This window comes from Arachis ipaensis, chromosome B1 (assembly GCF_059453495.1).
Source record: "Arachis ipaensis isolate K30076 ecotype BB chromosome B1, ASM5945349v1, whole genome shotgun sequence".
Classification (NCBI taxonomy): Eukaryota; Viridiplantae; Streptophyta; class Magnoliopsida; order Fabales; family Fabaceae; genus Arachis; species Arachis ipaensis.
The window spans coordinates 142,257,432-142,329,520 of record NC_142436.1 but is presented as its reverse complement, the minus strand read 5'-3'; the positions used below and the strand labels follow the sequence as shown (position 1 = coordinate 142,329,520).

The window sequence follows — 72,089 nt, the reverse complement described above, 5'->3', positions numbered from 1 at the left end:
ATGTGCGGGTGAAACACGATCCCAATTCGCAAAGCATATAATTGAAGTAATTTGGTTAAAATGAGAAGTTACATCTTAATCAAAAGGGGTTACGAGAACTTCTAAAAATGATTCTAAATATGTAAATTGAGCCTAACACTTAAGCATATATTTTAGTTCAAGAGTAATCTTTTAATCTTTTTAAGAGCATTCATAGCGTCTTTCATTCTTGTCCTTTCACCCGGAGACTCAGCTGAGCAATTCAGAGCTAAAGTCATTATAGACAACAAGCAGTCCCGTTTAGTATCTGTTTCTCCTCCTTCCACCAATAATTTTGCATCAATGATATCAAGTAGTGAATCAGGGCACGGCATTTTCACCCACTCTTTGATGCTAAACTCTCCCACAAACATTTTATCAGTGGGTTTTTTCTGTGTGAAGGTCTCCATAAGTAAAATTCCATAGCAATACACATCACCTTGCCTAGACACTCTTCCCTCAAGTCCATATTCTGCAGAATAAGAAGAAAAATAACAAAGTGGAAAACAAAACAAATTTTATTAGATTCATAGCTGATTGCTATCAAGGTTTATTACATAAAGCATAAGATTAAATATTGAATGTGAAAGGGAATGGAGAGAAAAAAATGATTTCATTATCTAAGTGAGTAATTACAAGGTACACACATATATATATATATATATACTAGCGGCTCATCAGGCATATTTTAGCCGCTTTTCTATTGTTTTTAAGAAATTAATTTTATTTTTTAGTTAATATATTATTCATTTTTTAAATTTATTAGATAAATATTTTTTTATTTTAATGTTGATGTGACTTTATTTATATTATATTTTATTAAAATTAAAATTATTATAAACTAAAATATCATTCAAAAAATAATGATAATAACATTATTTTAATTCAAAAAAGTATATATAAATCAAAATACATATTAGTTATTTACAAAAGATAATTTTTACTTAAATATCATGGATATTCATATTTGTCTTCATCTTTTTTAAGTGTCAGGCCAAAATATAAATCTAAATACGAAGAGTTTTTTATTTTTTTATAAATAGTGAAAAAATAGAATAAATGAGAATGCTTATTTTTTTTGTTTTAAATATCAAAATATAAGAATAATTAATAAATAAAATAGGAGATTATAAAAATTGTGTATCTGAAAAAAATCTTTCGTAATTCATCATACATCTTCTTATCAATAACTTCTTTAGTTTTAGAAAACTGTCAGATTTATTGACCATAAAAATAAATATATAAACCCTTTAAGATTATTCAATTAAAAATGATGTGTAATAAAATCAAAAAAAAATTTAGAAACATTATTTACAAATTAACTATTTATAAACGTTATTAAGTTTAATTATTTATTTTTAATTCGTATTTAATTTGAAGCTGAGATAAAAATTTATATTCAAAGCACTCTCTATTTTCATGCATAATTTCAATTGTTAAAAATATTTTTTTTAATTTTATATTTAATTTTTTTAAATATCTTTAATTTTATTATTTTTTCAAAATTATTAATTTATATTTTTATTATATCCCTTACTATATCAAACACTATTCTTTCTCTTACTATTATATTCTATACACATACCTGTATGTCATTGTCTCATTGCCGTTATTATTATTATATTACCTTGTTCTCCTTTCTCGTTTTTTTTTTTCCTTCCATCTTCTCTTCACCCGACCGTCAGTAATTAATTATCACCAAGTATTATTATTGCAAATTTTAATCTTGTCTATCACTTTGATTTATAACCATCTATTCCGTTAACTTTTATTAGTTGTTGAAGTTTCGCTAAAAAAATAAGATATAAAGCATTTAATTTTATATTTAATTTTTAATTTTTTAAATATTTTATTTTTCTTTTTTAATTTTATATTTAATTTTTTAAATATTTTTAATTTCATTATTTTTCTAAATTATTAATTTATAATTTTTATTATATCCCCTTACTATATCAAACACTATTCTTTCTCTTATTATTATTCTCTATACACATACCTATCATTGTCTAATCGCTGTTATTATATTACTTTGTTCTTTCTCGTTTTTTTCTTCTTCCACCTTCTCTTCAATCCACCGTAATTAATTATCACTATTTATATGTTACATCTTTTATATGTTAATCAAATAACCAGTGCCATATGCCAAACAAATGATATTATAGAAGTCAAAATAAATTATATTTTTGTAATATAATTCATTTATTTTGGTTTAATTTAAAAATAAATATTCATGTATTCAAATTTTAAATATAATACTCTGTATAATTAATAATTTTAAAATTAAAAAAATAATATTATCACATATGAAGTAATTTTAAAAAGAAAAAAATAAATTTAACAAAATATTAGACTTTTTCAATTCATCATTGATAGGTACAGACATATTTAAAAAAAATACATATAATATGAAAAAATTAGTTCTTCCTTGGTAAGAGAAAAAGATAGAACACTATCTTTTGTACGTGAAATATTGGGAATAAATTAAAAAAAAAGTAAAAGAACCATGAAAATATTAATTGGATAAGTAAATTAAAGAGGAAAAAAATATAAGTAGAAGTTATACGTGAACGTAGTAACTGCATTAAAATTAAATAAAATTTGTAACGATAGATGTGATAAAATCGATAGCGTTGAAGGTAAAAAAATAATGGCAGCAAGAGAAATATAACAAAGTTTATTAGGAGGTAAAAAAAGAACCAGTAAAATAGATAAAATTATAAAAAAATAAAAAAGATATATTTTTTATGATTACAAAAAAAAATTTAATAGAATAATTAGAATGAGGTTAAACTACTGTACAGACCATCAGAGTACAGTACTCACAGATATACTTAAAACAACACTATACAAACAAAGACCAATATTAAATTAAACAAAACATAATTTAAATGAATACCTCCGAATATAATAAGATCTATACAAAAAAACTATTTATCGTTAAACACTTGTTGGCTTCTAATTATTTTTTTATTTCATATATGGCCACGAAAATAAATTTTTTGACATCGTCTTTACCTAGTTTAAGATGTCAAAAAAACTCACTTAAATAATTGTACCGTACAGAGAAGAGTTCATAAGATAAAGGAGAGTCAGAACAAAATAAAAAAAAAGAGATTGTGGGAGTAAAGAATTGAATAGAAGTTACATGTGAATTTTTCTAACTGTTACTGAAATAAGTAACTGTATAATATTTTTGAATTATATAGTAGGGTTAAAATAGGAAATAGAAAATTGGACACCAAACCTCCATGTTTTGGCATTATATATTGTTATAGATAATGTAATTTGATAATTTAAGGGTACACTCAAGAAATAAATTATACATAATTAGTACGTACTAAGAGTCCAGTAACATAGATATATCGTAAAAAATAATTCATATTAAATGATAAACTAACAACATAAATTTATTAATGAGAAGTATAACTTAGAGTACCTGATATAGAGTATTGTTGAGGGGGTATATTTGTGATATCTTGTAATGGTGTTGCCATGTTAGTTGGTCTACTTGATGTATCGATTTGTTTTCCTCGTAATACTCTCTCGGTAATTGGCACGCCTTCTGGCAAGGTGTTGCTGCATCTATTCTTCACTCATATTTTGTCTTTGTTGTCTGGTATAGTCTTGCCAAGTTCGTCGACCACTTTCACGTGAATCTTCCATTGATATGTTGTCAACTATAATTAATCAAATAAACATATAAATACAATTCTACACTTTTATTTAATGACGAAAAATAAATTACAGTAAGTTTTACATTATATTTAGGCGAAATGAGAAGAATGCAGAAAAAGATGGAGGAGAAATGAAGGAAATTTTTTCTATTATAGAGAGATATGGAGTAACCAGTGAAGTGAGAGAGATTAAGAGAAAAAATTGAGAATAATACAATTGATGCAGTAACTGACTGATGTGAGAGAAATGAACTGATGCATGCAGTAGTGGGAATTAAGTAGTAGAATTCTGTAACTGATGCAGTAACGTGATGTGAGAGAAATTAACGGGAGAAGTTATAACTGGAAGTAAGTTATTAAAAATGATAAAAATGAAAAAAAAAAATTGGACACCAAAAGTAAGTTTTCCTATTATATATTGTTATAGATAAGCATATAAATACAGTTCTACACTTTTATTTAATGACAAAAAATAAATTACAGTAAATTTTACATTATATTTAGGCGAAATGAGAAGAATGCAGAAAAAGATGGAAGAGAAATGAAGGAAATTTTTTCTATTATAGAGAGATATGGAGTAACCAGTGAAGTGAGAGAGATTAAGAGAAAAAATTGAGAATAATACAATTGATGCAGTAACTGACTGATGTGAGAGAAATGAACTGATGCATGCAGTAGTGGGAATTAAGTAGTAGAATTCTGTAACGGATGCAGTAACGTGATGTGAGAGAAATTAACGGGAGAAGTTATATTGATGTGAACGTAAATGGAAATGAAGTAGTAGAATGCTGTAACTGGAAGTAAGTTATTAAAAAGGATAAAAATGGAAAAAAAAATTGGACACCAAAAGTGGGTTTTCCCATTATATATACTAGCGGCTCAACAGGCACTATCGTGCCTGTTCAGCTGCTTTTCTATTATTTTTAAAAAATTAATTTTATTTTTTTGTTAATATATTATTCCCTCTTTAAATTTATTAGATAAGTATTTTTTATTTTAATATTGACGTGACCTTATTTATATCATATTTTATTAAAATTAAAATTATTATAAATTTTTTTTAAAATATTAAATTATAAAAGCTCGCAATAGAGAGGTATATATATTATCAGAAAAAATATAGTTTAAAAAATGATAATAACATTATCCTAATTCAAAAAGAGTATACATAAACCAAAATATATGTTAGTTATTTACAAAAAATAATTTTTACTTAAATGTCATGAATATTCATATTTGTCTTCATATATTTTAAGTGGTAGGTCAAAATATGAATCTGAATATAAAGAGCCTTCATTTTTTTATAAATAGTGAAAGATAGAAGAAATATGAGTGCTTTTTTTTTTTAAATATCAAACTGTAAGAATAATTAATAAAAAAATAGGAGAGTATAAAAATTATGTATTTAGAAAAAATCATTCATAATTCATCATACATCTCCTTATCAATAACTTTTCGAGTTTTGAAAAACTGTCAATTTATTGACCATAAAAATAATTATTTAAACACTTCAATATTATTCAATTAAAAATTATGTGTAACAAAATCAAAATATAAATTTAAAAATATTATTTACAAATTTAATATTTATAAACGTTATTAAGTAGTTTAATTATTTATTTTTAATAGTATTTAATTTGAGACCGACATAAAAATTTATATTCAAAAGACTCTTTATCTTCGTGCATAATTCCAATTGTTAAAAAATATTTTATTTTTTTAAATTTTATATTTAATTTTTAAATTTTTTTAATCTTATTATTTTTAAAATTTTTAATTTATATTTTTATTATATCCCCTTACTATATTAAACATTATTCTTTCTCTTACTATCTTTCTCTAAACACATACTTATCATTATCTGATTGCCATTATTATATTTCCTTGTTTTCCTTTCTCATTTATTCCTTCTTCTTCCACCTTCTCTTCACCCGACCGTAATTAATTATTACCAAGTATTATTATCGCAATTTTTAATCTTGTCTATCACTTTGATTTATAACCATCTATTATATTAACTTTTATGAGTTGTTGAAATTTTGCTAAAAGAAGTAAGACATAAAGCATTTAAAATTTTTATCCAAATTATCAAATTAACTTTTAGAACGTATAAAATTTATAATTTTAAATTAAATAAGATATTAAACAAATTTAGTATGTTGTTATTATAGGTAACAAAATCAAAATAAAAATTTAAAAACATTATTTACAAATTAACTATTTATAAATGTTATTAAGTTTAGTTATTTATTTTTAATAATATTTAATTTGAAGTCGAGATAAAAATTTGTATTTAAAACACTATTATTTATCTTCATGCATAATTCTAATTGATAAAAAATATTTTAATTTTCTTTTTAAATTATCTTTAATTTTGTTATTTTTTCAAAATTATTAATTTATATTTTATTATATCACTTTATTATATCAAACACTTTTTTTTTTCTTATTATTATTCTTTATACACATACTGTTTTCATGGTCTCATCGTCATTATTATATTACCTTATTCTCCTTTCTCATTTTTTTCTTCTCCTTCCACCTTCTCTTCACCCGACCATAATTAATTATCACCAAATATTATTATCGCAACTTTCAATCTTGTCTATCACTTTGATTTATAACTATCTGTTCTGTTAACTTTTATGAGTTGTTGAAGTTTTGTTAAAAGAAGTAAGATATAAAGCATTTAATTTTTTTTTCAAATTATCAAAATTTGATGTCAATAATCCTAAAAAACAATATCAACATATATTACTTTTAACTAAAATAATAAAAAAAATACATAATTGTAAGTTTTTAAACTAATAATTATAAATTTAAGTCGCAATTTAATATAGTACGTTGGGACAAAAGGCAACCATTGCTATTCATATTTGACTGCTACTATCTAAGTTTTATATTTATTTTATTGTGCACATTAATTTAAGTGCACTTTCTATTTTATTTTACATGTTTTGAAATAATGCCATTGTATTATAAGGATGAGATTAACTTTCATAATCTAATGCGAATCTTTTTATTATTTTGTTTGTTCATAAAATAGTTTTGAAAACTTTTAGATTTATTGTTCTGGTTTGCTTCTTATTAATCCTCACTTAATATACTCAAATTTAATGACTTTGATGGTGGTGAATTTTTGTAATTAGTTAAAAAATTTTAACTTTTTTTTCTCTATCTACAATTTTGAACAAACTCAATTTTATTATTAAATAGTTTTTTAAATTCAGAATATTTTTAACCTTTTGTATAAAAATTAGACTTAATAAATTATCAAAATTCAAACCTATTCTCTTGAACTACTTTTTGATTGTATAATTGAAATTGTTTAAACGGACGATCATTAGACCCCTAAAGTTTTTAAAGTAAAAGAAAAATACAATAAAATTAATTAATTAAAAAATCTATTAAAATAAAATGGTTTAAAAAATAGAATATATATATATATATATATATATATATATATATATATATATATATAAAGGTTGAAACAATAAAAAGGTTGAAACAATAAAAAATGTATAACATAGTTTTTATTTTGCCACATTTAAATGTTATATGTAAATCTAATAATTAATAAAAAATAATATTATCTAATATAAAATAGATTAAAAATAAAAAAGAGATTAACAAAATTAATTAACAAAATTCTTATCTTAGGTCACCAGATCATTTAAAAAATCAATTAACAAAGTTTGTATATTGCTACATTTGTTGTGTTATATCACTTATATGTCGAACTAATAATTAATAAAAATAATATTATCCAATGTAAAATAGATTACAAATAAAAAAAAAGAAGTAAACAAAATATGTGTGAGAATTTTTCATTCTCCTGATAGGTGTAGGCTTTTTTTTATCTGTTATATGTTAATTATGTGACAAACAAATAATATAAAATTAACTAATTTTTTTGCAATACAATTTAGGAAATTAATAAATGTCAACCATAGTATTCTATATAATTAAATATCAAATCCAGTACTCTACATAATTAATAGCTTAGATAGTTTAGGAAATTAACATATTAATGTTTTTAACGAATCTTTGATGGGTGCGAATTTTCTTGCGTCCTATATATATATATGCCAATCATATAACTTAGCCAATATGCAAAATAAATAATATTGTGGTAGACAAAATTAATAATTTAATTTATTTTTAAAGTAAATATGTATTCAAATTTTGAACATAATACTCTACATAATTAATATTTTAAAAAATTTAAAAAAAATTATTACAAAGTAATTTAAAAAAAATAAGTTAACAAAATATTTATAGAACTCTTTCATTCAATTAGTGATAGGTAAGGACATATAAAAAACATAAAACACATATCAAATAAAAAGAAACTGTTTTCTTTCTGCATCAAATTGATAAGACAAAAAAAAATATTTCTTTCTACATTAAATTGATAAAAAAAAAGACATAGTAGTATTTTCATACGTCAAAAGTTGAGAATAAATTAAAAAGGTAGATGAATGATTGAAAATATAGATTAAATAAGTAAACTAAAGAGAAAAAAAGATATAAGTGGATGTTATATGTGAAAGTAGTAACAACTATAAAACTGAATGAAATTAACAACTGTAGTTAATGAAGGCAATGGAACAAGACGAAGGCGAGAGTGTTGAAGAAAGGAGAATAATAGAACAGCAAGAAAAATACAAAAAAGTAAAAACTAAACTACTGAAAGGATAACATACTCAAAACAAAAGGATATAAATTAAAATTAATATAAAATTAAACAAAATATGAACATGATAAAGAATGCGAAGACATTGATAGAACAAACTATATAAACTAAAACTAACATATAATTAAACAAAGCATGAAGATATTGATAGAACAAACGATATAAACTAAAACTAACATAAAATTAAACAAAGCATGAAGATGACGAAGAATGTGAAGATATTGATATTCATACCAGTTCATTTTCTTTTTATTTATTAGCAATTTGCAGACTGTCTTACATTTTTTAAAATTGTCATTTTAGTAGGAAGTTATTGGATTTTTTAAAACAAATTTTATGTCTATTTTGTCCTTATAATTTAGTTTTCAAAATAGTTTATTGTAGGATTAATATAGTCCAAAAAATTAGACACCAAAGTCATAGTCAATTCTCTGTATTGATTCTATATATTGTTGTTAGACGTATAATATATATGAAAAATAATAAATTAAAACTTACATGGCTCATGAGATAGAAAAATAAAGAGAAGAAAATAATCATAAAGATTAAAACAATAAAAAATGTATAACATAGTTATTATCTTGCCACATTTAAATGTTATATATCAATCTAATAAATTGATAAAAATAAAAGGAGATACAGTACTGTTTTCATACGTCAAAAGTTGAGAATAAATTAAAAAAGCAGAGAAATGACTGAAAATATAGATTAGATAAAGTAAACTAAAGAGAAGAAGAGATATAAGTGAATGTTATGCGTAAAAGTAGTAACTGAATAAAATTTGTAACTGCAGTGGATGAATGTAATGGAAGAGGATGGAGGCGAGAGTGTTGAAGGCAGGAGAAGAACCAAAGAACCAAAGAACCAAACAGCAAAAAAAATATAAAAAAGTAAAATCCAAACTGCAGTGGATGGAGGCAATAGAAGATGTGTTGTTATATTTATAGAAGTAATAGAACTGTTTTCATTTTAGTGGGAAGTTAATAGAAGTAACAAAACTGTTTTCATTTTAGTGGGTAGTTATTTGACTTTTTTGTGGGTTAATGATTTTTAATTAAAAACAAAAATGTATTTTTACTATTTTGTCCATAATTTTAGTTTGTAAAATAAATTATTTGAGGGCAAATGATGTCTACCAAAATTGGACACCAAACTCTGGTATTGCCTTTATATATTGGTATATATATATATATATATATATACATACAAGTGAGCTAAGAGCCTAACTAACTGCTAACTAATTAACTGCTAACTAATTAATTGCTAACTAATTAAGTTAGGTATCTATAACATCTCCCCTCAAATTGGCAGGTATATGTTGATCACGCCAAACTTGGAGATGAGATTGTGGAACTGGGTTGGAGTTACCGGCTTCGTGAAGACATCGGCAAGCTGATGCTGAGTTCGAACATGGATCAGTTTGATGAATCCTGCCACAACTTTCTCTCGAACAAAATGGCAGTCTACCTCAATATGCTTGGTCCTCTCGTGGAATGTGAGATTTTATGCAATGTGGATGGCTGACATAGAGTCACAAAACAGCATGGAAGATGGTGCCTTGATTTGAAAATCAGATAGGAGTCTTGTCAGCCAAGTCAATTCAACAGCCACAGCTGCCATAGCTCTGTATTTAGATTCAGCAGATGATCGGGAAACCGTTTGTTGTTTCTTTTATCTCCAGGAAATCAGAGAGTCCCCAATGAACACACAGTAACCTAAAACGCTTCTCGTAGTGTCGGGACATCCCGCCCAATCTGCATCCGCATAAGCCATTAACCTCTTTTCTAATTTTGCAGAAAATAATAACCCTTGACCCACGGTTCCTTTCAAGTATCGCAAGAGATGGTGAAGTGCATTCATGTGAGTAGTTCTAGGCTTAGACGAGAATTGACTAAGGGTAGACACCGCATAGGTAATGTCCGGACGGGATATGGTGAGGTACATTAACCTCCCTATTAGTCTCCGGTAGATGGAGGAGTCTGCAAGTAAATCACCATTGGAGTCGTTCAGCCTGAGGTTAGCCTCCATAGGCAGAGAAACAGACTTGGAATCTGTAAAATTAGTGTCCTCCAAGATGCTTAAGGCGTACTTTCTTTGGCTGAGGACAATTCCATCGCTGGACCTTGCTAGTTCCAAACCCAAGAAATACTTCAAATCACCCAGAATCTTCAATTTGAAGGAGGCCTCTAACAGTTTTTGCACCTTATGCATCATATCCTTGGAAGGACTGGCTAGTATGATGTCATCTACATAAACCAGCAACTAAACAATCTTGTCACCACTACCATAAGAGAAGAGTGAGTAATCATGCTTAGACTATTTGAACTTGTGAGTGAGCAGCGCTGAAGTGAATTTATAGAACCATTGTCTTGAGGCTTGTCTCAAACCATAGATGGACTTGTTCAACTTGCATACGAGTCCAGAGCTCTCGGACTTGTAACCAAGAGGCAGGTCCATATAAACTTCTTCGAACAAATCACCGTTCAAGAAGGCGTTGTTCACATCTAGTTGCAATAAAAACCAATTGTTGATGGCTGCCAAAGAAAGGAGAACCCTGACAGTGGTGAGTTTGGCCACGAGAGAGAAGGTATCCTTAAAGTCAATGTTTGCCTGCTGCGTATAGCCCTTTGCAACCAAACGGGCCTTATAGCGCTCTACTGAGCCATCTACCTTACATTTGATTTTGTACACCCAACGACATCCAATGGTGTGTTTTCCTGGTGGAAGAGGAACTAAAGCCCAAGTATTAGTGGCCTCCATGGCTTGGAGCTCCTCATCCATAGCCTGCCTCCACTCAGGGTATTTCACAGCTTGATGGAAGAAGGAGGGCTCAGGAATTGCAGCAACATTAGCTATAAAATGGGAGTGATGGTGTGAGATGTGTTGAAACTGATCTAGGGTCCCATGAGAGACAATATTGCACTGATAATCCTTGAGGTAAGGTGGTGGTCTGTGTTGTCTGGATGATTTTCTCAAGTTAATTGATGAATTTGGAATATTAGACTGATGTTGTAAGGTAGGTTCAGTGACTAGCATATCCACAAATGGTTGAGATGGTGGTTGGGCAGAAGGAGGGCTGGTAAGTGCTGCTAGAGGGACTGCATCAGTGATGGATGCTGAGATAACTATGTCAGGGAAATTGTCCACCATGGGCCTGGAAGTATCGGTTAATTGTCGAAAGGGAAATTTAGTTTCGATAAAGGATACATCTCTGGAGATGAAAATCTTCTTGTTCACTGGGTCATACAACTTGTATCCCTTGTAACCAGAAGGATAGCCAATGAAGATTGCACACACTGCTCTCGGGGAGAACTTGTGTCTCTGAGATAGAAGAGAGGACGCATGAGCCAAGCAGCCGAAGACTCTCAAAGACTGATAGTCAGGTTGCTTAAGGAAGAGTCTTTCATATGGAGAGCAGTGTTGAAGTGCTGGACTTGGTAAGCGATTGATGAGAAAGTGGCAGTCAAGACACAATCTCCCCAAAAGGCAATTGGGGCCTTGGACTGAAAGAACAATGCTCTGGCTACATTGAGTAGATGCTGGTGCTTTCTTTCAACAACGGCATTTTGTTCTGGCCGCTCCACACAGGAGAATTGATGAAGCATGCCCTTGGAATTCAGGTAATCAAGGAGCAGTAATTCACTAGCATTGTCTGATCTCACCTGCTTTACCCTAGTATTAAACTGAGTTTCAATCATATTAAAGAAATTGATGAGAGTGTGAAAAGCATCAGATTTGTATTTTAGTAAAAATGTCCAAGTGAATCTAGAATAATCATCCACAATAGTAAGAAAATATCTCATGTTATTATAAGTTGGAGCTCTATAAGGGCCCCAAATATCACAGTGAACCAAATCAAAGGAATTCTTACAAAAATGATTATTGGATTAAAAAGACAAATGCTTGAGTTTAGCTAAGGGACATACTTCACAAGTAGAATGATTGTATTTGAGAGTTTTATTGGACAAAAGAGGACTCAATTTGTTAAAGACTTTTTCTGAAGTGTGACCTAAACGAGCATGCCAAATAGTACTATCAACATTGGTTACTGATCGACAGCTTTGAACAGAACTCCTAGTATGAACTGTGAAGGGTGATTGTAGCAGAAACAGGTCATCAGTTTCATCACCTCTGCCAATCACCTTCTTGGAGGTCCTGTCCTGTATGATGAAGGCTAAGTCAGAAAAGAGAACTGTGCAGTTAGACAATTTCAACAAAGAACTAACAGAAATCAAATTAACTCGGAAAGAGGGAATGAATATGACATTGTAAAGGATCAAAGAAGAATTAAGAATAACATTACCAATAGCTAAGGCACGAATTTTGGTATGGTCAGGCAAAGCAACAAAATGATTTGTAAGAGGTTTAGCATTTTCCAAAAATTTAAAAGAATTAGTGATGTGAGTGGTGGCTCCGGAATCAACTATCCAAGAACTAACCTCTGCCATTTGATTCGAATAACATGAGGAAAACACTTCACCTGCACAAATTTCAGGTTCAATGTCTTGAAGAGCTTGCTGAGTTTGCAAGAGAGTCATCAATTGGTTGTACTGAGCCGCTGTAGGTGAAAAGCTGGATGTTGGAGATGGATCTTGGCTTTCTTGATCATGAGCGACCTTGGCAACATGGTGCACTTGGGATTTGGCATTCACAGGCTTGTTTTGGGAATATCCAGGAGGATATCCATGGAGACAATAACATTTATCTTCAGTATGTCCCAACAACCCACAATGAGCACAGAGTGGACGATCTTTCCTCCCTTTCACCTTGGGGCCAGAAGGAGAGGTAGGTCGTGGAGACTGTTTAACAGCAAAGGCCATATGTTGGCTTGGAGAGGTGAGTGCTCTCTGCTTCTCCTCTTGCAACACAAGAGAAAAGACTTTTCCAATCGGAGGCAGTGGATCTGACAACAGGATCTGGCTTCGAACTTGCCAAATTCTCATTGAGAACCATAAGGAACAACATCACATATTCTTGATCAAGAAAGGCTTGAATCGGCTTAACGCCACCACAGGAACAAGATACTAATGGCTTGAAGGTGTTGAGTTCTTCCCAAAGTATCTTCAACTTTGTAAAATACTGTGAGACCGAGAGAGAACCTTGAGTCAGAGACATGAGTGACCTCTTCAGCTCAAAGATGCGAGGTGCGTTGCTCTGAGAGAAGCGAGTCTCCAAATCTTGCCAAAGTAAAGCCGCGGATCCAGCATAGATGACGCTTGCCGCAATATCCTTGGAGATCGCATTCGAAAACCACGTAGTGATGATGTCGTTCGTGCACTGCCACGATTCAGCGAGTGCAGGGTCAAGAACTGGATCTGGCTTCGAAAGGGAGCCATCGATGAAGCAGATTTTGAGTTTTCCACTCAACGCAAGTCTCATCGATCTACACCAAGAAGCGTAGTTTTCTTCTTGTAGGGGTTGTGAAACAAGCACGAGCCCTGGGTGATCACCGGACTGGAGCAGATACGCATCAGGAATCGGCGAGGGCGGTGCCGGTGCCGGAGCTCGATAAGTATTGGAATCTCCGTGAGGAACTGTGGATACAGAAATCGCAGACATTCTGATTGATGAGTAGAAGAATAGGGAAAAAGAGGAGGTATCGACTTAGGAAGAATGTTCTTGATGAAACGAAAAAGAGCGAGAAAGAAGAATGGAAAATCGAGAAATTTTCCCGAGAAAATCAAAGAATGAATGGAGAGAATAATGCGGAAGTGTGAAGAAGAATTACATCTGATACCATATTGAATGTGAAAGGGAATGGAGAGAAAAGAATGATTTCATTGACTAAGTGAGTAATTACAAGTAAGGTATATATATATATATATATATATATATACAAGTGAGCTAAGAGCCTAACTAACTGCTAACTAATTAATTGCTAACTAATTAAGTTAGGTATCCATAACATTAAATAAGAAACTCACCAGGGGCCATATAGCCTATTGTGGCTAGGTTCATGGTTTGAGTGATGGAGTCATCCCCACTCAGCAATTTTGCAATGCCAAAATCAGTCACGTGGGCAACCATGTCTTCATCTAGTAATATGTTGCTGGGTTTCAAATCACAGTGTATAATTGGTACAGAACCACCATTATGCAGGTAATCCATTGCTTCTGCAACATCTATCATTATGTTTAGCCTCTGGATCATACTCAAGCCATGGTGTTCCGAGTGAAGCCACCTCTCTAAACTCCCATTAGGCATGTAGCTTAGGATCAATGCCTTGAAGTCCATGTTGCTGCAGCTGCTAATGATTTTGGTTAAGTTTCGATGGCGGACACTGCGCAATATCTCACATTCAGCATCGAAACTCCTGAATGCTCCTTCTAGTCCCAGATTAAACACTTTCACTGCAACGTTCGTCCCATATGAGAGTACTCCTTTATACACTCTTCCAAAACTCCCTACACCAAGCAAGTTGCCATCATTGAACCTATCTGTTGCTTGCTGAATTTCATAGTATGATATTCTTCTCCATCTTGCTCCCGATTGATCCACCTCTGAATTGTTGACCACCTTGTGCTTCCGGAATTTTAGGATGCAAAGGAATGCCACAAGAAGGGTGGCAACTATTGCTGCAGATAAAATATATGTCAACACAATATGTGCATTCCATTTTCGGGATTTTTCAATTTTACATTCCGAAAAATGGAAACATGGAGCACCACATAATCCTTTATTCCCCATGAACGACTGAGCTGAGAAGTTTGCAAAAGGTCCCCTATCAGGGATTTTTCCTTTTAACTTATTGTGAAAAACATTGAAATATAGAAAGAAGAAGATAGAAGAAGAAGATAGAAGAAGATATCAGAAGAAAAATGCTATTAAGAAGAAAGGCTAAGGAGGATCATTACTACAGAAGGAAAGATTTTTGTTGCCAAGAAAAGAAGCAATCTGCCTCTATCAGGAAGAAGATCAAGCTTGATAAAAGTTCATTTCCATTTTTGTTCTTTAAAAAAGAAGATAGCCTCTGAGTCTCAAGTAGATAGAAGCAAAAAATAGAAAGCTTGAAGCTGTCCAAGGTCAGAAGCTCATCAAGGGTCTGAATTCAGTCTTGGGGCAAAAGTAAAGATCAAAGGTCCAGATTGAAGAAACTTGATGAAAAAGGGTGAGAGTGATGAGGTAAGCTTGCATGCATCAGCCTCGGTTTTCTCAACCCCTTCTGATGAAGCCGCTGCTACTCTTTAGTAGGAGAAGAAGTTGTTAGGTTAGGGTTTCAACCTTGGAAGCCTCCCCTTCTATATTAAAGGTGAACGGTCAAGGGTTGAGATCAAGGAGAGTAAGTGAAAAGCACAGAGTTCTCATAGCTACCCTGAAGCTTCCTGAGTTCTTCTCCTTCAATGATGTTCATTTAGTTTCTTTTTCTTAGTTTTCTCTGTCTGAGTCTCATGGTGAAAAAGGAAAACATGGTAAGAAAAAGCCAGTGAGAGAAAAAAGACAGTGATCAAAATTAGAGAAAAAGCCATAGATGTCTCAGAGTTTCTTTCTACATCTTTCTATTGTGTTTCATGATCCTGTGGGAATTCCCTTGCAAGTTGGGTTAGCACTTTGCAGTTGAAAGCTAGATTTTGAGTCCTAGTCAAATTCAGATTGGGTGTAGATTCTGGATTTGTCCCAAATAGGAATGGGTAGTTCCTAGGAAAAATTGGTGTTTGTAATGTTGTAAAAATATAGTGAAATTCCATCATTATTGTGATGGAGACTGGATGTAGGCTGCATTGCACTTAGTAGCTGGACCAGGATATATCTAGTGTTATTTCTTCTTCCCTACTCCTTTCTCAGTTTCTGGTTATCAGGACACAAAAACAAAAGTGTCTCTCAACTCGGCACGAGACAAAACAAAAGTGTCTCTCAACTCGGCACGAGACAAAAATAGAATTATCTCCTGAAGTTTCTTTAAAAGAAAAAAATTAATATTCAGCAAAAAGTGGTTACGATTCAATCCCCCTTCTCTTAGCCACTGATTACCATCAATTGGTATCAGGGCTTGGTCTCAAAAAGATCAAACTTTGCAGCTTGGAGGAAAGATTCTGATGGCAGACAGCAGTGGTTCAAATCTAGTGGCCTTTACTCTGACAGAAGGGCAATCAAGCAACAGACTCCCATTCTTCAATGGGAAGAACTACAACTACTGGAAAGAAAGAATGAAAATTTTTGTTCAGTTTATAGATTACAGGCTTTGGAAGATAATCCTGGAAGGTACACAATTTCCAACCACAACAGGAGCTGATGGTGTGGTTGTTCCCAAAGCTGAGGCCGATTGGAATGAAGATGACAAAAAGAAAATAGAGCTCAACGCTAAAGCTGTCAACTTGCTCAACTGTGCTGTTAGCTTCGAGGAATACCGACGAGTATCAAGATGCACAACAGCAAAGGAAATCTGGGACAAGCTCCAAGTTACTCATGAAGGCACAATCCAAGTCAAAAGATCCAGAATAGACATGCTAAACAGAGAATACGAAATGTTCTCAATGAAGGAAGAAAAAACAATTGATGAAATATTTGAAAAATTCAACATTATCATCACTGGCTTGGATGCTATGGGAATCAGACATTCAGAATCTATGCTTGTGAGGAAAATCTTGAGATCTCTCACTAAAGAGTGGGAAACCAAGGCTATAGTAATAGCTGAGAGTAGTGGCATTGATGAAATGACCTATGATGATCTGAGAAGAAACTTACTTGCTTTTGAAAATACTTATTTGAAAAAAGATACTAAAAAGAAATGAGTTGCTCTCAAATTTGTCACTGAATCTCTGGATGATGAATCCAGCGATGATTTATCCAACGATAACTTTGTTTTGTTTGCTAAGAAATTTAAGAGAATGATGAAACAGAAGGAACGAAACAAAGGAGGCACTTCAAGGAAACCTAAGAGGGATTATTTAAGCAAGGTCATTTGCCACAACTGCAGAGAAGCTGAGCATTACAGGTTTGACTGTCCAAAGCTGAAAAAGGAGGACAAGGCAAAAAGGGAAAAGAAGAAGGGACTCATGGCATCCTGGGAAGACTTGGAAAATGACTCTGAAGATGAAGATGAATCGGAGACTAAATCTCAAACTTGTCTCATGGCCGACCACATTGATGAGGTAACTTTTAATGAACCCTCTAAGGAAGACCTTCATCTTATGATAGATTATCTCAATGAAAAAATCAGATGCTTCTTAAATAAAAACTATGATCTTGAATCTCAAGTTACTATTCTAAAAGTAGAAAATAGTTTTCTCAAAGATAAATTAAGGGAAGCCAAAACTGCTGTTGATCTTGTTGAAGAAAATAACCAGTTAAAGGCTAAAATTAAGAGCTGTGAATTCTATCATTCTGTAATTGCAAATCTAAATTATTTTGAGAAAAATGAAAGGTTGCATAAAGAGGTGAAAAGATTGAAAGAAGATCTGGCTAAATTTGTTTCAAGTTCAGAAAATTTAAATAATCTTTTGACTAATCAAAAACCTCTTTATGAAAAAGTTGGGTTGGGTTTTCATAAAAATTTAAAAACTGTTTTTGAAAATTTCCCATTTGCTAATATGGATTCCACTTCAGATGATATTAGATTTCAAAACCCAACCAACCTGAAAAAACAACAACCTAAAACGTTTTGTAGATTATGCAATTGGGATGGTCACTTTTCGATTCAATATTTCATAAGTGAAAGAATGGTTGGAGATAAAATTTATAAAATTGTTGGTAACTATAATGGCTTGGGACAAATAAGATGGTTTGACATAAAAGGATCCAAAAATATTTGGATACCTAAGGTCACTTAAACTTTTTTGTAGGTTTGCCTAGCATCCAAGAGAAAAGACAACATGTGGTATATGGATAGTAGATGCTCTAGGCATATGACTGGAAAGTCAACATTCTTCATCAAGCTTGATGAATATGATGGTGAATTTGTTACTTTCGGTGACAATGAAAAGGGAAAAATTGTGACTATAGGTAAAGTGGGTAAGAACTTTTCTTCTTTTATAAATGATGTCTTGCTTGTTGATGGTTTGAAGCATAATCTTCTAAGCATTAGCCAACTTTGTGATCTTGGATATTTAGTTACTTTTAGAAGATTGGATTGCTTAGTTGTTTGTGAAAAATCGGGTGATATTTTGTTTGAGGTAAAAAGATGCAACAATGTATATGGACTTACTCTAGAGAATTTAAAAGATCAAAATCTAACATGTTTTACTTCTATTGAATCTAAAAAATAGCTTTGGCACAAGAAATTAGGACATGCAAGCATGTACCAAATTTCTAAACTTGTTAAGAAGAATTTGGTTAGAGGAATTCCAAACATTAAATTTGACAAAGATATTACTTGTGAACCTTGTCAATTAGACAAATAAGTAAAATCTTCTTTTAAATCAAAAGATGGATTTTCTACTAAAAGGTCATTAGAAATGTTGCATATTGATCTTTTTGGTCCCATTAGAACTCAAAATTTGGGAGGTAAACACTATGGTTTGGTAGTGGTTGATGACTATTCAAGATATGGCTGGGTTCTTTTCTTGGCTCATAAAAATGATGCTTTTCATGCCTTTTCTTCACTTTGTAAAAAGATTCAAAACGAGAAGGATTTAAAAATTGCCCACATTAGAAGTGACCATGGAAAAGAATTTGAAAATAAAGATTTTGAAAACTTTTGTGATGATTTTGGAATAGCACATAACTTTTCATGCCCTAGAACCCCTCAACAAAATGGGGTTGTTAAAAGAAGGAATAGAAGCCTTCAAGAGATGACAAGGGCAATGCTTTGTGAAAATGATGTTCCAAAATTTTTGTGGGTTGAAGCTGTAAATACAGCTTGTTATATCCTAAATAGAACAATCATTAGAAAAGGCTTGAAGAAAACCCCATATGAACTTTGGAAAGGAACTCCCCTTAATGTCAAATATTTTCATATTTTTGGATGCAAATGTTTTATACTTAACAACAAAAAAAATCTTGATAAATTTGATCCAAAATCATTTGAAGGAATGTTTGTAAGGTACTCAACCACTAGCAAAGCATATAGAGTTTACCTTAAAGAACATAGAACTATTGAGGAGTCCATATATGTATCTTTTTGTGATACTAACTCTATACCCAGTGCTATATTAGATGATGATGCATGAAGTGAAGCTGAAGCAAGCCCTCAAGTGTAAGACCCAAAAATATCAGAAAAAATCTTACTAAGAGCTAATTTTGATTTATTTATTTATTACGTACCTTAACCTCAGAAATTATTTTATTAAAGATAATTAAAGCAAATTTTGATTAATTGAGTTTAAAGTAATTTAAGATTTTATCTGTTTTTATAATTATTGAATTATTTTCTATATTTAAATAATAAAGTTTAACAAATATAAAATAATAAGAATTTTATATGGATTGGTTTAAGTAATTGAGATTTCAGAATTTAATACTAATATTTTTATAAAAAAAAATTAATTATATTACCTTATAATTTCAATTAGAGTATTTGATTTCAAATCAATTAGTATTTTGATACAATAAATAATATTTTAGAGTAATTTCAGAGATTTAATTAGATTTCAAATTAACCCACAATCCCCAAATTTTATCACAAAATCCTAATTCCCAAATTAAAGCCCTAAATCCCCAAAACAGAACCCTAACCCTAATTTCCCTAACCCTAGCCGTCATACTCCTTCTCGAAAAACAACCTAACAGCTTTAGTAAACCAGACAAAGAAAGAAGAAAGAAAGGTAAGAGAGGGGAAGGGAGAAGCAGGAAAGGGAGAAGGGGGGAAGAAGATCTGAGAGGAAGAGGGCGCCGGGGATGAGAGAGTTGCAACAGAGAGAGAGAGATCCGCAAGAAGAGGAGGAAGAAGACGCACAGCTAGTTGTGCCACACCCAACCACGTTTAGCCCGCCGTCGTGCCGCCACTGCACAGCGTCGCCGCCGTGCCTTCATTGCCACCGAACGCTGTCAAGCACAAAGGGTGTCAGACACCGCGAGGAAGAAGCTGCTCATCGCGTCATAATCACCGTCGCTGGGGCTATGAATCGCTGCTGTGAACCGCGCGAGAGCCAGTGGAGGAGGGAGCCTTTGCTGTATCACCGCCGTGCTTCTATCGGTGCCGAACCACCATGCTGTCGCTGTTGCTGGGTTGACACTGCCGCTACTGCCCAAGCCGTCATCATTGCAGAACACAGACATAGAAGAGGAAGAAAGGATCTCTACCGCTGCCAGGGGTCGTTGGTGAGTCCTGTGCCGCCATCAGGGTCATTGTTCTACCACCATTGAAGCTCGTTGGAGAAGCAGCTATTGTCAGAAGAAGCTACTGCTGCTTTTGCTCTATACTGTTCTGTTCTGCCCCTGCTTCTGGTTTCGCAATTGTCAGAGTCTCTGCCGCCATGGGTATTGCCGTTGGGGTTGTTGGGAACCAACGATGGAGCTGCCCGAAAACCTTATTGTTGCTGCTTTATTATTTCATTGTAAGCTATCTCTATTTCCAATTCCATTGAATTCATTTCCATTTCCGATTCCATTGAATTTCAACTCTCTATTTTGTTGCAACCTTGGTTACTGATGTGAGGATTACTAATGTCGCTGTTACTGGAGTATCATTGGAATCGACATCACTATTACCCTGGTTAATGCTGCCACTAGAATGTATGCCCTGGTCCCTGATTTGTGTTCTTCTGAGTACCAGAGCTGCTGCTCCATTCCCGTATTTCTTTTGGTAAGATTGGTTTTGTTCTACAACCAATATTCTGATTATTGCTCCTTTGATGATCTGTTCTATTTTGCCCTTGCATTTGCTTCAACTTCTATTAAATTTCCTTCCAAAGTTGCTGTTGCTACTACTAGAGTTGTGGGTGATGCCGCTGCCATTCCGGTTGTGTTGGAATGGCTACTGCTGCAACGAATTAGGGATAGAGGAAATTGTTACGTTAAATAATACGATTGCGACATCGAGGTAGGGGCGCTTTCCTTAAACTCATTTTAATTTATGAGAATTGTTATAAATCGATATTAATGCGAAATATATATTTTTGTGATTTCGTAAGTCTTATGGAAAGGTTTGAATTGTTTTGGTCGATTATAATTATTTGTGTGGTTGATTGATTGATCGTTTGAGAAGATTGAATAATTTAGGTTATGGATTGATTTTGATAAATTGGTGGTTGCCGAATTGATTTTCTTGAGAATTGTAAATGTTTTGATAATGGAAATGAGTTTAAGTTATTAAAAAGGATTTGATACATTGGATTTGGGTTGTTAATTTTATCAAAAATGATTTTTGGAAAATTGAACATGGTTTGAGATATTGTAATTGGTTTGGTATTAGAGATTATATAAAGGAGTTTGAGGGATATCTGGATGGGACCCAAAAAGGGTGGCAGAGTCTGAGTTTTAGAGGAGATGCTACCGAAATTTTATAAAAATTAGAGATTTTGTTTAGATAATTATTTAAAAAGATTTGGATTCAAAGGTTATATGGTTTGATTTTGAGTTATTAAGAAAATGAGTATGTTTTAAGTTTGATTCATTTAGAAAAGAATGAATTATGTATTGAATTGTAACTATTGATGAACGGAATGGGAGGTGTGATAATGAAGGATAACGATTGAGTATGATTGATGTATGATGATGAATGAGATGCGATTGAGAATGATGTGGATACTTATAAATTATAATTAAATTATTTATGTGACTTATGAATTTGAATTATCTGAGATACGAGTTTCCCTGGGTAAAGTACCGTGGCTTGCCACCACGTGTTCCAGGTTGAGACTCGATACACTGTTGATCCTACGACGTAAGGGTGACCGGGCCCTTATAAATTCCCGAGAATGATACCCCCATTGAGCGATTTGATATATATATGAGAAAAAGCTATGCATAGACTCATGGGGATGCGCGTCGGGGGACAGTCCAAGGGTTTAGCAAACCGGACTTGTCGGGTTGACTTGATAACCGACAAATGAGACTCATCAGCCATAGGACAGGCATGCATCATTTGCATTTGTATGCTTTGTTTGGGTTTGAACTTAATTTGGTTTGCCTAATTGTTAAACTGTTATTAACTGCTACCCGAACTATTTGCTGCAACTGCTATCTATACTTGTGCTTTCCTTGTCTGTTTTGCCTGTGTTTGTTCTGATGTGGTACTTTTGAGATTATTGGTGATGAGATGATGATTGTGTAGATTGATTATGTGATAGGTTGAAAGCTGTGATTGGTTTCTGATTGAGTTACTAGTAAAGTATGAAAAATCAAGCTGGTTCAGTATAGACTTAATGAACCTATGCTTGGAACAGGTTGGTCGTTCATACAGTCTAGGAAACCGATTAAGATTCTCTTACAAGAAAAGAAAGGTTTTGGATTTTCTGAAAAAAAAATAAATACTGTTTCTTTGAAAAGTTTTGGATGATTAGCCGTTGAATTTTTAAAAGATCCATAGGACGAACGATAATCACTGCCTTGAAACCAATTCTTCTCTTTATACGTATCTTCTTATAACAATTCTTAAACCCTCTACTGAGAACCCTTTCGAAGACGATGTTCTCACCCCCCTACAGGCTTCTTTTTTTTAGAAAACGGACGAAGAAGCTTATGAAGAATCTTTGAGTTAGCATATGCGATATGGATGTATAGTTTAGTTATTGTTTATTTACTCTTCCCTCGCCATTAATATTATATTCTTGTAAGAAGGATAAGAGTTGTATAATTTGTGTGTAAATAATATGTACAAGTCACTTGAGTAAGAAGTTTTGTATATGTATATGCGTGTTTTCTTTTATTTGAAAGTATTTTTTTTTCAATTTTTCGTAAAGAACGATACGGTTTTGAGTTAAAGGCTCATAAATTATTATTATATATATGAGAGTCGTCGTAATATTCTTGCTATCAGAGTGGCGCAGCCAGAAGCGTGACATTCTGACAGTGAGGGTGTTACAATTATGGTATCAGAGCAGTTCATCCTTATTAGAGCCTTAGGAATGGACTGACTATGCTTTATTGCATACTCTAAGCATCTGTCATGTAATAGATCTCATTCAGATAACGAGAATTAGAGTTTTATGCACATAACGGTCTATTGATTAATGCCATTAGTCTTGCATTGCATAATTCCTGGTATTAAGTTTGGCCGGCTTAAAATTAGTGGATTATGTATATGGAAGTACTAATGGGTTATCATAGATAATATACGAGTTATACATAATGCAAATTGTGAGTTTTGGGAACGTTAGAAACTATTTCTCGAAGTCACTCGGTTAAGTGTCTTGTTTCTACTGATGTTATGTGACTTGTTCTCTCATAAGTTTACCATGGAATCCTCAGTTGCTATTTCTTTTGGGAAGTAAATTGATGTTTCCCCAACCCTATTCTTCTGTTCATATGCTTTCTCGTTCAATTCTAACCGCATATATCTGCTTAACGTCCCTGGTGTGTTTGCCCTTCTTTGTTTAAACTCTTTTCTTGATCCATGTATTATTTGGTGCAACTTTGAACTTGTTTTGATGCAGTATATTCCTTTAAGCTCCTATTCCGAGTTCTTTTAAAGATGTGATTTAATTTTTTTCCTACTTGACTATATTTACAACCATTATTCTTGAAGCCTTTATAAAATTGTTTTTGATTCGATATAACCTTCCCTATATGAAACTTTGAAAATTCTTTATATTGTTTAAAAACTATTTACTCCCAATACCTCACTAGTTCTTTTACTGATTTATGAAAATATACTTATTTTAGAAATACAACTTGATTTTCTAACAACTACATTACAGTTTTTACGAATATCTTTACTTGAGTATGTATTTAGATATTCTTCAAAGAAAGGTTTTTGTCTCTTTCCAGTTGGTTTTTGTTTAATAAACTTTACCTAATTTATTTTTAATTTGAATTTGGTTTAGCATACTGCATTGTTTATGCAATTGTCGTTCTTTTGAAAATGTTGGACTCATGTCTTTCTTCTTATGAATGGACCAATTCCCTTAATCTTTTCATTTCTGTGAATGTCATATTTGATTCTGTTTTTAATTACTCTTTTACTTTTGTGAATGTCACCATTAGTCTTAGTTTTCCTTTTCTTGTGAATCTCATACTCATCTGAGTCAACTTGAATTTGTTTCCATCAAATGCACCGTTTGTCCTCTTATTTGTCTTTCTTTAGTCAAAGGTTCTTTCTTAAGAATTTCCTATTGATTGAGTTGTCTTTCCTAGCGCGTTTTGTATTCCTTTGGATCAATTGAAAACTTGTTTGATATTCCAAGCCTAGTGAATTTTAGTTTGAAATCCCTTGATTTAAAAATCCTTTCTCGTGTGGGTTAATTTCCTTTTAAGTGCATCTTAATCTCTTGAATATTTTTGTGAGGTGGTGATTTCAAGTATACTTTCGGAGTTTTGTTTTGAACTATTTTTAAAGAAGTTTTGAATCCTCTTTGAAGAAGTTTCAAATTAAATTTTCTTGCTTGATTGTAATTGAAAACCATTTATTAAATTTTGATAAGGTTATTTTGACTTAGCATACACCTCTTTAAGTGAAGCTCTAAACACCTCATCATGCGTACACGGCCCTAGCGCACGTACGCGAAGATGAATTTTTCACGCGCTCGCATACGCGGCAGTTGGCACGCGACACGGACCAGCTTTTCTGTTTCGCGTACTCGCGTACGCGGAAGGGTGTTCGCGTACACGGAACCCTGCTTTTGCTGAAAGTGTGTTTACAAGAATTTTTACCTCAGAGTTTTTTTCTAAATAAAGTTTAACTTCTTCTTCTTCCATATTTGCTATAATTTTTATACACGCTTGATTGAATATAAAACTTGAGAATTTTTGAAAAAACATTTGATTTTCTTACAACCTTGCCACGATTTTACTGTATATCTTTATTTGATTGAATATCTAAATGTCTTTTAGAATTTTCGAAAAGTTGTTTTGGCCTTAACCCAACTGACTTTCCCTTTTCAAACCTCACCTATTTTGTCTTTAACTTGTAAATTATTTTGACAAGAGGCAATTTGATTTCCTTCCAAGTTTTATGCCTACTTTTGGTTAAGTGGTGCACCTAATTATTTTTCTCAAATATTTGAGAAAATATTTTTGTTCTTAGCCAAATCGGTGTTCATTTTGTTTTAAAACTCTACATAATCTATTTCAACATGGAATTGTATTAACGTAATGCCACAAATATACCTTTGTTATTTCTTTTACAAAGTGTTTGATGAGCACTTTTTCTTTGAAAACGTGAAATAGTTTTTGAAATGTTTTTCATTCTTTATAAGCAATTCATTCAAAAGCATTCTTAATTCTACTCGAGTCTTATGAGCTTTGTCTTTAGTCTTAGACATTCTTTTTCTGTAAACCTCATATTCCTTGGCTTAATTTTGTTTCAAACTACTGCACTACTTTTCCTTTTGTTATTCCTATCGGGTTTTGTTGATTCGGGAATCATTTTCGAGATTGCCAAACTAATTTTCTTTTTGACACTCTTCATTCTTATACATCCCTGATTACTTGTGATTTCAACAATCCTTTCAAGCCCTAGTGGATTTCGTCCTTGTCGTTTGTCCTTTTCCAAGGTCTTGTATCCTTTTGAATAAACTCGAGGATTGCCTTAGAATCACGTATGACTTTTAGGGGGTAGCAAACAAAACTTTAAAAATGCTGTTCGTGAACGTGAAAGGTGGATTGGTAAGTGTGCAACATTATGAGGAGTGTGGTAGTTTGTTCCTTGTAAGGGTTTGCGGATGTTAGGCTTGTGACGGGTTATAGGGTTGTGAAGTGACTGATGGAGTTGGGCAGTTGCAATTCTAAAGTTGATACGAGGTCTATGCGCAGACGTTATCCTATTTGTTTACATCAGCCTATTTTCAAACTTTTGCCATCTAGATACCGCTTTGTTTTTGCGAACACCTAACTAGAACACTTGCACCTTCTTGCATTTAAAGTTTTGATAAAATAGTAGCCCCATATGATATCTATATTTTGGACCATCTTGTAATTTTTGCTCTAGACCACACTTTTTTCTTACACCTAAGTTTTACGGAATTTCTTGTATTTGGAAAATTATATACATATATCTGCCAAGACCCGTGCTTTTCTAAAGTATGCAAAGTAAAGTAGTCAAAACTATTCTAGTAATTCTATGTACCAAGTTAATTTTCGAGGATGAAAATTTTTTATAAGGTGGGTAGGATTTAAGACCCAGAAATTTCAGAAAAATCTTATTAAGAGCTAATTTTGATTTATTTATTTATTACGTACCTTAACCTCAGAAATTATTTTATTAAAGATAATTAAAGCAAATTTTGATTAATTGAGTTTAAAGTAATTTAAGGTTTTATCTGATTTTATAATTATCGAATTATTTTCTATATTTAAATAATAAAGTTTAGCAAATATAAAATAATAAGAATTTTATATGGCTTGGTTTAAGTAATTGAGATTTCGGAATTTAATACTAATATTTTTATAAATAAAAAAAATTAATTATATTACCTTATAATTTCAATTAGAGTATTTAATTTCAAATCAATTAGTATTTTGATACAATAAATAATATTTTAGAGTAATTTTAGAGATTTAATTAGATTTCAGATTAACTCACAATCAAGTCACCAAAAAAAAAGATTAACTCACAATCCCCAAATTTTATCACAAAATCCTAATTCCCAAATTAAAACCCTAAATCCCCAAAACACAACCCTAACCCTAATTTTCCTAACCCTAGCCGCCATACCCCTTCCCCAAAACAACCTAACAGCTTTAGTAAACCAGAAAAAGAAAGAAGAAATAAAGGGAAGAGATGGGAAGGGAGACACAGGAAAGGGAGAAGGGGGGAAAGAGAGGAAGGCGGTGCGGTGGGTGTCACTGCCACCGCCGCCGCCGCTGTTGGCAAGGGAGAAGGAGATCTGAGAGGAAGAGGGCGCCGGGGATGAGGGAGCTGCAACAGAGAGAGAGATCCGCAAGAAAAGGAGGAAGAAGACACACAACTAGTTGTGCCACACCCAACCACGTTCAGCCCGCCGTCGCGCCGCCACTGCACAGCGTCGCCGCCATGCCTTCATTGCCACCGAACGCCGTCAAGCACGAAGGGAGCCAGATACTGAGAGGAAGAAACTGCTCATCGCGTCATAGTCACCATCGCTGGGGCTATGAATCGCCGCTGTGAACCCCGCGAGAATTAGTGGAGGAGGGAGCCTCTGCTGCGTCACCGCCGTGCTTCTATCAGCGCCGAGCCGCCATGCTGTCGCTGCTGCTGGGTTGACACTGCCGCTAATACCAAGCCGTCATCATCGCAGAACACACACATAGAAGAGGAAGAAAGGATCTCTGCCGCTGCCAGGGTCGTTGGTGAGTCCTGTGCCGCCATTAGGGTCACTGTTCTGCCACCATTGAAGCTCGTCAGAGAAGGAGCTATTATTAGAAGAAGCTACTGCTGCTTTTACTCTATGCTGTTCTGTTCTGCCCCTGCTTCTGGTTTCGCAATTGCCAGAGTCTCTGCCGCCATGGGTATTGCCGTTGGAGTTGTTGGGAACCAACAATGAAGCTGCCCAGAAACTTTATTGTTGTTGCTTTATTATTTCATTGTAAGCTATCTCCATTTCCAATACCACCCCTGACCCAGGCCCAAACTACCCCTCAAGGGAAACCCAACAAGCCGGTTCCTAAAATTCGACCCGGTCGACGTCTAACTTCACCACCTGCACAACCCGGCACACCACACCCAGCAAATCGGTCGGGTTGGCTTCCTCGGGGCAACACCCGAAGCCCCGACCCAGAGTCCAGAACGACCTGCTCCCCCCCACGTGGACAGGGACAGTTCATATGCGTCCTGGCCAGTGGGCTAGGTCATCGTCGGGCCCGCCCAGCACAGTATATAAGGAGAGAGGACAGCACTCCCCCAAGGTACACATCACCTTTCCTAATCTGGCTATTATTTCTTACGGACACTGACTTGATCGTCGGAGTGTCCTTGCAGGTGGCCACCCCCCTCTCTCGTTCGTCACACCACCAACTCCACCAGTCTCCAGTTAGAGACCAAGAACCCGCTCTGCGCTACTCCAGGGTCTCGCACGCTCATCCCCTCGCAATCACCCGACCCGTCGAGCACCCGAGATCACCAGGTGATGAACAACTATTTTTCATAAGTCAAAAACTCAAAGGTTACTTTTAAAGCTTCCCAAACGGACCCATCCATCCATGCATATACTACTCCTAATCTTTTGAAAATTAAATAATGAGTTATTTATAATTTATTATCTTTACTTAAAATTTTATTTTTAAAAAATTATTTTATTAATAATAATTAAATTTTAGTAATAATTTATAATTTATTTTTATTAATTATTTTATTTAAAATTTAAAATTTTAGTTATTAAAAAAATTTAATAATTTAGTTTAAATACTAAAAATTTTTAGTTTAATTTTATAAACTAAAAAAATTAATTAAATTATCTCTAATTTAAAATTAGAGTAGTTATTTAAATTGACTATATTAGGAACCTTCAAGATTATATATATTGACAAAATCAATATATTATTTTTAACTTTTTTTTCTCATTATAATAGTGTTTCAAATCGTATTCGTTATGTTAAAAACATTTATAATACACTCTTAAAGTAAAAATATCAGCATATATTTTTCCGAATTTGGATCCTCTAAAAAAATCAACCCTCACCTCCATTCGCCATCTCATCCACAGAAATCCTTCTCCTCCTTCTAAAGAAGTCATCCAATCCTCCCATCTACAACAGTGTGGTCTAAAAGTCACTATTGTTGAACGATACATAACCCTAAAAATCCCACAAGAACTCATTCAAAACTACCAAAACCAGGGCTACACTCATTTGCATCTAAGGGAAGTTAGGCTTATTCTTACTCTCCATGGAAGAAGATCCCTTCCGGTGATAGCCAAAGTTGCTCTTTTAGATACCACTTTCAAAGAATACCAACACGCCTTGATAGGAGCATTAGTAACTACACTCTCCAATGAAAGTGTCATTCTCACTATAGCCCATAATTTCACTATAAGACTTTCAGATCCAACAATATGTCAAAGGCTAAAGATCCAAATACAGCTAGTTGGAGTAATTCAAGACTCTAATGCTGAACAAGCCATCTTGCACCACCAAGTCCTCTACAGAGTTCAAGACTATGCTCTTGATCTCAATCTTCCAAATACTACAGGAGAAGCATTATTCATGTTTACAGACAATGCAAGAGGACCAGCAATCGTAAACATTCCAAGAATGATCACTACTGATGAACTTTCTTCTATCATTTCATTGGAATGGATTACTGATTATGAGAAAGCTTTCCTAAAGGAACAGGTTGATGTTCATACTACGACACCTCTAACTATTACTCATAATAGTGATGAAACGGTGACTACTATTTTTTAGAGACCTGGAATGACCAAACAAACCTCACTGCAAGGACCATCCTTCAGAAGAATTAATATGATCTCTCCTGTCCAGGTGCAAACAACTCACGATCAACATGATCCACCTGTGCACTTTTATGAGAACGGAAAACCTGTTTATGTTTCTCATATAAATGGCCACTTCATTTAGGATGTTGATCCCTCTATGTGTGATCCTGACTGTGACTGTGCTAATCAATGGAGTGACACTGATGATAAAGATTATGCTAGAAGACAGAGGAACAAGAAAAAGAAGAAGAAGTTACTACAAGCCCCTTGCTCCTTTAAAAGACCTGAGCCTCCTGATGATGCTGAAGCAGCTCCAATGCTCAGAAAGAAACCAATGCTCAGGAAGACAAGACTGTCCCGAAAAGACTCTATGGATTATCTTTATCAGCCAGTCAATATGATCCCATGCATTGCCACTCTCAGATTTTATGAGGAAGAATTCCCACCTTTAGTGACCCAGACTGATGAAAAGAAAATTACTAGAAGACCTTACGTAATTCCTCAAGGAATTACTCCACATGGGCATCAAGCAACAAATCCTCAAGAGAAAGTACTTAATTGGCACACAGACAACGCATTCAGCCAAAATAAAGTCTTACTCCGAATAGATCACACCCTTGATGCTCTCGTAGAAAAAACTGAAGGTCTTTTAGCACAACTAAGTTCCGTGGCAGAACAGGTTGCTGAACTCAAAAATTGGCTCTCCGCTCAAGCTTTTCAACTTGATCAAGAACTCAAGACTTATATTGACAATAAGTACTTTGGCCCAGAATTCCACAAGAAAAATAGAGAGCTGGATCAAGTCAAGGCCCAACTTCGAAAAATTGAGATGGACAAAATCAAAGCAGCTGTACCTCAAGTACTGGCTATAGACCCATTATCCATGTATCCTAAACCATATCCCTCGTATTCGCCTATTTTATTTCCCTTAACATATTCACCACCAGAAACCCCAGATTATGATTCTATTTTCAAATCCACCTACCATTTAGCCAGACAAGCAAACACCAAAAAATCCATCTCTCCCCAAGGGCGACGTTATTCATCTCAATCTCAGCCGTCTATTCAACCCAGGCCTCATCCTCCTTGGAAACCAGAAAATTTTTTCAGAGAAGAAACCTCTTTTAATGTCCCTACAAAAGATAAGGGCATCAAAGAAGGGTCTCCTACTCCAGGACGATCAATTAATACTCTTACTTTGGATAACCAATCACACAGTGAAGAAACCACTGAAGTATCTGAGGATACTACTGAGACCAGTGAAGAAACAGATGAATGGTCCGAAGAAGACTATGAAGCAGACCTTTTAGCAATAGCCATAGTCAACCCAGTAGAAGAAGAAGAGAAAGAAATAACCTCTAAAAGAGATGAACCAACAGTTTCAGCTAGTCATACTCACACAGAGTCCTTTGAAGTCAAAACTTCTAACAAATGGTTCACCTTTGATGATATTCCACCAGCAAGATACAGAAAAAGGTTGAATGAATTTAGTGCTTGGATTGAAACCACCATGGCCAATCCAAACCTTTCAAGTAGACAAGTCCTTGCAGATTTTATAAATCAGATGACTGGCAATCCAAGAATGGGTGAATAACCTTTCAGAATATGAAAGACTCCAGCTCATCAATGGTACCTCTTCACAGTTTCTAGGGATAATCCATCAAGAATTCTTGGGAGACATTACAATCATCCAGAAAAGAAATTCTCAAGAATACTTTGAAATGAAGTGATGTTCACTCAACAGAAAGGACTTGGAGAGACATTACAAGAAAATGGCTGCTAAATATTATCCTCTTGGAGGAAATAATAACCCGCCGCTTAAACAAGTCTTCATGGCATCCTTGCCAGATGAACTTCAGCCAGAATTACAGCACATGATGATGACTCTTCGTAAAGAAGTGGCTACCACTACCATTGAAAAAATCTATCAGTTGGCTCTAGCTGCTCTAGATAAATTGTGTGAACAACAACAAATGTTCAAACAGCTCAACAAAAATTCAAGCAAACTCAAAGGAGCATGCAACAAATCCTATTTGAAGATCAAGTACAAAGAGTTAAGCATGTGTGAATGTAAGCCAAAGAAGAAGACACATTGGCAACTGCCAGCTAGAACATTCCACCAGAAGGCATTTATAAGGGGAAGAAGGAGGCGAAAATACCGTTATTTCAAAAGGAGGAAACCCCATACTAAGTCAAACAAATGCTTCATCTGTGGAAAATAAGGACACTTTGCTAAAACATATCCTCATAAGACAAAAAAGGAGATAAAAATGCTTTAGTCTTTAATGGATATAGCTTCCATCGAAGATGAAGAAGATCTTGAATCAGTACTTGAAGAACAAGAAAGCAAAGATGGAGAAACCGAATATGTTTTTCAAGACTCTGATTCAGAAGGAGACCTCCCACCAAAAAGGTCAATCTTTTCTATATCCTCCATTGCCTCTATTATCACAAGAATTCCTAAAAGATCAAGCTTCCCAGAAGAAGAACTTGGATACCTTGGATCCTTAGGACTGAAATAGATTGATGGTACTCCTCGCCCTCATTTCGATTTAAAAGTCAAGACGTCCGTCTATGACAAACCAACAAAGGCTGTTGCACTAATGGATACTTGATCTTGTGCCACTGTCCTAAGACCACATGTCTTACCAAAAGAAATGTGGGCACCTTTTTCTAAAAGGTTCACAGCAGCTAACAGTGAGATCTTCACCATCAATCTTATTTCCAAAAAACCCATTGGTTTGAAAATATTTTCAGGCCAGACTACTTGGCTCAGGGTACTGGGAAGCTATCTCCCAGACAAAGATGTTCTGTTCGGCTTTGATACATTCTTCCGAACCCATGGATTGTATATCAAACCCACTGGCCTAAGTTACAAAGGGCAGTTTTTGCCTTTTACAGGGATACAAAGTATCCTTGAAATCCAAGAAGCTCCAGAAGAATATAAGGAGATCCAGCAGCTACTTTTTAGTGCCTGTTGTGACAGTCATGATCAATTCAACCACCCTGCTCCTTTGTGGAAGAATCCAGAATTTTATGTTCGACTCCCTTTCAAAAAGAATGAGGACATTAACCCAACAAAGGCCACGCATTCAGGGATGAACCCTGAAGATCTTAAGTTGGCAAGAGCTGAATGTGCAGCTATTCTTGTTCAAGGACTCATTGAACCAACCAATTCTAACTGGGCGTGCCAAGCATTCTATGTTGAAAAAAGGGCCGAGTAGAATAGAGGAAAGAAGAGGCTTGTTATTGATTATAAGCCACTTAATGTCTTCTTACAAGATGACAAGTTTCCTCTACCAAGAATCTCAGTTATTACACAGAGATTAAGTGGAGCGAAAATATTCAGCAAGTTTGATCTAAAGGCTGGTTTTTGGTAAATTGGGCTCCATCCTAAGGATAGATACAAAATAGCATTCTGTATCCCTGAAGCCCAATATCAATGGACAGTAATGCCATTTGGACTCAAAGTAGCCACATCTCTTTTCCAAAAGGCAATATGACCAAAATCTTTGAGCCTATATTACACTCCACACTTATTTATATTGATGATATATTACTGTTCTCAAAGGACAATGAAGCCCACAAGGCACTCCTGGCCCAATTCACTCAAATTATCAAGGATTAGGGAATCATGCTATCATAAAAAAGAGCTCTATTGCCAAGAAAAAGATTGAATTCCTTGGGATGGTCTTCGAAGATGGATTCTTTCAACCAGGAAATCATATTGCCAAAGAATTAATCCATTTCCCTGATGAGAACATGACGGTCAAATAAGTCCAACAATTCTTGAGAATTGTTAACTACATCAGGGACTTTATCCCAGATGTGGCCAGACACACTAGCCAGCTGTCAAAACTCCTGAAAAAAAAAGCCCTACCATGGGGACTTGAGCAAACCACAACTGTCAAGACCTTGAAGAAAATAGCACAATATCTCCCTCCTTTAAAGATTCCCAATACGGGAAAAAGAATATTACAAACAGATGCTAGTGATGAATTCTGGGGAGCTGTGCTACTTGAAGAAATTGAAGGGACAAGACACTACTGTGCGCATGCTAGTGGACAGTTCAAAGAATCTGAAAAACATTACCATGCCACTTACAAAGAGATTTTTGCTATCAAAAGAGGAATAGAAAAATTCAATTTCTACCTCAGTTCTTATCATTTCACTGTGGAAATGGATAACACCTCTTTCCCATCAATGCTGGAAATCAAGAAAAAGATCTTGCCAGACTCTCAGCTCTTGCGATGGAAAGATTGGTTCTCTCGCTATAAATTCGAAGTAAGACACATAAAAGGACACCAAAACACACTTGCTGATTTCCTATCCAGACCAACCAAAGAACCACTCCCCAAACCAATCCATTACATTTGCACCATGAGCACATACAATCCTTCGTACACCATTCCATTCCCTGATTGTCCACTTCACAGAAGTCTATACGGAAGAAAGATTGGTCCTTTTCCACTCAAAGTAAGACCCTAGACAGAGTTCCAAATAGATTGTCTAGCCAAACAAACATTGTTTTACTGGCTACATCAGCTCCTTATCATAACCCAAATCCATCCAAATCCAAGGTACTTCAATATAGATACCCCCATTTTGCACTATACCAATAATCCAAGGACCTATACCAGAGGAAATGATGTGGTATATCTGGGCTCTGTCTTCCATGTATACATGTGCTATCATAGTGCCACTCTTTTCTGTATATCATATCCTGTGTAATCGCACTCAAGTTCAATCTCATCTAGTCCGGTTATTCTCTATGTATGCCCCCACTTGATGCATAGAGAGGAATGTTATATAAGATGCTCGACCGGCACCAACTATGGGATAAATCCTCTAAGGCAAAACGGAAATTCGGTTGTTTTGTCACCTTACAAAGGAATTATTTTACTGGGGGAGATTCACACACCATGAACAGGGTCGATATTGTTGGATACTCTACCATATGGCCCACAGATGAAAAGATAGTCCTAAATGCCCTGGCCAAATGCCTTTGTCAACTTTGGCAACCTGGACTATATGGAGAGAGAGATGTAGTTGAAGAACTCCCGTTTCAAACAGATGTTCCGCCAATAACTCTCTAGGAGTTCCAGTCCAGATTCATAACTTCAAGAATAATTAATCAATTTAGACAATACTCCTTTTATGCTCCAAGAGACCAGCCCAGCACGTCTACCCATATTCCAAACAGAAATTCTAAAGAAGATCTGAATTCTGAAGATCTAAATGGAAGAGTATATGCCTTACCACCAAGCCCAACCAGAATTGATGCAGGATATGCCTTACCACCAAGCCCAACCAGAATTGATGCAGGAATACCCAATGACTCTGAAGGACCAAACTCAGATCCATATGACCCGTATCTACAAGATGCTCAAGATCCAAATGAAGGAAACATTGAAGACCTATTTACTTATCTACAAGACCCGTATATGGATCTTAGAACTATCAATTTGGCCTCTGATGACACATCATCCTTCTCAGATGGTGATGGGACCCTTCCAGAAGACTATTTCAAACCGTCCCTTTATTAGAGCAGTAACCCCACTATGTATAATTATTGAGTGCATTAAAAGAAAGTGACCTCTGTCACATGTGTAAGAAAGACCAGAAAGAGATAAGGCTTATCCTTACCCTCCAACTGGCATTGTATGATAGGTTTGTTTAGATTCCGCAAGATATCATTGTTATCTAGAGACCTCTATAAAAGGAGGAGCTCATCTCAGTTATAATCAGATCTCAATAAACATTGTAATATATCCACTTTTCTTTTAGTAAAAAAATAAAAAATAAAAATTGGACGAAAAAAAGAGAAGGGATAAATGAAAAAGCAATTCAATCCTATAAACTTAAAATTTTTTGTTTGAACGGTTGCTTCCATTGAATTCCAAAATTTTAAAACTAAAATATATATTTTAAAAAAAAAATCGTCTCTAGCGATTCCAATTTTCATAACACTAAAAATCCTAAATTGGAAAAACGCTCTGATTTTAAATTAAAATAATTTCTAATTATGAAATCATTCCAAACATTTTTTTAATTTACAAAAGTTAAATTTTAGTAATAACTGCCAACGAATAAGATTTGTTAAAATATAATTAGGATCAATTAGGATCAATTAGAATTATTTAGTATATCTGAATATTTATTATAGAATATTACGTCTTTATTATTACGATTTTCTTAGTCCTTATAAATACCCTTCTATATTGTATCATTCGAGACAACTTGATTACACTCAATAATACACAAATCCTTTCTCCAGTCTAGTCTCTTATTTCTAACATGGTATCAGAACCATGGTATCCTCCTTGAAAATGATAGGTTATTTTTTTTGCGGTGAAATCACCGTAGTTTTTGCATTTTTTTATGCCATTCTTCTTTCCCTTTTGTCACTCATTTGATGTTTTTTCACCTCACCGAGTAGCCTATTTTCTCTGTCTTGTGTTTTTTCGAGTCGAATGATTAAACACCATTGATGAGTTTGGAAAACTCTTAATTAATATTTATGATGGCTAAACATTATTAAAAATAATTAACTGCAAAAATTAATAATTTGATTTGATTAAATAATTTTTGTTGCAGGTTTTTATATTGGGGCAGAAAATAAAGATGTTGCTGGCCCAAATTAAAAATCAGCCTTGCTGCATGTGTTATATTTAGTGGCTGAGTTTTTATTGATGGGCCAAGCTCAATGTTTTTATAGCCAAGCCCATATTTAATTTTGATGAATGCTTCCTATGCTTGATCCGAAATCAAATTCATCAAGAAAGCAAATGTTAACTATTTGGGCCAGATTAAATTCTAATGCTACCAAGCCCAACATTATTTTTTATGAAAGTTTCCAAGCCTGGTCCGAAACCAAGGTTAAATGAAAACTAAATGGTTTCATGCTCTCCAACGGATTCCATCTCTTTGTTAAAGAATGGATTTCAAATTTTAATATGTTAGCATTGGAAACATGAGAGAGAACTTGACTTTGATTTGATGGGAATCATTATGATTAATGCTATACGCTACTCAAAGCAAGGGAAGTAAAAAGCAATCTATCAACTTGGTTCACTTTCATTTAATTGCTTTTACTTTAACTTCACATTCTCTCTCATCTCTTTCTTCTTCTTTTTTCGGTCCTTGTCCAGGAAATAATGGAAGAAATGTTCTTCAACCAACAGAAGGAAGAAGCTGCATGCATCAAGACCATCAAGCTAATGATGGCAAGAAAACATACTAAAATAAAAATGAGCTGTGGCTAAGATACTTACCAAATGTGGTCAGATTTGGTGAGGTTATCTTGAGCTTTGCATGCTCAAAAAGGAAGAAGAAGATCTCGGCCAGCAAGGGAGATTCTTGAAGCATGGCTTGTCTTTGATTCTGCTCAACCACCACAGGGAGCAGCTAGAGTGGCGAAGTGATGGTTGAAGGCAGAGATTGAAGCAGATGAAGTCATCATCATCATGAAGCATCAAGGGCCAGAATTCCATCTTGGAGAGCAAGCCAAGGATGGAGAGCTCGGATTGATGAAGGGTGATGATCAAGAAAGGACTAGAGGTAATTGCATGTTGGTTAATGCATGGTTATCTCTTCTCTCTCTATGTGGCCGAACCGGTTTTGTTGAAGGAGGAAGAAGTTGGTTCGGTTTTGGCTTCAATAAGTGGAGGCTCCCCTCTTCTATAATAAGGGTGGACAGCCACTGTTTGGAGCAAGGAGAAAAATTGAGAGTGCAAGGCACAGAGTTCTCAGAGCTACCTGAGCTAACAGTTTTCTCTTCTCCTTCAATGTATTCTGTTTTATATTTTTCTGTTTAATTTTGTCATGTCTTGAGTCTCATGGAAAAAAGGCAAACAGTGAGGTTTGTAATGAAAAAGCCATAGAGCGGAAAAAAGCAGAGAGTGCAAAATTAAAAGAAAAAGCCATAGATGTCTTAGAGTTCCTTTGTTCATCTATGTTGTGTTTCATGATTCTGTGGGAATTCCCTTGTAAGTTGGGTTAGCACTTTACAAGTTGTAATCAGATTGATTATAGTGAAATTCCATCATGTTTGTGATGGAGACTGGATGTAGGCTGCACTGCACTTAGCAGCTGAACCAGGATATATCTTGGTGTAATCTTTCTTCTCTCCAACTCCATTTCTGATTTCTACTGCACAGGAGCAAAAACTAAAATTGTCTCGTGCCAAGTGACGAGACAAAACAAAAAGTCTCGTGGCAAGTGACGAGCAAAAACAAAAAGTCTCGTGTCCAGAGACGAACTAAAACAGAAAAGCCTCCTCTGTATTCAGCAAGTGTCAGCAACATAAAAAAGGGGGCTAAGATTCAACCCCCCTTCTCTTAGCCACTGAAACCATCAATTGGTATCAGAGCTTGGTCTCAAAGAGATCAAGCTTTGCAGCTTGGAGTAAAGATCCTCATGGTAGAAAATAGTGGCGCAAATGTGGTGTCTTATAATCTAACTGAAGGTCAATCAAGCAACAGACCCCCTCTTTTCAATGGGAAAAATTATACCTATTGGAAGGAGAGGATGAAGATATTCGTACAAGCAGTGGATTACAGACTTTGGAAGATTATTCTCGAAGGGCCTCGATTTCCAACTATCACAAGTGCAGAAGGAGTTGTTTCTCTCAAACCAGAAGCAAGATGGACCGAGGAAGATAGGAAGAAGGTGGAGTTAAATGCCAAGGCAATAAATCTGCTCAATTGTGCTATCAGCTTCGAGGAGTACCGACGGGTATCAAGATGCACAACGGCAAAGGAAATCTGGGACAAATTGCAAATCACCCATGAAGGAACCACCATTGTCAAGAAGACTCGGACAGATATGCTAAATAGAGAATATGAAATGTTTGCAATGAAGGAAGGAGAGTCCATTGATGAACTGTTCGAACGGTTCAATGCTATCATTGTTGGCTTAGATGCTTTGGGAATTACACATTCTGATTCTGTGCTAGTAAGAAGAGTGTTGAGATGTCTCACAAAAGAGTGGGAAACTAAAGCTTTAATTATTTCTGAGAGCAGTAGCCTAGACTCCATGACACTTGATGATTTGAGAGGAAATCTTCTTGCTTTTGAAAATACCTATTTGAAAAAGGATACAAAAAAGAAAGGAATTGCATTTTCTTCTGTGACTAACCCTCTGGATGATGAATCTAGTGATAACTCTTCTGAAAATGAGTTTGTTTTATTTGCAAAAAAATTCAGGAAAATGGCTAAGCTCAGAAGCAAAGGCAGCAGCACAAGGAGAATAAAGAAAGACCTTAGCAAGGTAACTTGCTATAATTGCAAGGAAATGGGGCATTTCAAATCTGATTGTCCCAAGCTGAAAAAGGAGGAAAAGCCGAAAAGAGGAAAGAAGAAAGGACTGATGGCCACATGGGAAGACTTGGAGAATGACTCTGATGATGATGATGAAGAAACCGAGACCAAGTCACAAACATGTCTCATGGCAGACCACATAGATCAGGTAGTCTTTCATAACCCTAACACTGAAGATCTCCATCTTATGATAGACCACCTTTCTGAAAAAATAAGATGTTTTCTGCTGGAAAATCAAGAACTTGAACAGCAAATTACCATTCTTAAGGCCGAAAACAGTTTTCTAAAAGAAAAAGTGAGAGAGGCCGAAACTGCTTGTGATCTTGTTGAAGAAAATAAGCAGTTAAGAGCCCAAGTTAGGAGCTGTGAAAGTAACCATTGTGTTCTTGCATATGTGGACTGTTTTAAACAAAATGAAGAGTTGCTTAAAAAGGTTAAAAGACTTGAGGAAGACTTGGCCAAATTTACACAAAGTTCTGAAAGTTTAAATCACATCTTGGCTAGTCAAAAACCTCTTTATGATAAGGCTGGGTTGGGGTTTCATAAATCTGAAAATTCACATTTTGAAAATATTGCTTCATCTTCTAATGACACAAGATTTCAAGATCCCGCCTACTTTAACAAAAAGGCAACTCCAAGGTTTTGTAGACTATGCAATCGGAATGGACACTTTCCCATTCAATGCTTTTTCGGTGAAAGAATGGTTGGTGACAAAGTTTATAAAATTGTTTTTGATTACAATGGCTTAGGACATAGAAGATGGTTTAATGTAAAAGGATCCAAAAAGATTTGGATACCTAAGGTTACCTAAGCATTGTTTTGTAGGTGTGCCTAGCATCCAAAAGGAAGGAAAATGTGTGGTATATGGACAGCGGATGCTCTAGGCATATGACCGGAAAGGCAACCTTCTTCATAAAGCTTGATGACTATGATGGAGGACTTGTCACTTTCGGTGATGATGCAAAAGGAAAAATTGTGGCTGTTGGGAAAGTTGGTAAAAACTTTTCTTCTTGTATAAATGATGTTCTCCTTGTACATGGCTTGAAACATAATTTGCTTAGTGTTAGTCAACTTTGTGATTTGGGTTTTGAAGTTATCTTTAAGAAATCTGTTTGTTTAGTTGTGTGTGAAAAAACTGGGAATGTTCTTCTTGAAGCTAAAAGATGCAACAATGTGTATGGATTAACTCTTGAGGATTTAAAGGAACAAAATGTAACATGCTTCACATCTTTTGAATCTGAAAAATGGCTTTGGCATAGAAAGTTGGGACATGCGAGCATGTATCAAATTTCTAAGCTAGTCAAAAGAAATTTGGTTAGAGGAATCCCAAACATCAAGTTTGACAAGGATCTCACTTGTGACGCTTGTCAATTAGGCAAACAAGTAAAATCCTCTTTTAAATCAAAAGATGGAATCTCAACCAAAAGACCATTGGAAATGTTACATATTAATCTTTTTGGTCCTACTAGAACTCAAAGTTTAGGAGGTAAACATTATGGTCTTGTGGTGGTAGATGATTACTCTAGATTTGGTTGGGTACTTTTCCTTGCTCATAAGAATGATGCTTTTCATGCTTTTTCCACCCTTTGTAAGAAAATTCAAAATGAAAAGGATTTGAAAATTGCCCATTTAAGAAGTGATCATGGAAGAGAATTTAAAAATCAAAATTTTGAAAAATTCTGTGATGACTTAGGGATTTCTCATAATTTTTCATGTCCTAGAACCCCCCAACAAAATGGGGTGGTTGAAAGAAGGAATAGAAGCCTTCAAGAAATGACTAGGGCTATGTTATGTGAGAGTGAAATTCCTAAATTCTTATGGGCTGAAGCTGTGAACACAGCATGTTATATTTTGAATAGAACAATCATTAGAAAAGGGTTAAAGAAAACACCATATGAGCTATGGAAAGGAACCCCTCCAAATCTTAAGTATTTTCATGTTTTTGGATGCAAATGTTTTGTACTTAACAATAAGGAAAACCTTGGAAAATTTGATCCAAAATCATATGAAGGAATGTTTGTTGGATATTCCACAACAAGCAAGGCCTATAGAGTTTATATCAAGGAGCATAGGACAATAGAGGAATCCATACATGTTACTTTTTGTGATTCTAACTTAATTCCCAGTATTGTGAAGGATATTGATTCAGATTGTGAAGATGGAACAAGCAAAGAAATTCCTAAATCTGTCCAGAATGAAGAATCTGTCAGCCCTATTCGGTCTCGTCAGATTGGAGGAGACACTTCCATTTTGTCTCCTGAACAGGCACGAGCAACTGAAACAGTGAGACCACCAGAAGTTCATCAAAGTTCTACACCTGTCCGAAAGCCTAGAGAATGGAAGTCTATGAGAGGTTATCCTCATGATTTCATCATCGGTGATCCTTCTCATGGCGTAACAACAAGATCCTCCACCAAAAGGCAAACCGAACCTAGCAACTTTGCTTTCTTGTCACAAATGGAGCCCAACAATGTCAAACAAGCTCTTGAAGATCCATCATGGGTCAAGGCCATGCAAGAGGAGCCAGCTCAACTTGACAAGAATGAGGTTTGGACATTAGTACCCTATTCGGATGGTATGAAGGTAACGGGTACTAAGTGGGTCTTTAAAAATAAACTTGGTGATGATGGACAAGTTGTTCGTAACAAGGCTAGATTAGTGGCCCAAGGTTACGATCAAGAAGAGGGTATAGATTTTGATGAGTCTTTTGCTCCGGTAGCTAGAATGGAAGCAATTCGTTTGCTTCTTGCCTATGCCGCCCATAGAGGTTTCAAAATGTTTCAAATGGATGTTAAATGTGCTTTTCTTAATGGTTTTATTGATAGAGGAGTGTATGTGGCTCAACCCCCCGGTTTTGAACATAAAGAGTTTCCAAATCATGTTTTCAAATTAACTAAGGCTCTTTATGGTCTTAGACAAGCTCCAAGAGCTTGGTATGAAAGGCTTAGTGTCTTCTTGTTGGAAAATAAATTTCAAAGGGGTACCACCGACACTACTTTATTTATTAAAGCATCTAATGATGATATACTTCTTGTTCAAGTTTATGTTGATGATATTATATTTGGTTCGGCCAACATTTCCTTGTGTGAAGAGTTTGGAAAACTCATGACTAGTGAGTTTGAAATGAGTTTAATGGGAGAGCTTACTTTCTTTCTTGGCCTCCAAATTAAACAAACTCCTAGTGGTACTTTTATTTACCAAGGAAAATATGCAAAAGAACTTATTAAAAAGTTTGGCCTAGAAAACTCCAAAGCAATGGGTACACCAATGCATCCCAACACAAAACTTGAAAAGGATGATGATGGTCAAGATGTGGATGAAACAAAGTATAGAGGAATGATAGGTTCACTCATGTACCTTACCTCCTCTAGACCGGATATTGTTCAAAGTGTGGGTGTATGTTCAAGATTTCAATCTCACCCAAAAGAATCCCATCTTACGGCTGTTAAACGCATTATTAGATACATTAAGGGAACTTGTGATTATGGCTTGTGGTATCCTAAATCTGATGAATTTTGTGTAGTAGGGTTTTGTGATGCAGATTATGCGGGAGATAGAGTGGATAGAAGAAGCACGTCCGGCATGTGTTGCTTCCTTGGAAGCTCACTCAATATGTGGTCAAGCAAGAAACAAGCCACAGTGGCTTTATCCACAGCTGAAGCAGAATACATTTCCGCATCTGCATGTTGCACTCAATTAATTTGGTTAAAAATACAATTGGAAGACTACAAATTAAAAATCAATAGTATACCCCTATTTTGTGATAATATGAGTGCCATAAATATTTCAAAAAATCCTGTTTTGCACTCAAGAACAAAGCACATTGAAATTAAATATCATTTCATTAGAGAACATGTGCAAAAGGGTACTATTGATATTCAATTTGTAAAATCTGAAGACCAAATTGCTGATATTTTTACAAAACCTCTCTGTGAAGACAGATTCTGTACCTTGAGAAAAGGTTTGGACGAGATAAAAATCATGGCATGATGGAAGAGCTGTGGTCAAGGGGGAGGTAGCGCAGAATTCAAAATTTTATGGGCCCCACCAAAATTCGTTGACCCTACCTTAACAGTTATGGTAGTTATATTTCTACAAATAAGAATCTTCCTCTTGTGTCATCAAATCTCCTTGGAAGTGGTTATTGTCAAATCAAATCCCTATATCCATCTAATCCCTTGATTTAAGGCAACAACTTTTCAGTTTTGGATTTCAAAAGTTAAAAGGAAAATCATTTTTTTTGGATAATAACCACCCATTATGGTCATTAACCGTCCACTAATGGTCATTACTCTCCATATTCTCTTTCCAAACCCCATTAAATGCGTTCACCCACCTTGTCTCTCTCCCTCTCTCAATTCGGTTATCACCACCACCCTTTCATATTCCATTCCCCATTACCATGAAAAAGAAAACCGTGCCAAGAAAGAGTGAAAGAATTCTTCTTTCTCAAAAACCATCAACACCCCAAACGCACACTCATATCCACATACATTCTACTTCCTCATCCTCTCCCTCACCTCCAACCAAACAAACCGAAACCATGAGAAGAAAGGTAGTGGCCCAAAAGAGTTCCGGAAGAGGAAGAAACAAGAAGAACAAGGACCCCCAAGAGGAAGAAGAGCAAGAATCTTATACTTCTCCCATTCCATCACCTCCACCCTCATCACCGAAGCGGACTACTCCTGGAAAGAGCTCCCAGAAGAATCAGGGGTTTGCACTCAATGACACTACTGAACCTCCAAACTTGGAATCCATGGAATTTAGAGACAAATATGGCAAGACTCACTCCCACTTTGATCCAAGCAGATTTAACTCTTGCACCTCTTTTGAGTTTCATAAGGAGGTTATGGAGAAGCGTCATTTGTGCACAACTTATCTTGTTAGCCTTGAAAATCTCACCAACAAGGGCATCAACGTCTCTCCTCTGTTTGAACTACTCAACTGGAAACCTTTGCTTCTCATTCAGAAACCAGTCTACCCTGGTCTTGTTCGAGAGTTTTATGCCAATATGCGGCTCATTGACGGCACCCTTCATTCCTATGTCAAAAGGGTTCAAATAGCCCTTGATGCTGAGACTATTGGAGCGGCCCTGGGCTTCAAGGATGAAGGACCACGAGCATACATGGTGGAAAAATGGGACACACAAGTTGGCGTTCCATACAAGACTGTTCTCAAGCACATTTGCGAGAACCTTTCTGGATTGCATGGCACCATACCAACACATAAAGCTCTAGGACCGGTCAATTCTCTGCTTCACCGCATCATCACACATATTCTGACTCCCCAAAGCGGCTCACACAATCGAGTAACATTTTCTGACTGTCTCATCTTATTTGCTTTGGTTACCTCTACTCCTATATCCTTCGGTTATATTATGATTAGACACATGTGGGATTCTGTTAGAAGCACCAGAAAGGCTAACCTGCCTTATGGTATGTTTCTAACTAGAATATTTGAGTACTTTAAAGTTGATTTGTTGAATGAGGCTGTAGAAAACAAGGTGTCTTCAATTAGAGGAGCAGGAGCAACTAAGGAAACCAAAGGGCGACAAACTGCTGCATCGGATAGTGACCATGAAGGCAGACCAGAATCTTCCAAAACAATCAAGTCCATCAAATAGATTTTGGGAGAATTTTCGAACATGGCAGATTTGATGTATCGGTCAGCCAAAGAAACCCGTAAGCAAGCCTTTGATAATGAGAAAGCTTGGAAAAATTGCAAAGACAGGGTCAATCTGATGATGGAACATTTTAAAGAAGATTTAGGAGATGATAGTGTCGGAGATGCTGAAGAACAACTTAATTTTTCTGATGATTAGTGACTGTTTCTTTACTCTGTTTGATATTGGCTCCACTAGGCTCAATCTGTTTTTTGTATGAGCATGACTTGATACTCACTGCTCTAGAATACTCTCTAGGATATTGTGATATACTCTTGCTACTTTGCTTTGAATATTTTGCTATGTTTGATTCTGTTTTGTGCAGGTGCCCCCATGATGACAAAGGGGGAGGAAATTTAAGTTCCAAAATTGAAATTGGAACGAAACAGGGGCTGGAAAAACAGGGGAACAGGGGTTGAAATTTTCAAAATTGAAAATTTATGATCACCCTTGTTCAAAGAATGCATGCGTTATTGCATTCACTATATTTGGTTTATGATGATGTTTGATTTTGATGCTTGGCTGTTGATTCATCATTGATAAATTTGTTGGATTGAAAACTTATTTTTGGCAGTTCCTTTAAATTGTGCATTGTATTAAAAACTGCCTTGTTTTGATCATGTGTACTTCAAATATTTTTCACATCATTTTGTTTTGCTCTGATATACTAACAAGAAATGTTTGGAAAATATTTGGATAAATTTTTGTTTGTATGAAAAAGGTTGAGCAGTAAATCAGTTTATGATATCAAATGAGTTTTGATTATCAATTAAAACTGCTCATAAATCAAGCATTTAGCATCATAAAACATGCTAAATAACATTGTTACTTGAAGCTTGATTTAAAATGTTACAGTTTAGTGCTTCCCATGGTAAAATAAGCATACATCAAGGGGGAGCAATGTGACATTTAGAAAGGGGGAGAAATTCAAATCAAAGGGAGTATTCTTTACTCAATCTCTAAATTTTTTCCATTTCAATTTTAATAATGTTTGTCATCAAGGGGGAGATTGATGAGTTTGGAAAACTCTTAATTAATATTTATGATGGCTAAACATTATTAAAAATAATTAACTGCAAAAATTAATAATTTGATTTGATTAAATAATTTTTGTTGCAGGTTTTTATATTGGGGCGGAAAATAAAGATGTTGCTGGCCCAAATTAAAAATCAGCCTTGCTGCATGTGTTATATTTAGTGGCTGAGTTTTTATTGATGGGCCAAGCTCAATGTTTTTATAGCCAAGCCCATATTTAATTTTGATGAATGCTTCCTATGCTTGATCCGAAATCAAATTCATCAAGAAAGCAAATGTTAACTATTTGGGCCAGATTAAATTCTAATGCTACCAAGCCCAACATTATTTTTGATGAAAGTTTCCAAGCCTGGTCCGAAACCAAGGTTAAATGAAAACTAAATGGTTTCATGCTCTCCAACGGATTCCATCTCTTTGTTAAAGAATGGATTTCAAATTTTAATATGTTAGCATTGGAAACATGAGAGAGAACTTGACTTTGATTTGATGGGAATCATTATGATTAATGCTATACGCTACTCAAAGCAAGGGAAGTAAAAAGCAATCTATCAACTTGGTTCACTTTCATTTAATTGCTTTTACTTTAACTTCACATTCTCTCTCATCTCTTTCTTCTTCTTTTTTCGGTCCTTGTCCAGGAAATAATGGAAGAAATGTTCTTCAACCAACAGAAGGAAGAAGCTGCATGTATCAAGACCATCAAGCTAATGATGGCAAGAAAACATACTAAAATAAAAATGAGCTGTGGCTAAGATACTTACCAAATGTGGTCAGATTTGGTGAGATTATCTTGAGCTTTGCATGCTCAAAAAGGAAGAAGAAGATCTCGGCCAGCAAGGGAGATTCTTGAAGCATGGCTTGTCTTTGATTCTGCTCAACCACCACAGGGAGTAGCTAGAGTGGCGAAGTGATGGTTGAAGGCAGAGATTGAAGCAGATGAAGTCATCATCATCATGAAGCATCAAAGGCCAGAATTCCATCTTGGAGAGCAAGCCAAGGATGGAGAGCTCGGATTGATGAATGGTGATGACCAAGAAAGGACTAGAGGTAATTGCATGTTGGTTAATGCATGGTTATCTCTTCTCTCTCTATGTGGCCGAACCGGTTTTGTTGAAGGAGGAAGAAGTTGGTTCGGTTTTGGCTTCAATAAGTGGAGGCTCCCCTCTTCTATAATAAGGGTGGACAGCCACTGTTTGGAGCAAGGAGAAAAATTGAGAGTGCAAGGCACAGAGTTCTCAGAGCTACCTGAGCTAACAGTTTTCTCTTCTCCTTCAATGTATTCTGTTTTATATTTTTCTGTTTAATTTTGTCATGTCTTGAGTCTCATGGAAAAAAGGCAAACAGTGAGGTTTGTAATGAAAAAGCCATAGAGTGGAAAAAGGCAGAGAGTGCAAAATTAAAAGAAAAAGCCATAGATGTCTTAGAGTTCTTTTGTTCATCTATGTTGTGTTTCATGATTCTGTGGGAATCCCCTTGTAAGTTGGGTTAGCACTTTACAAGTTGTAATCAGATTGATTATAGTGAAATTCCATCATGTTTGTGATGGAGACTGGATGTAGGCTGCACTGCACTTAGCAGCTGAACCAGGATATATCTTGGTGTAATCTTTCTTCTCTCCAACTCCATTTCTGATTTCTACTGCACAGGAGCAAAAACTAAAATTTTCTCATGCCAAGTGACGAGACAAAATAAAAAGTCTCGTGTCCAGAGACGAGCTAAAACAGAAAAGCCTCCTCTGTATTCAGCAAGTGTCAGCAACATAAAAAAGGGGGCTAAGATTCAACCCTCTCTTAGCCACTGAAACCATCAACCATTGTCATCCGCTGCTTACCTATTCTCATGAAGAAATCGTATAGTTTTCGTTCTCTCATGACAGTTTCATCTGCGTTTTCTCGTGACAGTTCCATCTGCATTCTCTCGTGGCAGTTCCGTTTGCGTTCTCTTGTAGCAGTTCCGTCTGTGTTCTCCCGTGGCAGTTCCGTCTGCGTTTTCTCATGGCAGTTTCGTCTGTATTTCTTCTGTGTTTTCTTGTGGCAATTCCGTTTGCGTTTCTTTCTGGCAGTTCCGTCTGCACTTTCTTCAGATAGCGACAGTTTCGTCTGCACTTCCTTCAGACAAGCGGCAGTTCCGTCTGCGCTTCCTTCAGACTAGCGCTTCCTTCATACTAGTGGCAGTTCCGTCTGCGCTTCCTTCATACAAGCGGCAGTTCCGTCTGCGCTTCTTTCTGGCAATTCTGTCTGCACCCGTTTTATCAGTTTATGCAATTTTTTTCTCTTTATTTCGTTATTTTAAATAAGTTTCAAACTCAAATTGTCACTTGAGTTTGAGGGAGGATGTTAGAATATAATTAGGATCAATTAGGATCAATTAGAATTATTTAGTATATCTGAATATTTATTATAGAATATTACGTCTTTATTATTACGATTCTTAGTCCTTATAAATACCCTTCTATATTGTATCATTCGAGACAACTTGAATAGACAACTTGAATACACTCAATAATATACCATCATTTCTCCAGTTTAGTCTCTTGTTTCTAACAAGATTGATGTAAATGAAATCACTCTTAGTAATTTTTTTCTTATTAATGTTTTTTTTTTCATAATGTCTTCACCGAAAAAAATAGAGATAATATTAAAAAAATAAAAAATATATATTAAAATTATTGTTTTTACATAATAAAAAATTACTTTATTTATAAAAATATTACCAATTAATTTCATAAACATTCATCTGTTAACTATAAACTCTCAACTACTCAAAAAAATAAAAAATAAAGTATGTACTGAAATAAAATATGATAAGAATGAATAGAATGTTTAGTCATCTATTTTGGGTCTCTTTATTATTTGGTTGTGTTTGGACTGATAGTTCATTTAATAAGCCTCCGTAAGTTGAAGGATGATAAACAGAATTGAACACCTTGAGTTAAAAGTGGTTTAGTAAGGATATCTCCCAATTGTCCTGATAAAGTAACTGGAAGTAATTTCATAATTTTAGCTTGAATTTTAGTGACAATTGATTTCTAAATGTTTGGTGCATTTATAAAAAATAGAATTGACTAGAATGTGGAGGACATTCTGATTATCACAAATAAAACTGATCGCTTAATGCAATTGACACGGAAAAACTGCAAAAGATTTAAAATCCATAACAACAAGTGGTATTGGCAAGAGACCGATATTTAGCCTTGGTGGATGATCTAGCAACCATTATTTGTACAATAATAATAATTGTCGTTGTTGTCAGCGATATTAAAGAAGCTATATTTATTATTTGTATATTTTTGTGTACTCTTAAGTACTCTTAGACTATGATAATGATTTAGAAATTTAAGTTTTGTTTTCAACTAAACTTTTAGGGTAAAAATATTTAGGCTGTAATTATGAAAAACACAAGGAATGAAAAGAGATAAAAACAAAGAGGAACGGAAAGAGTACCTGCATGATGCCGTCAAATATGGTGGATCGAACCACCTTACCGAGGCGGAAGTGCTCTTTGGGGATGAGAGCTTTACCAGTTCTGCATTTGGATCTGCTTGACTTTGCAAGAATTCTTAAAATTTAACGCACTTCTTGATCACAAAAAAATTATTTCAATACTATTACGAACATTGTAAGTCAAAAAACAAAACTGCCATCTTTTTATAATCTTTTACACAGGCACGCCAAGATGCAAAGCAGTAACCACCCCGCCACGTGGAAAAAAAAAATCAAACTAAATTAAGTTTATGTGTTTATTTTAGTAGGATTAACAGGCCAAAACCCAAATTATATTGGGACTGTATTTATTTTTGTGAGATAGAGATAATAGAATAGATATATTAAAAGTTATTTTTTTATATATTATGTTTGAATATAATGTAAAGATACCAATGTAATTTTTTATATTATGTTTGGATATATAAAGATAAAATTAAAATATTATATGAAATGACTAAAATAGTCATATAATTCTAAATTTTTTGTATCAGTATAAATTAATTTAATAAAAAATAAGAGTACGTAGGAGTACAAAAAATTACAAAAAGAATTAATCTATAAATCAACAAAATAAAAATAGTATTGAAATAAGAAAATTAAGAATAAGTAAAATAACTTAAGTAGAAGAGTGAATTAAGTTTAGATTGAGTAAACATACAGCATGTCATAAAGAAGAAAATGAACAATAAAAAAAAAGAAATTATCAAACAATAAAAAATTCTGCAAAAAAAAGAAAGAGAGTATGTGTAAAAAAGAGAAAAAGAAAAAGAACTACCTTCCTGAGAATATAGAAGAAGTTTCAATTAAAAAAAATGAGGAGTAACAATGAAATAACAAAAAATATCTATAGACAAAAAATATCTCATAAAAAAATTTGTAACCACCTTTTTAAATTTTGTGTTTATTATTATCTTTCATAAAAGAATAAATATAAAAATAAAAAAAATTATTTCAAAAATAATCTTTAATGTCTATATCTTTACTTTTAAATACTTTTTAAATATTTACTGTTTATATTTCTGTGTCCTTTTGCAAAAACAAACACAAATTTACATAGCTCTTTTCGTTCTTTGCGTTTCTTTTGTCGGGGTTTGAACTGAAGAGATGATCATGCTAATCTATCATCATCAACCCAAATCAATAACCCTCTCTCTAGTCTGAACAATCTATATGCATATCTCTAAACAAAACTAGTGTAGTGTGAACCAAATATTGATCCAATATTAAAATTAATTAGCACATACAGTATTATTTTTATTTTGAGAAATTATTTGTGTATAAAAATTTATTGTATAAAATAAAATACTATTTTTTGTCTTCTATTAATAATAGCCCAAATAATTTTTTTTAAAACCTATACTTTCACTTATATAAAAAAAAGGCTATTATATATGTGTAATTTACTTTTACATATAGAATTACATCCAATTGATTTTTCTTTAAAAACCTCATTTACATTATTCAAATTCAAACTTGGTTAATAGATGAAAAATTCTATTTTGAAAATACATGATAAATACTTTATTTGCAGCATGTAAAGTTAGTATAATAAGAGATATTGGCAACAACTTGTCTATAAATTATTTAACGAAACACATGATTAACTTTCTCTAATTGTAAATAAAGTATTTTACATAATACATTGAAAATGTTAACAGAAAACATATAATGATTTAGACCGAATTTTTCGAGTAAATAAAGAACTACACCAGGATTTTTGCAATGTCTTATTCAAATTCATTCTGATGGAGGATTTTTGCAACACCATGAAGCATAACAACATGAGCATCATACTGAAATTGCATTTATACCTTGATTGGTGTGTACCAAATTGCAAGAATGCCATTACCAGTAAGAGCAATTGGAATACTTTCTTCTGATAGGAAAAAGGCCTTTCAAAAACTCCTTTCATATATTCCCATGAAAAGCTCTCGCTGAAAAAAATAATCCTCAAATTCATTCCTGCAGTTGCTGTCACATGCTAGGAAATAAAATTAAAGCAGATCAATACCAATACTAAAACATATAACATAGAAGTTAACTACAAACCTCATGAGTCATGACCATAGCACTTTAACTGACTTACCCATAAATGATATCATTGGAAACGTGTAAATATTTAGAAACTAATAATGCAGTGATTAAACCTCATATTAAGTAAGTTCTTTTATCTACCTCAATATCTATGTAAGACAACAATTATAGATATTTAATGTGCAATAAATCCTTCAAACCGCATCTTTCTTTGCAATATCAGACATAGCATCCTCAAATGCTAGACAGTAAGAACAAAACTGAGCAAGCATTAGTAGAATATTAAAACATGAAACAGAGCTAATTTTAAACACTCAGTGTAATGAACTTACTTCAGCAGCACTTCCACATTTCAATAACTCAAAAACTATATATCTGATCACTTCTATGTATCATTTCTTAATAAATAGAACTTTTCATTATGTGAAATTCAGCCAAAATATATAATGTAAGACTAATTTTTTTTATTATAACATTGTCAAAAAATTATATATCTGATCACTTTTATGTATCATTTCTTAATAAATAGAATTTTTTCATTATGAGAAATTCAGCCAAAAAACATATAAAACAATTATTTCTTTAAAGTACTATAAAAATATGTCTCTATCTCTAGTTCTCTATAGTATTACCTCAATGACTATCAAAGAATACAAAACATCCTAAAATTAAATATCCTTTCTTTTTTGTAAGTTTGAGTAATTTCTAGTTCTTTTTTTTTTTTTGTGGAACTAATGAATTTGCAGTCTCACCCAATGACAGCATTTGAGGATAGTTCAACATTGTGCAAATGTCTTAATTACAAAAAACTAAGCTTTCAAGTTTGGAAAGATCTTGTAAAGAACCCAAGAATACCTCCAAGGATTGCAATGCAAGCTCTTATTTCCAAAGAGCAATGCTAGGGTACCAGCAACTTTTGTTATTGGTAGCCATCAAATAGCCATCAATGATGATTTAATGGTATGAGATTGGTGTGAGATTTCATCTAATGACTCACCTTTCTCTGCTGGTTACATGCTGGCCAAAATTCAATAAAATTGCTGGCCCCTAGACTTTTCCATTTCGCAAAAAGCAAAAATCCCATCAAGTCTTTTTGCAATTAATGGAAGGCGCATAATGCAAGAATAATACCTGATTATGAGGCTCGGCTCCAGTCATAACAGTTGGCACAATTTCATCCCACCACGAACAACCAAATGTCTGTGTTTTGTTCCAAAACAGGTAATTTGAGAACTCTTATATATCAGAAACTTAAGAACACTCAAGTTTTTATTATTAAAGAGTTCTTATTATTGACAATGCAGCCACTGAAATACAATGAAATGGATATTACAAAATCTATTGATGCCATGATCTAATTTCTCTGCAGGTCCATAACCATTTACAGTAGGATCATTCATGATTCCCAAAGAGTTGTTCACTTCAGAAGTTTCCTCCTCCAGGGGTTGTGTGGAGTCATTTGTGTATTTGCTAGGAAGAATTTTCTCATTGTATGAACCTGGAATTGCATTTCCAGAAGCGACAATGGAAGAATAAAAGGCAGTTGTATGGCTGATACATGATGCAGATTGCAAAGATTCAGATGGTCCATTTCCTATACAAAGAATGTAAATCCATTAACATGAACTCGTGATAATAGCATTTGCACCACAACATGAGCAAGTTAATAAATAAATAAATAAATGGATCGCAATTAAAACCTGCTGTATAAGGTATCTACACTAGACAACAGATTAGCAACACGCTGGTACTCAAGAGCCCCTCCAAGGATCAACAAGCGAGGATATTCACCTGAGGATAATGTCTCATCTCAGAGTCCAACTGATATACACCATACTCATCCTCATCATCACTCCTGAAAAAAGCGCATACAAGCCACAATATAATCTATTAGAAAAAGCAGCAGTCCTAATTAGCTATAAACACATAGTTATTACACACTATTTTTTAATTTGTCATAGACACATGAAGAATATGATTGGCTAAATACTATTTATATAAAATATAACACTACATGGAACACGCCTAACTAAACAAATATATCAATGCTTTTGATGAACACAAGAAACAGAAAATACCTGTTCATAGGGAATTCGAATTGCTTTTGTAATGGATCCCCTATGTCTCCTGCAAGATCATTCCTCCCCCTAATGGAGGTGATAAACCTTCCCTATCAGTGTTGTTTCCACTCATAGGAGCCTGATGCAAGTTCAGACACGGACCCTGTTGCATTTGTTGATAAGGCCCGGCTGAATAAGGCATGGAGGAAAGAGTAATGTTAGTACTGTCAGCAGTGACACAGGTTTTACTTGAATTAAGTTTGAAAACTTATTCTCAAAGTTCTTAAGTTTTGAAACTAAATTTGATAGGTAACATCGAATCAAACTACAGAAAATTCTTATGAATTCTGTAACATATAAATAAGTGAATGGGCTTCAACTTAAAGAGTAAAGTATCGTTTTTGTCCTTTGGGTAAGTCCTAAAATTGTCCCTAAGACCATTTCTAGTAGGGAACTCGTCTCAGTTCCTATTTATGGCCCACCTGTCATAAAAAGTAACTCCACATCAGTTTTTGCATCATAAACAGTAAATAGAAACTCAATGCATCTCTTTCTTCTTTAGTCCCTGTTGTGGTCCTACTTAATTAATTAATTAAAATACTTAAAATTAATGTAATTGATTTTTTTCAATAATATTATTTAAATTTATAAATTTAAAAATAATTCACTATTAAAAGATATTAATATTAAATAAATTCATATATAACAATAATACATAATATATAATTCGGGATTACACTAATTTATAGTTGTGTTTACAACTGCTAATTTAATAATATCGTTAGTATTTTAAATTTTAAAAATAAAAATAACCAACTCAACTAAAAATTATTTTGTAAAGTGTAAAAATTAAATTTATTTTTTAATGTAAGTAAATTTAAGTAATTATAATTTAATATAATAATATAAATAATATTTAATATTAATTATGATATAAATAATTAATATAAATTATTAATTAAATAAAAATATAATTATTTAATATGATTATTTATTATAATTATTACTAACTTAGTTATTATTTACTATAAATTATTTAATTATTTCAGATTTTATATTATTAATTTTTTTATAATAACTTCCCAAGTGTCAAGTTATTATTAGTTGATTTGAGTCCCTGTTTAGAGGGACTTCCTCATCTTGAGACCCGTGTACGAACTTAACCATTCTTCCCTCCAACGGTGCTTTTTTGCTTTTATCAGAAAATAGGGCCTCAAAATTCACTCATTGGAGTTGCTCTAATGTTTAAATCGTCTTCTAACGTTTTAAAATTGGCTCATTGTTGTCGTTAACAGAATTGACGGCGGGACAAAATTGAGACGATTTTGAAACATTAGGGATTTAAATAGGACGAAAACGTTGGGGATAAAAACGATACATAAAAATAAATTTTAATTTTATTCTTTAATAATATCAATTTTTTACGGTACATAATTATTTAATTATTTTTTTATTTTATTCTTAATCACATTATTTTTTTCTAAGTAAATTTATTTTTTGTTAAGAACAAAATTAAAAAATAAATTAAATAATTATTTGTTGTGAAAAAGTCAAAATTATTGAAGAAAAGATTAAAATTTATTAAAAATTTTAAAAAAATCTTTTTTTCAATAATTCCAATAATTTTAATTTTTAATAAATTTTAATCTTTTCTTTAATAATTTTAATTTTTTACGTCAAATAATTACTTAATTTATTTTTTAATTTTGTTCTTAATAAAAAATAAATTTACTTAGAAAAAAATAATGTGATTAAAAATAAAATAAAAAAAATAATTGAATAATTAGCTACCGTAAAAATTTGATATTATTGAAAATAAAATTAAAAATAAAGTTTAACTAAATTAAACATTAAAGAATTTCGATACATTATAGACAAAAGGTACAATTTATACTTTATTATATGTGTATCATTTTTTTTTCGCAAGTTTATGTACTAGTCATTCTACAAATATTTCATGATGAGTAAAAATCTTTAAGAGTAAAATTATAAAAATAAATTTATTTAGAATGAAAGTAATATGATTAAGTGTAATTTACTTAGATGTGATTAAAAAGTAATTGAATAATTATGTACCGTAAAAGATTAATATTATTGAAGGATAAAATTAAAATTTATTTCTATGTATCATTTTTGTCCCCAACGTTTTCGTCCTATTTAAGTCCCTAACGTTTCAAAATCGTCTCAATTTATTCTGCCGTCAATTCTGTTAACGGATCTCTAACGGTAGGACAACATTGAGCCAATTTTAAAACATTGGGATTTAAATAGGACGGTTTACAACTTTAAGACTTACTCCAAATGTTGGGGACAAAAACGATACTTTACGCTTTCTTAAATAATTGACTAAGAAATTAGCGATTAATTAGGTTAAAGAAAAATCAAATTATCAAGAGATTGATGTTTGATTATTAATGATTTTCCATAGATGTATCTTTGCATGATCAAGGTGGAAGGTGAAAAATATTGGTTAAGTCTCGACATCTCTAAAATCTTAACTCTTTTAATCATATCATCTTTTCAGTATTTATTGTTTACTTTTGCTTATTTTACTGTTTATGTTAAAACTTTCTAAAAACTAAATTTTGATTGTCTGACTAGAATAATTAATTGACTATTGCTTACTTAATCCGTTAATTCTTATGGGAATGATAACCAACTCTCGTGGTATTACTTGAGAAAAATTATTGTGGAGATCTTGCCAAATAGACAAAACAGAGGTAAGATAGATAACACTTCGTGTGATTGAGGGAGATATTGAGTGAAAGAGTCAAAAAAGTACTAAGTTATTTGCATCTTTGAAGAGAGGGGATACTTTGCAGGAGGAGCGGAAATTGAACCTGTCAAAAGCCATACTGAAAAAATAAGAATTGAAGTAGGACTCTGACTTGGATGTATATAATAAGGACGGTTTGGATTTTGAGAAGGATTTAAAGTGTTGTCATCCATTACGAGAACTTTCTTGGTTTTGGCATATATGGATGAAAAGGAATAACAAAATTTTTAGAAGTTAAGAAGCAGGAATAACGGAAGTTATCAATAGGTCGTTTATGAGTTACAAAGAATAGATTAGAATTGATCCTAACGGTTGTTGATGTAATGCTGAAAATGACCATGTGTTAAATTGTTATACTTGCTATTAAATTTTTTTTATTCTGTTGCTCTACTTTATTGTGTTTGAGTTCTTTTACTTCAAAAAAAAATTTCACTATTAATGGGTATTAACAAAGTTCTGAGTGTTTTGATACCATAACAAAAAAATAGAAATAGGATTCAAAAAAATAAAAAATATATATTGAAATTGTTATTTTTATTTTTTTTTTTGAAAGCAAAGCTCAACACAACAAGGTGGAGCAACCAGGAACATAAATAATAAAACTAAAGACTAAACGGTGCAACAGCCACTCGAACCGATCACCAATCATCTCCGGCAAAGCCATCAACAACAAAAAAGATCCACATAACTTCATTCATTAGCGCTATGGAAGGTCATGTTTATAATTTCTTCAACGCCTTTGCTAGTATTCTGGAAGATCCTCCTATTTCTTTTCAACTAGATGTTCCAAAGGATCGCACAGAAACACCTCAACCGCTGCCTTTGATTCGCCTTACTCCGCGGTTCCTCTGTCCAGCTTAAAAAGTGCTCTTTCATCGAACCCGGAAAAGACCAATGTCGGCCAAAAGCTAATATCCAAGCATTCCACACCTGCCACGCAAAAGTACAGCCTAGAAACAAGTGATATACATTTTCCACATCATTATTACATAACACACACATATTATCTTCCTGAGTCATGATACCAAAACGGCTTAGCCTCTCCTTTGTATTCACTTGGTCTATCAGCACAAACCAAGCAAATAGCTCCACTCTTGGTGGAACCAAACCTTTCCAAATACTCCTAGTAAAGCTGAAACTGGTTATCTCCTCTAGTAGCGTTTCCTCCTGCCATACCTGCACAAACGATTTAGTTGAAAAAACACATTGCCCATCATATTTCCACACCACTCTATCCTCTCTACTTTGTACAAGTCTCACATGTTTCAAAACCTCATGCAATTGGTTCAGAAGTTCTAATTCCCATTGGAAAAGCTCACGCCTCCATTAGAAATTCCAAATCCACTCTAACTCATCCCAAAAACCACAAGCCCCAATAACAGAACCCTCTTGGTTTGAAACAGAGAAGAGCCTCGGAAATTGATCTTTAAGAGCCCCACCAAGGAGCCACACATCCTCCCAGAACCGAGTCATCTGCCCATCACCTACCTCCATTGACAAGCCAGTGAGCAACTTATCCCTAAGTTGTTCGTTCGTGACATTTACTTGGCATATATCCTTTCACGGGCCCCTCTAGTGGGTAATATTTGAGTTGAGAGCAGTGTATTTGAGTTCAGATTATGGCACGAACACACTACCTTCTTCCACAGTGGGCACTCCTCCTTAGCAAAACGCTACCACCACTTAAATAACAAAGCAGTGTTCTGAATCAGAGCATCCCCAACACCCAAACCACCTAACTTCTTAGGAGCTTGCACCACTTCCCATCTTACCAGAGCAATACCATTCCCACCGTCTTCCTTACTCCACAGGAATCGTCTTTGCAATGATATTAGAAATTGTTATTTTTATATAATACAAAAATTATTCTATTTATAAAAATATTATCAATTAAACTAAAAAATATTTATTTATTAACTATTAAGTCTCAACTACTCAAAAAAAAAAAAAAAGTATGTGCTAAAACAAAATGTGATAAAAATGAAAAAAATTTTGGTCATATATTTTGAAATTTTTTTTGTCATTTGATTGTGCTTTGCCTGATAATTCATTTAATACCTTCTACGGTTTCTCTTTTAGCATAATGGCTCCTATACCAAAAAAATTTAACAAAAAGTCACCATATTTTAGCAAATCGTGTATGGCACTCCAAAATAAAATAAAAAAATCATTTTTTATCTTTACTTAAAACAAATATATATATGAAATAAATCTCTAGCCTAGGCCTTCCTTTTTTTTCTTGAAAAAATAACTACAGTATGTACGGGTGAAACACGATCCCAATTCGCAATGCACATAATTGAAGTAATTTTGTTAAAATGAAAAGTTACATCTTAATCAAAAGGGGTTACTAGAACTTCTAAAAATAATTCTAAATATGTAAATTGAGCCTAACACTTAAGCATATATTTTAGTTCAAGAGTAATCTTTTAATCTTCTTAAGAGCATTCATAGCGTCTTTCATTCTTGTCCTTTTACCCGGAGACTCAGCTGAGTAATTCAGAGCTAAAGTCATTATAGACAACAAGCAGTCCTGTTTAGTAACTGTTTCTCCTTCTTCCACCAATAATTTTGCATCAATGATATCAAGTAGTGAATCAGGGCATGACATTTTCACCCACTCTTTGATGCTAAACTCTCCCACAAACATTTCGTCAGTGGGTTTTTTCTGTGTGAAGGTCTCCATAAGTAAAATTCCATAGCTATACACATCACCTTGCCTAGACACTCTTCCCTCAAGTCCATATTCTGCAAAATAAGAAGAAAAACAACAAAGTGGAAAACAAAACAAATTTTATTAGATTCATAGCTGATTGCTATCAAGGTTTATTACATAAAGCATAAGATTAAATAAGAAACTCACCAGGGGCCATATAGCCTATTGTGGCTAGATTCATGGTTTGAGTGATGGAGTCATCCCCACTCAGCAATTTTGCAATGCCAAAATCAGTCACGTGGGCAACCATGTCTTCATCTAGTAATATGTTGCTGGGTTTCAAATCACAGTGTATAATTGGTACAGAACCACCATTATGCAGGTAATTCATTGCTTCTGCAACATCTATCATTATGTTTAGCCTCTGGATCATACTCAAGCCATGGTATTCCGAGTGTAGCCACCTCTCTAAACTCCCATTAGGCATGTAGCTTAGGATCAATGCCTTGAAGTCCATGTTGCTGCAGCTGCTAATGATTTTGGTTAAGTTTCGATGGCGGACACTGCGCAATATCTCACATTCAGCATCGAAACTCCTGAATGCTCCTTCTAGTCCCAGATTAAACACTTTCACTGCAACATTTGTCCCATCTGAGAGTACTCCTTTATACACTCTTCCAAAACTCCCTACACCAAGCAAGTTGCCATCATTGAACCTATCTGTTGCTTGCTGAATTTCATAGTATGATATTCTTCTCCATCTTGCTCCCGATTGATTCATCTCTGAATTGTTGACCACCTTGTGCTTCCGGAATTTTAGGATGCAAAGGAATGCCACAAGAAGGGTGGCAACTATTGCCGCAGGTAAAATATATGTCAACACAATATGTGCATTCCATTTTCGGGATTTTTCAATTTTACATTCCGAAAAATGGAAACGTGGAGCACCACATAATCCTTTATTCCCCATGAACGACTGAGCTGAGAAGTTTGCAAAAGGTCCCCCATCAGGGATTTTTCCTTTTAACTTATTGTGAGAAACATTGAAATATTTCAGATACACAAGTGCCTCCAATGTTTTGGGAATGACACCAGACAAGTTATTTTCTGATAAATCAAGTTGTTCCAAACTTACCATACGACCAAATGATTCTGGGATGGGCCCTTCAAATTTGTTTCTTGCTAAGGTAAGAAGAGCCAAATTCATAAGATTGCTGAGGCTTCTTGGGATGCTACCTGAAAATTGATTTCCTGATAAATACATCCAACTTATGGCTTTTAGATTTCCACTCTCTAATGGGAGATATCCACTTAAATTATTGGAAGATAAGTCTAAAAGCAATAAATTGGACAGCTCCCACAAGGTGGAAGGTATTGAGTTGAATTCATTTGAAGAAAGCCAAAGCCATCTCAATGAGGTAAGATTGCTTAAGCAAGAAGGTATAGGGCCAGAGAACTTGTTGCTTTTAACGGCAAATGAATCCAAGCTCGTTAATTGACACAATTGATTCGGAACAAATCCTTCCAGTTGGTTGTCATGTAAATAGAAGCCTTGTAGCTTTATTAATTTCCCTATGCTAGTAGGAAAGGTTCCAACAAAATTATTAGTACCAAGGTCAAGTTTTATCAAGCTGCTCAAGTTGCCAATACTTGCTGGAATGGTGCCTCTCATTGAACAACCCCTAAGATTCAAGTCAACCAGAGAAGTAGAAAGGTTTCCTACCGATATTGGAAGAATGGAATCCAATGGATTTCCAGAAAATGTCAACTCTTTGAGAAATCTACAATTTGTCAAAGAATTTATAATGCTTAGCTCTGAATCGGATGAATCACTTGTCAAATTATTTTTACCAAGATTGAGCAGCTGGAGACTTCTTAAGCTGCCAAAAATGTCTGGAATGTATCCAGAAAATGAATTGAAAGCCAAATCTATGGTATTAAGCATAGTGGCATTGCACAAGGAGCCTGGGATTCTTCCACTGAGATAATTACTACCCATGTACAGCCCAACAAGTTTTGGAAGCATGGAGCCTAGGCTTGCTGGCAGGCTGCCTGATAAACGATTTCCAGTAACACTAATTACCCGTAGGGTAGAAATATTATAGATTGATGGCGGAATGTAGCCACTCACATTGGCGAAAGGAAGACTCAGAATCTCTAAACTACGTAGATTACCAATCTCATATGGTATTGCACCTGCCACAACATTCGAACAATGTGATACGTTAAATTGTATAAACAATGATAACGTTAATCAAACTCAATTCGCAGAGTCATATTGGGATAACATACGATACCTCTGAAATTGTTATAGCCAAGATAGATCTCTTTGAGGTTTGTCAAATTCTCGATGGCAGATGGTATGTTTCCACCGAAGGTGTTGTAGGATAAGGATAAAGATTGCAGTTGCTTGCAATCGAACAAACTGCGTGGAAGTTCACCGGATAAGGAATTATTAGTCACGTAAAGCCCTTTCAAGTTTGGAAGATGGTGGAAGATGCGCTCCGGCAGTTGTCCGGATAGGTTGTTGTAGTTGAGTTCAATAACCTGCAGTAACGAACTGTTGATGATAGCTGAAGGGATAGCTCCTGAAATTTGGTTGTGAGAAAGAAACACATATTGCAAAGAATGAGACAAGAAAATGTTGGAAGGTAAGGGACCCCAAAACTGGTTATCAGAAAGTACAAGATATTGCAGGGAAGTCATGTTGAACAGAAAGTGTGGGACTGTGCCAGAGAAACTGTTCCCTCTCAGTAACAGGTATTTTAGTTTGGGTAGAGACTCAAACCAGGACGGGATGCTTCCTGTGAATTTGTTGAATCTGAGGTTGATGATCCTCAGTCTACGTAATCCAGCTAGATCAGCAGGTAGAGTACCATGGAAGCTATTGTTGGGAAGATGCAGGTGAGAAAGGAATGACAGGTTTCCAAGATGCGGAGGGATGGTGGCATCAAGAGCCATGTATGAGAGATTCAAGGCAGTTACTCTGCGGTGGGAAGAGCCGCAGGTGACGCCAATCCAGTTGCAAACAGAGGTACTGCTAGACCAGTTGCTTGCGAGCACATTGTTGGGATCCAAGGAGTTAAAATGGTCCCTCATGGCAACCAAGGCCGATTCATCGCTAGCCATGTTCAGCCTTGCAGCTGATACCACCGCCACGTGCCAATGCAGCAATGACAACAGGGTCGGATATAAGAGGGACTTCATTTTCATTGCACCTTATCTTCTGCTTCAATGCAACATTTTGCGTTGTATATATATGTGTGTGGAGAGAGAGAGAGAAGAGATTCCTTTCCATTGTTCGTCGATCTTCCTTTGTACTCCAAGTGGCAGCTGAACCTGAGTTCGCAGCATCAGCCAATTACCAGGAGAATTAAAATCGTGATTAGCAACAGTGCTTAACGATCTAAGACTACTTTAAGTCGTTGGCCCAACTTACACTTAAAAAGACACCACGAGTTTTGATTAATTTAGAATAAAATCAAACTTGATTATTCTAAATCCGTTTCCTAGGAAGATTCGTCTCCATATTCCATTAAAATCTCTTCCTCTTCGATCTTGTCACCTTCCAAAGTATCTTTGCTAACAAACTTGTCAACCGTTGCTCATGTGGCTTCCGCGCAGTAATCAATGCGTAAGACACAAGAATCCACATCACATTGGTTTCATCAAATATACAAATACAAATACCCTTTGTTGATTATATGAACATCTACAAACTCATCATCTTCTTTGTTTTACACCATCAGAAACCACCATGATATCATCCTTAAAGTACACAGCACCCTCACCCCTCGCCGGCTCTGCTGCATTCTCCTGCAGAAAGCGTGTTCCTGTTCCAAGGCTACCACCCTCTATTCAAAATCTTCAACAAAGCACTGCACTACCCTCTTTCTCTTCCCATAAACCACTTTACATTATTCCATGCACTCAGAACCTCACATTGTCAACTAAACCTAGAAGGAAGGTTGCAGGGTGTCATGCCTATGAGGCAGATAAGTCACAGCCACAAGCAGCAGAGACATCAGAGGCAGCTCAGAAGCTCAAGATTGGTTTGTATTTCGCTACATGGTGGGCACTCAACGTCGTCTTCAACATATACAACAAGAAGGTTCTCAATGCTTTTCCATACCCCTGGCTCACTTCCACTCTCTGTCCCTCGCCGCCGGCTCTCTTATCATGTTCATCTCCTGGGCCACAAGGCTCGCTCATGTCCCTAAAGTTAACATGGATTTCTGGAAGGCCTTGTTCCCTGTAAGAAAATTTTAGTTTATAATCCACTTTTTGTTTCCCTTCTATGGCTTTGTTACTAATTCTGTGTCTGTGTCTGCAGGTTGCAGTAGCACACACCATTGGACATGTTGCAGCTACTGTGAGTATGTCTAAAGTTGCAGTGTCATTTACTCATCACATCAAGAGTGGAGAACCGGCTTTCAGCGTCCTAGTATCGAGGTTCTTGCTCGGCAAATCGTTCCCTATACCGGTTTACTTATCACTGGTGCCAATTATTGGAGGTTGTGCTCTTGCTGCTGTGACCGAACTCAATTATAATATGATCGGTAAGGCCATTTACTGTATAGCAAGGTTGATTAAATTCTCATCAAGATCAAGTAGTAGTCTAAGTAGAAGTAGAACTCTTTTTTGGTTGATTGTGTTTTGCAGGGTTTGTGGGGGCTATGATATCAAACTTGGCATTTGTGTTTAGGAACATATTCTCAAAGAAGGGAATGAAGGGCATGTCTGTTAGTGGATTGAACTATTGTGCTTGCCTTTCCATATTGTCTCTATTGATTCTCATACCTTTTGCCATTCTTGTGGAGGGTCCTAAGATGTGGGCTGTTGGCTGGCAAACTGCCCTCTCTCAGATTGGTCCAAATTTTGTTTGGTAATCACTAATCAATCCTCTTTTCTTATTACTATCAAACATTAAACTGATCAATTTTCTTTGTCAAAAATACTAGGACATTTCGGCTGTAACTTTTTTCAGGTGGGTAGTTGCTCAGAGTGTGTTCTACCACTTGTGTAATCAAGTCTCTTGCATGTCTCTTGATCAAATATCTCCCTTGACATTTAGCATAGGGAACACAATGAAGAGAATTTCAGTAATTTTCTCTTCCACACGCCAATTCATCCCACCAATGCAGTTGCTGCTGCGATTGCAATTCTTGGCACCTTCCTTTATTCACAGGTGCATTCTTATTTCCTCTATTTTTAGTTTGTCTTTGCTATGTACTACTTGAATATTCAGAGACACACTGAAATCAAACCCATGATTGAGAAATTTTTCATATTGCACACAACACAGGAAAACCATATATAGTCACTGTCAATTTTATCTATGCCGGCCAAGTAAAATGGATAAAATGGAACGGTTTAATGTCTAATGAGTGATCAACTAGGGTCACACTATTAATTTGTAAATGTAACACAACAACTGAGAGCTTTTATGTTATTTCTTTGAACAGGCAAAACAGTGAGGCCTAATTCAGAAGCTAAGTTAAGTGAATGCTTATTCAGGGATGGAGCTAGAACTATGAGCCTGTCAGTGATAGTGAGAACAGTTGATGTTACTAATCATGTTTTGATCTTTGTCATTGTAGACGAAATTTTCGTTTCTTTCGTGTAATCTAAGGCTGAGAAGAATTTACTTTGATTCAATAAGGACTAAGAACGAACTCTGGAATGTGAGTACACTAATGAGGATTTCTATAGCCCAAAATTAGTTACACTTACCAAAAAAGAAGAGGATTTGTTGGATTAGATCTCACTAACTATTTGTGAGTAGGTCTAATAAGCTAATTATTGCAGTTGTGCCTGTATAAAAAGTTTGCTTGCTGTGTGTATATTCAATCATATAGAACAATTATTTCTTTAAAGTACTATAAAAATATGTCTCTATCTCTAGTTCTCTATAGTATTACCTCAATGACTATCAAAGAATACAAAACATCCTAAAATTAAATATCCTTTCGTTTTTTTAAGTTTGAGTAATTTCTAGTTCCATTTTTTTTTTTTTGTGGAACTAATGAATTTGCAGTCTCACCCAATGACAGCATTTGAGGATAGTTCAACATTGTGCAAATGTCTTAATTACAAAAAACTAAGCTTTCAAGTTTGGAAAGATCTTGTAAAGAACCCAAGAATACCTCCAAGGATTGCAATGCAAGCTCTTATTTCCCAAAAAGCAAAAATCCCATCAAGTCTTTTTGCAATTAATGGAAGTCGCATAATGCAAGAATAATACCTGATTATGAGGCTCGGCTCCAGTCATAACAGTTGGCATCACAACAGTTGGCACAATTTCATCCCACCACAAACGACCAAATGTCTGTGTTTTGTTCCAAAACAGGTAATTTGAGAACTCTTATATATCAGAAACTTAAGAAAACTCAAGTTCTTATTATTAAAGAGTTCTTATTATTGACAATGCAGCCACTGAAATACAATGAAATGGATATTACAAAATCTATTGATGCCATGATCTAATTTCTCTGCAGGTCCATAACCATTTACAGTAGGATCATTCATGATTCCCAAAGAGTTGTTCACTTCAGGAGTTTCCTCCTCCAGGGGTTGTGTGGAGTCATTTGTGTATTTGCTAGGAAGAATTTTCTCATTGTATGAACCTGGAATTGCATTTCCAGAAGCAACAATGGAAGAATAAAGGCAGTTGCATGGCTGATACATGATGCAGATTGCAAAGATTCACAAGGATCATCATTAGACAAATAGGATTCAGTACCGCTGACACTCTTAGTTCTCCATGGTCCAGTGTTGGATTCAAGCCCCTGAGACTTTTCACTGCTAGGAGCAACGAAATCAGGAACTGTTGAGATTGACCTCTGAATGGTTGATGTTGTATTAGGAAGAGGCAGACTGTTAAGCGGAATTTATGGGAAGAGATTCCTTCATCAGCAAGAAAAGATGTCTCCAAAGCCAGATGGTAAGCTGCAAAAACTGCATACTGAACCACATGCTTTACCTCCTTCAATTCTTCCTCATCAGCACCTTTAAGTAAAATCTGTTCAACGATGTCAAAATTAGAAAAATATTAATGTGTAGTTGGTAGTAATGACAATTAAGTTATATTTTTTCCTTAAGAAAGACACATGCCTTGTGGTTGCTAGTGCACACACATTTTACATGATTTGTAATTTACAAGTTAAAGTCTCCAGAACATTTTTTTTATAATAATAAAATAATAACAATAAAATTTCTATAAAATAAGATTAGATTAGATTAGAACTGTGCAACCCAATGGCTTTGGGCAGCGGTCAAAAAACATAAATGTTTTCATTGGTTTTTTACTACCTTGAGCAGCAGCACTGCTCAGATTTTCAACATGAAAAGCTTCACAGTAACCCAACTTTGGTGATGAAAGATGATCAATTGAAGGCACATTTTGAGTGCCTGTACTCAAGAGCCCCTCCAAGGATCAACAAGCAAGGTTTATCAACTTTTGATGTCATGCGACGATGAGCCACATTCTTCTTACAAACAACTCCTTTAACAACCCTATTGTAGAAAAGAAAACCTGATAAGTATGACAACATAGAAATCACGTGCAGAAAATCAGATAAATTATAGCATTTACCTTTCAATGCGGCTGCCACAAGCAATGCACTTGACTTTCACATTACCAGCTGGGTCCATCCCTCCACTTTTGCTAGTATCTGGCTTCAATAAAGTAGCAGCTTCCCACGAGAGAGATGTGATTATTTCCATCCAAACGTTTTCATCATTGTCTTCAACAGGTAGGTTTTCGACCTGTAACAGCTGAGCCACCAATGCCCTAAAATGTCCATCTACTGCATTCTTCATGACCTTCTTCTGCTCCTCACTTGTCCTATCCTTGTGGCGATGCTCTCCACTTCCAAAACTGTTTGAATTGCGCAGATATCCCCAGTCATCAATGGCATTCCCATTCCCGTCATTATCTTCATCATCTTCATCAATAAAAAAAGTTTCTCGCTCGTCTTCTGCATCTTCTGGTACAGGAGGGAGCCAGAGAAGTCCATTATTTTCAAAATCAACAGGTTCAGCATCAACATCTTCTGAAACATATAGTGAGGAAGGTGCTTCATTTTCATATATATAAGGTTCATCCTCACTCTTCCCAACTGCTGTGTTTCTTTCTAAACCCTGTGTGTCGAATCCGTTCTCTGAAGTGAGATTTGCATTACCGTTATCTGCATCAGGATGCACTTTCTGCGAGCCATCAGTGTTGCTTATTCCTTCGAACTCAGCCTGTCCATAGTAGATATTCACCTGAGGATAATGTCTCATCTCGGAGTCTAACTGATATACACCATACTCATCCTCATCATCACTCCTGAAAAAACCGCATACAAGCCACAATATAATCTATTACAAAAAGCAGCAGTCCTAATTAGCTATAAACACATAGTTATTACACACTATTTTTTAATTTGTCATAGACACATGAAGAATATGATTGGCTAAATACTATATATATAAAATATAACACTACATGGAACACGCCTAACTAAACAAATATATCAATGCTTTTGATGAACACAAGAAACAGAAAATACCTGTTCATAGGGAATTCGAATTGCTTTTGTAATGGATCCCCTATGTCTCCTGCAAGATCATTCCTCCCCCCTAATGGAGGTGATAAACCTTCCCTATCAGTGTTGTTTCCACTCATAGGAGACTGATGCAAGTTCAGACACGGACCCTGTTGCATTTGTTGATAAGGCCCGGCTGAATAAGGCATGGAGGAAAGAGTAATGTTAGTACTTAGTACTGTCAGCAGTGACACATGTTTTACTTCAATTAAGTTTGAAAACTTATTCTCAAAGTTCTTAAGTTTTGAAATTAAATTTGATAGGTAACATCAATCAACTCGAGAAAATTCTTATTTTAAAGAGTAAAGTATGTTTTTGTCCCCAACGTTTGGATAAGTTCTAAAATTGTCCCTAACGTTTAAATCGTCTTTTTTAAGTTTCTAACGTTTTAAAATTGGCTCATTGTTGTCGTTAATAGAATTGACGAGAGGACAAAATTGAGACGATTTTAAAACATTAGGGATTTAAATAGGACGAAAACGTTAAGGATAAAAACCATACATAGAAATAAATTTTAATTTTATTCTTTAATAATATCAATTTTTTACAATGCATAGTTATTCAATTATTCTTTTATTTTATTTTTAATCACATTATTTTTTTAAGTAAATTTATTTTTTGTTAAGAACAAAATTAAAAAATTAATTAAATAATTATTTGTCGTAAAAAAATCAAAATTATTGAAGAAAAGATTAAAATTTATTAAAAAGTTAAAAAAATCTTTTTTTCAATAATTTCAATAATTTTAATTTTTAATAAATTTTAATTTTTTCTATAATAATTCTAATTTATTTACATCAAATAATTATTTAATTTATTTTTAGAAAAGTATAGGAACCAAGGCTGCATTTGTTTATAGAGACAGAACACTGAGACAGGGACACTGAGACACAAAATCGTGTTTGGCAGAGGAGACATGGACAGAAACAATGTGTCCAGAGACACTGAATTAGTATATTTTGTGTCCATCCTGACAGGAAGGACACAGAGACACTAACAAGAGACACAACTTGTTTTTTATTTTTTCTTTCATTATTCTTGTTAATTTTTTATTGTTATATTTTTCATCTCAAATTTTTTGAATGAAAAAAAATGAGAATAAATTAAATTTTCATAATTTGTTCTAATTTATCACCAAACAGAATACAAGAACACAAAATTTTGTGTCTCTGTCCATCAGTGTCTTGTCCTATTCTATTCTTAGAAACAAACGCAGCCCAAGTGTCTAATCAGCCAAAAAGTGAACAACTCAATTAATTATAATTATTAATAATTAATTTTAAAATTTTAAATTCAAAATTTTAAAAATTTCAAACTCATTAAGTAAACGTAATCAAAACTTATAAAAACCTTACTCTTTTCTTCCACATTAACCTACCTACCTCTAAAAATGTCCACAAAAAATTTTGTCCACTCAATTCCAATCCAAATGCTATCTCATTCACTTGCTCCTGAGAGAGTGTTCCACCACTCCCGAAACATATATACAACATAGATTTTGATGGCTGATGGTTCAACCATGCAACACATTCATGAATCTTCTCATCTTGGTTTTGGTTGGGTTGAGCAACGATGGGTCCAACCGAAAAAATAGAACGAGAAGGATGAGAACCCTTGTGTAAAGCTCTCATGGCCTCTGGTTCTAAATCATTGAAGGTATTCACTATGATACCATCAACCAAGGAGGCTTTCTGGCACACACTGAGAAATAGTGTGTAGATTTCACCTGATCGACAAAACAGAATCAGATCTGGAAGGTCATTCACCTTGAAAGAAGCATAATCACAACCAGGAACGGCCATTGTTCGTTCCAAGTCAAAAAACTCGGGTTCGGATTCGAATTCGGAGAAGAAGCTTTCATCAAACTTTGGAAAGGAAAGAACGAAGGAGAGGAAGGTTTTTATAGGCACAAGTCTTCGAATCGGTCAAATCGCGATTTTATCGCATCCAATCGGTCTTTTCCTTGCACTTGGTTCAGCTTCAAGAATAAGGAATGAGTGGTGGAACACGAGTTGTTCTTGAACAATTACAGAAATATAAAAAAAATATTTATTTAATATGAAAAAAACATCCTAATGCTTAACAAAATAAATATTCAGTTATATTTTATACAAGTGTAATAACCCGTGCCATGCACGTGATGAGATTGAAATTATAATTTTAAGCTGTTGTGTTAAAATTAATTTTAATTATAATAATTTAATTAATAAAAAAAATAACTTGTATGCATTGTTTTTCTTTTCTTAATGTAGTGTTAATTGTATTAACTATAGAATAGATATTTAATCTATATTTTTCAATAAATCAGACATATATACTCAATATGATTATAAATAATCTAGTAATACTTAAATTCACCAACAAAGTTTTATATGTTGTTTTGTTTTGAAGTAAGAACATATCAAAATCAGCTCAAAATGAAGAACAAATTAATAGAGAATCCTAATGTAGAAAAATTCCACTTGATTCTTCAATCAAAAAATTTGAGAAGACATATAAACTAATACAGAAGCACAAAATCAACCAATATCTTTTTAATATCTTTGTAAATGCTAATAGCTTTTATAAAAGTTTATTAACCAAAACATTATATACCTTTCTAAAATAATCCAAAACATATTATTTTATATTAATTAAAGATATTTTTCTAAAATAAATTTTATTACTCTAATTATCATGTGCATTTAATTTTAATTTAACACTAGAATAAATTTATTTGAGAAAAAAAGAGTTATGTATAATTTTCAGAAATTATAATAATTTTTTTATTTATATATACATATATATTAATTTTGTTAAATAATATATATATATATATATATATATATATATATTACGATAGTTTTTTTAATATATATACATATATATAAATAATTCTAATAATTACCCGTGTAAAATAAGTTCTTTATAAAAAATAATATGTAAGTCGTCTTGAAGAATTGTCTTTGAGATAATTATATACCTTCATTCATGTAGGTATATTAATTTTAATAAATTAATATACCTTTCTAAAACTGGGTTCATGTAGGTAAGATCGACTTACATATTACATATTATATGTAATAAAGCTCATTTTCATAAATAATTCTAATAATTACCCGTGTAAAATATTTTTCTTCCTCAATAATTAAACATATTACACTTGTAAATTGGGTTATTATATAATTTACAAGTGTAATAACCCGTATCATGCACGTGATAAGATTGAAATTATAATTTTAAATTGTTTTATTAAAATTAATTTGAATTATAATAATTTAACTAATAAAAAAGTAATATGTTATGTATTGTTCATTTTTTCTTAATTTAGTGTTAAGTATATCAATTCTAAAATAGTTATTAATCAGTTTTAATAATTTACCTTTTTCAGTAAATCAGACATGTATACTTAATGTGACCATAAATAACTTAGTAATACTTTTCACTAACAAATTTTTATATGTTGTTTTACCGTGAAGTAAGAACATATCAAAATGAGCTTAAAATGAACAACAAATTATTAGAGAATTCTAATGCACAAAGTTCTCTAATAAATAATAAATAATTTAAAACTACTAATATTTATTTAATACATCATATGCTAATACTAAGAGTATTTTCTAAAAAGATATATTCGTAAAAATAGATATAATATGATTACAAATATAACATAAACAAATATGTTAAATAAAAAGTTAAACTAATATGCTTACTAATGCCTTTATTAAATTTTACAAATTGGAGAATAAATATGTATTCGGTTGTTTGGTGATCACATAGATAATTGAATAATTGAGTTGTAAATTGATTTCACAGTGTGCACCTTATTTTTTTTCATTTCTAAATAAAAGCAAGAATTAAGTGAAATAAGTAATAATATATAATGAAAAAGATAAAATATTTTGTATATGTATAGATAATTGTTACAAAATAAAATCTTATTGTGAAATATTAAAATTTCACATACTCCAAATCATGAAGATCAACCACAATATAATGGTCACTTCTTATTTTTGATCATGATATAAGCTCTTTTTTTTCAGTCAAGAGTCTAATAACATCTAATTGAAAAAAAATGAATTAAAAGTATTAAATTAAGGACAAATAAATAAATAACATAATAAATTACTTATAAATTAAAATTTTTTTACCAATTTATTTTATATTAAACGATAAAACTAACGATATATTAATAAAATGATATACCTTTAAAAAAGTCACAATACAATTTTAAACATTTGCATAATTTAAAACCACTAATATTTATTTAATACACCATATGCTAATACTAAGAGTATTTTCTAAAAAGATATATTCATAAAAATAGATATAATATGATTACAAATATAACATAAATAAATATGTTAAATAAAAAATAAACCAATATGCTTATCAATGTCTTTGTTAAATTTTGCAAATGGGAGAATAAGTACGTATTTGATTGTTTGGTGATCACGTAGATAATTGAATAATTAGATTGTAAATTGATCTCACAGTATGCACCTTATTTTTTCTTATTTCTAAATAAAAGCAAGAATTAAAAGAAATAAGTAGTAATATATAATAAAAAAGATAAAATATTTTTCATATGTATAGATAATTGTTACAAAACAAAATTTTATTGTGAAATATTAAAATTTTACATACTCTAAATCATGAAGATCAACCACAATGTAATGGTCACTTCTTCCTATTTTTGATCATGATATAAGCTCTTTTT

At 33.9% G+C, this 72,089-nt stretch overlaps 5 protein-coding genes, 1 long non-coding RNA gene and 2 pseudogenes across 6 annotated transcripts; 3 read left to right on the top strand and 5 right to left on the bottom strand.

Moving 5' to 3' along the window:
- Positions 1–152: 152 nt before the first annotated feature.
- On the bottom strand, positions 153–15,153 carry LOC110266922 (putative LRR receptor-like serine/threonine-protein kinase At3g47570 pseudogene; annotated as a pseudogene).
- A 1,268-nt stretch (positions 15,154–16,421) lies between these two features.
- Positions 16,422–17,964, top strand: LOC148578688 (uncharacterized). Its single transcript, XM_088503149.1, has 3 exons — positions 16,422–16,867; positions 17,243–17,477; positions 17,932–17,964. The coding sequence occupies exons 1-3, from the start codon at positions 16,422–16,424 to the stop codon at positions 17,962–17,964; spliced, it is 714 nt and encodes a 237-aa protein (XP_088359275.1).
- A 20,225-nt stretch (positions 17,965–38,189) lies between these two features.
- Positions 38,190–39,902, top strand: LOC148578687 (uncharacterized). The gene has a single exon (XM_088499909.1). The coding sequence runs from the start codon at positions 38,190–38,192 to the stop codon at positions 39,900–39,902; it is 1,713 nt and encodes a 570-aa protein (XP_088356035.1).
- Positions 39,903–52,660: 12,758 nt separating this feature from the next.
- LOC148578686 (uncharacterized) lies at positions 52,661–53,501 on the bottom strand. Its single transcript, XR_015900215.1, has 3 exons — positions 53,386–53,501; positions 53,008–53,162; positions 52,661–52,901 (listed from the first exon to the last, which is right to left on the bottom strand). It is a non-coding gene; the product is annotated as an uncharacterized LOC148578686 (long non-coding RNA).
- Positions 53,502–58,537: 5,036 nt separating this feature from the next.
- Positions 58,538–62,234, bottom strand: LOC107613613 (uncharacterized). The gene is made up of 3 exons (XM_088501998.1): positions 61,097–62,234; positions 59,007–60,995; positions 58,538–58,891 (listed from the first exon to the last, which is right to left on the bottom strand). Exons 1-3 carry the CDS (start codon positions 62,010–62,012, stop codon positions 58,554–58,556), a joined length of 3,243 nt encoding a protein of 1,080 aa, XP_088358124.1. The 5' UTR covers positions 62,013–62,234; the 3' UTR covers positions 58,538–58,553.
- Positions 62,235–62,437: 203 nt separating this feature from the next.
- LOC107637375 (glucose-6-phosphate/phosphate translocator 1, chloroplastic-like) lies at positions 62,438–64,276 on the top strand (annotated as a pseudogene).
- Positions 64,277–64,843: 567 nt separating this feature from the next.
- LOC107637385 (1-phosphatidylinositol-3-phosphate 5-kinase FAB1B-like) lies at positions 64,844–67,575 on the bottom strand. The gene is made up of 4 exons (XM_088501999.1): positions 67,355–67,575; positions 66,394–67,131; positions 66,111–66,314; positions 64,844–65,820 (listed from the first exon to the last, which is right to left on the bottom strand). Exons 1-3 carry the CDS (start codon positions 67,537–67,539, stop codon positions 66,185–66,187), a joined length of 1,053 nt encoding a protein of 350 aa, XP_088358125.1. The 5' UTR covers positions 67,540–67,575; the 3' UTR covers positions 64,844–65,820; positions 66,111–66,184.
- A 1,155-nt stretch (positions 67,576–68,730) lies between these two features.
- LOC148578685 (anthocyanidin 5,3-O-glucosyltransferase-like) lies at positions 68,731–69,192 on the bottom strand. The gene has a single exon (XM_088503148.1). It carries the CDS (start codon positions 69,190–69,192, stop codon positions 68,731–68,733), a length of 462 nt encoding a protein of 153 aa, XP_088359274.1.
- Positions 69,193–72,089: the final 2,897 nt, after the last annotated feature.

Bases quoted from the DNA above. Each gene is read 5' to 3' on its own strand.
- LOC107637385 (XM_088501999.1), bottom strand. From the start codon at position 67,539: ATGCCTTATTCAGCCGGGCCTTATCAACAAATGCAACAGGGTCCGTGT. The intron at 67,132-67,354 runs GTATTTTCTGTT...CGGTTTTTTCAG, and splicing joins TTCGAATTCCCTATGAACAG to GAGTGATGATGAGGATGAGT. The intron at 66,315-66,393 runs GTAAATGCTATA...TTTCTACAATAG, and splicing joins TGTGGCAGCCGCATTGAAAG to GGTTGTTAAAGGAGTTGTTT.
- LOC148578685 (XM_088503148.1), bottom strand. From the start codon at position 69,192: ATGGCCGTTCCTGGTTGTGATTATGCTTCTTTCAAGGTGAATGACCTT.
- LOC148578688 (XM_088503149.1), top strand. From the start codon at position 16,422: ATGGCAGACAGCAGTGGTTCAAATCTAGTGGCCTTTACTCTGACAGAA. The intron at 16,868-17,242 runs AGAAAAAACAAT...ACGAAACAAAGG, and splicing joins GAAATGTTCTCAATGAAGGA to AGGCACTTCAAGGAAACCTA. The intron at 17,478-17,931 runs GTAACTTTTAAT...ATTCCACTTCAG, and splicing joins TGGCCGACCACATTGATGAG to ATGATATTAGATTTCAAAAC.
- LOC107613613 (XM_088501998.1), bottom strand. From the start codon at position 62,012: ATGAAAATGAAGTCCCTCTTATATCCGACCCTGTTGTCATTGCTGCAT. The intron at 60,996-61,096 runs GTATCGTATGTT...ATGTTGTGGCAG, and splicing joins TGGCTATAACAATTTCAGAG to GTGCAATACCATATGAGATT. The intron at 58,892-59,006 runs GTGAGTTTCTTA...CTTATTTTGCAG, and splicing joins AATAGGCTATATGGCCCCTG to AATATGGACTTGAGGGAAGA.
- LOC148578687 (XM_088499909.1), top strand. From the start codon at position 38,190: ATGGTAGAAAATAGTGGCGCAAATGTGGTGTCTTATAATCTAACTGAA.